Below are 71,612 nucleotides of genomic sequence, written 5' to 3'. Positions count from 1 at the left end.
CACTCTGTATTATGATGGTTCTGATGGCCATGGTTGACGCAATAGAATGATTTTTATTGTCTTCCTCGACCTTGTCCTCTACCAGAGTGGCCCCCTCTTTGGGTATTGTTGTTTTGGTTTTGGCTCTGGCTTTGGTTTTGGTTTCCCTCAATGTTCATGACACGGTTCTGGCTAGAGTTTTGAGGCTTGTTGTAAGGCGAAGGTTGCCAGCTTCGGTTCTGGTTTGTTTGCCTTTCCTTTTCATGTTCCGCCACTCTTCTGCGGTGGTCCTCGTCAGACCTGATGTATTCATGGAGTTTGCTAAAAAGAGCACTCATCGTTTTGGGCTCTTTCCTTGATAGCTTCGACGTTGTTGGGCCAGGGGTGAGGCCCGCGATGCACGCGGATATTGCTACGGATTCCTCAATGTGCGGCGCTTGGGAACGAAGCTAGACATATCTTCTTACATATTCTGCGAGTGGCTCCTTGTCTTTTTGTTTGCATTGGAAAAGATCTGCTTGGGCCATGTAGGGGTAATGAAAACCCTAAAAATTTTGTGTGACCTTCGCCTTGAGGTCATGCCAGCTAATCACCGTGTGCGGAGGGAGTAGTGAGTACCAGTTGAGTGTTGCGCCTTCGCAAGCAATTATCTTGGCGAGGACGACATCGTCTCCCCCGGCTGAAGCTATGGCGGCCTCGTAACTCATTAAGAATTGTCGTGGATCTGTCCATCCGTTGAATTTGGGCAGGGTGGTTGGCTTGTATGTTGCTGGCCACGGTGTGGTTTGGAGCCCGATTGAGACCGGTGATGTGGCGTCGACCACGAGAGACACCCCTGGTGAGTGATGTTGGGTGCCTTGGCCGAAGTTGAGACTGGGTTGGAATTGTTCCTGATCAATGGTGGGGCTTTGGTGAAAATAAGCTGCAGTTTGGTTTGCATTCTCATGTGGGCTTTCAAGCTCTGCAATTTCTTTCTGTAATGCTTCCAGCTGTCATCTGGCTTCGTTCAATTTTGATAGTCTACTCGAGGCTTCCCTCTGTTGTTGCACCTGTCGTGCTAACTGTTCCTTTTTTTTTTGACCTCTTCTATCTCCTGGAGGACTGAGTCTAGCTCATTGTCCAGGTCAGTGAGGCCAGTAGCTTCGTTCACTGCAGGCTGCTGGCTCTGTTGACCGTCAGTGCGGTTGATAGCTTCGTTTGTTGTGGGTTGTTGGCTTTGGTGGTTGACCTCGGGTACAGGTCTCTTATTCATTGCTTTTGTCCTTAGGGTTGCTCGACTCTTGCAAGGCGTTCCTCCTTATCCGAAAGAACCTGATGTGTGGCCTCGGGAGTTGCAAGCTGACCGGCCTCCACTGTGCTGACTTCTCTCTGTACTGCAAGTCTCTTCTTCCGTTGTGGTGGCAGCGTAGGTTACTTGTCGAGTCAGACTACGGTGGGCGCCAAATGTTGGGCCTTAACCAAACAGTAGGTAAGACGAAGTAGCAACACGAAGGCAAAGATATCTCAAGCAAATGTAACTGTGGTTGTCCTATCAATGAATAGTACCCATTTTAGGGGGGACGGTTCACCTCCCTTTATAGTGCTATAAAGTTACATTTCCGTGTACCCGTTATACCCGTACCCAACAACTACATCCCAGGCATATCCCATACAAGGCAGTAACTTGACCCCTACCCAAGATGTCGCTTTCAAAGTGAGATTACATTTCTAACCCTTTCCAAGATCTCTATTACAAAAGTGGCCCACAAGGATGTGATCCCAGGACTATCCTGATTCCTCCTTTCCCTGCTCGTTAGCTTCATCCGCACCAAGTACGCCTCCGCGTGCTCTCTACCTTCGTTGGTCGAGATCAGCTAACCTCGGGCTTTGGTCGTGGCACCTCCTCGAAGTCAAGTCGCCGGGAGTTCCGGGGAGGCTTCAACTTCGGGAATCTTTGCCTACAAAATCACAGAATGAGCATCTTTAGACCAGCTAACTTCGGTTAATTGTTAGCTTCGTGGAAGAGTATAATTACGAAGTCAGTGTTGGTGTTGGAGAGAGCTCCGCGCCGGCTTCATTTAGGGTGAGTTATGAGGCGGTCCTCAATAGGTACCAATACTTCATAACTTTTACTGATGATTTTAGTAGATATGGCTATGTCTACTTGATGAGGCACAAGTCTGAAACCTTTGAAAAGTTCAAGGAATTTCAAAATGAAGTTGAAAATCAGCATGGCAAGAAAATTAAGGCCTTATGATCTGATCGTGGAGGCGAGTATTTGAGCCACGAATTTAGCAATCATCTGAAGAGTTGCGGAATTGTTCCACAACTTACGCCGCCTGGAACACCTCAGAGAAATGGTGTATCCGAGCGACGTAATCGAACTTTGTTAGACATGGTTCGATCAATGATGAGTTAGTTGGACCTACCGTTATCATTTTGGGGATACGCTCTAGAAACAGCAGCTTTCACACTAAACAGGGTACCGTCTAAATCCATAGTTAAAACACCATATGAGATGTGGATTGGAAAGACTCTCAGTTTGTCTTTCCTAAAGATTTGGGGATGTGAAGTGTTTGTCAAGCGACTTCAGTCGGACAAGATCACACCCAAGTCGGATAAGTGCATTTCGTGGGATATCCAAAGGAAACTTTAGGATATTATTTCTACAACCGTTCAGAGGGCAAAGTGTTTGTCGCTCAGAACGGGGTTTTCCTAGAGAAAGAGTTTCTCAAATGAGAAAAGAGTGAAAAGATAGTGCATCTTGAAGAAGTTCGAGATGAGCCGATCGGGCAAGAATCAACGAGTGATGCTAACGTAGCAGAACAAGTTGAGACACCCATGGTAAGAGAAGCACCGCCACAACCACGAAGGTCGGCAAGGCTCCGCGAAATGCGAAAAATATTATTGTTGGACAATGATGAGCCTGCGACATATGTAGAAGCAATGATGGACCCAGACTCCGAAAAATGGCAGAGTGCCATGCAATCCGAAATAGAGTCCATGGGAGACAATCAAGTTTTGAACTTGGTTGACCCGCCTGATGGTGTTAAAGCCATAGAGTGCAAGTGGATCTATAAGAAGAAAAAGGACATGGATGGAAATGTTCACATCTATAAAGCACGACTTGTCGCAAAAGGTTTTTCGACAAGTTCAAGGAGTTGAATACGATGAGACCTTCTCGCCCGTAGTGATGCTTAAATCCATTCGGATTATACTAGCTATAGCTGCATATTTCGATTATGAGATATGGTAGATGGATGTTAAGACAGCTTTCCTGAATGGAAACCTAACTGAGGACGTGTATATGATACAGCCCGAGGGTTTTGTCGATCCGAAAAATGCTGGAAAAGTATGCTAGCTTCAGAGATCTATTTATGGATTGAAGCAAGCATCTAGGAGTTGGAACATTCGTTTTGATGAAGTGGTCAAAGGGTTTGGCTTCACCAAGAACGAAGAAGAGTCTTGTGTTTACAAGAAGGTTAGTGGGAGCTCTGTAGTATTTCTAATCTTATATGTGGATGACATATTGCTGATTGGAAATAACATTCCTATGCTTCAGTCCGTAAAGACTTCTCTGAAAAATAGTTTTTCGATGAAGGACTTAGGGAAAGCGGCATATATTCTGAGCATTAAGATCTATATAGATAGATTGAGAAGGCTTATAGGATTAAGCCAAGATACTTACATTGACAAAGTGTTGAAGCAGTTCAGCATGGAAGAGGTGAAGAAAGGGTTCTTGCCTATGTCACATGACATACATCTCAGCAAGACTCAGTGTCCTTCGACTGCTGATGAGCGGATCGCATGAGTAGAGTGTCATATGCCTCGGCTATTGGATCTATTATGTATGCAATGATAAGTACTCGCCCAGATATTTTATATGCGCTAAGTATGACAAGCAGACACCAGTCTGATCCGGGTGAAAGTCACTGGACAGCGGTGAAAAACATTCTTAAGTACTTAAGGACTAAAGATATGTTACTCGTCGATGGAGGTGAGGAGGAGCTCGTTGTAACAGGTTACACCAATGCTAGTTTTCAAACCGACAGAGATGATTCAAAATCACAATCAGGATTTGTGTTCACGCTAAATTCTAAGCAGGAGATGGAGGCTGATTCTACGACAGAAGCCGAGTACATCGCGGCTTCGGAAGCCGTGAAGGAGGGTGTTTGTACGTACGTATACCATCTATCTTAGTATCCTTTTCATTATCTGATTAATGATTATTTATGTACACAGTTACCACTGGATCCTAATAGTAATTGAGCCTGATAGAAGCCGAGTTACCGCCCTCGATTCCTTGAGGAAACCACTAGTAGAGTACCAAGAGATTCAAGACCTTCTACACTTGTAATTAATAATTCTGGACCTTTATCTCAATACAAAAGTGTATTTCCTAAATTTTTACCTAACACTATATCATTCATTATTTAAATCCGTAGGGCATGGAAACAATTCATCAAAAAACGACACCAAGGTGCATTCCAAGAAAAACTTACATGGGACATAGACTTCCAGATACGTATAAAGTTTGCATATTTTGTACATTCTACATGACGAATATTTTATAACTTGTTTTTCCCACTGTAGTGCTTAAGACATAATAATCTATGTGGGTAATATATCTGTAAGAACATGCAAAGTTTTATGTCACACAAAGCTAGGTTGACGCCGCAGGAAAAGCAGGAAGTACATAATATAAAATAATACTATTAATAGTTAATTCTTTTCTAGCTCCTTATATTTAGTTGTTCGTGTAACATTATTCACTTCCAAATTACAGATGCATAATATTCAAGAAAAGATCTTGGAGAAGAAAAGAATAGACGCAATATGCGAAAGTCTCGTAGGATTCCTGCTAGATGTCCACCAGGAGAATTTTATTACAGTGGATGAAATTAAGAAGCACTGAGCAACACCTCGACAAGAAGACCTCAACAAAGATCCTAGAGCTATATAGCTAGCTAGCTAGCTAGGAATTAATTGTACTATATATATATACAAATCAAGAATTGTACATATACTATCTAATTGTATAAGAATTGTATATATAAGTATGTAATAGTTAAATTGATTCGTTAAAATACTATATATAGTTTGATTGATTTCATTAATTATAAAAAAAACTCTCAACTAACTAAAGAGATATGTGATGCACGAAATTATAGACTAAAGGGGTATGTCCAGCGCCTGGCATGGCAGCCCCGTTAGTCCCGGTTGGTTTTACAAACCGGGATTAAAAGAGGGTCTTATATTCGGTTCAGGGACCCGTGATAAAAGACCGCCCCCTTTTATCTCGACGGATTAATCCTGGATGCATTTTCGGAAGATATGCACCCAACGAACCGGTACTAACACTACGGGAAACAAGAAAATTGCCGAGTGCCAGGGACACTCGGCGAAGGGCAAAATACACTCGGCGAACAAACTTTGAGTCGGCAAACACAGATTTGCTGAGTGTTTTCTGTCGCGCACTCGGCAAAGTCTTTGCCGAGTGGCCAAAAAACACTCGGCATCCAATTTTTGAAAAAAATAAAAAAAAACATGTTCCGCCGCCGCCGCCACCACCGCCAGCACCGCCACCACCGCCACCACCGCCAGCACCACCGGCCACCACCGCCAGCACCGCCACCGGCCGCCACCGCCAGCCACCACCACCAGCCACCAGCCGCCAGCACCACCACCACCGCCAGCCGGGAGGGGAAGGGCCGGAGGAGAGGGAGGGGAGGGGCGCCGCCCGCCGGAGGAGAGGGAGGGGAGGGACGCCGCCCGCGCCGGAGAGGGAGGGGAAGGGGCGGATTTGGAGGGGGGAGGCGGCGGCGCCGGAACCGGGGGAGGCGGCGATGCCACATCCAGAGGAGGTACGCCGACACCGTCGGCCGCACCACCAGCACGTCGCTCCCATCCACGCCGTCGCCGCCGCCGGCCACCATCCACGCTCGCCGCCACCATCCATGTCGCCCCACCATCCACGCCCGCCGCCACCATCCACGCCCACTGGATCCGGGGCCCCCGACGCGAGTCCCCGCCGGATCCGGGGCCCCCGACGCGAGTCCCCGCCGGATCCGGGGAGGAGGGGCGGATTCCCCGCTGGATTCGGCCGGATCTGGGGAGAGGGGCGGGGCTGCCACGCGAGGGAGGGAGGAGGGGAGAGGAGGGGGAGGGGCGCCAGTAGGAGAGGGAGAGGGAGGGAGGGAGGGAGGGAAGGGGCGGCGGCGGCGGCGGTTAGCCGGCGGCGGCGGCGGTTAGCCGGCGGCGGGAGAGGAAGGTGGGGGATGGGGGACGTCGGCCGCGGGTGCGCCGGACGGGTGGGGGGGGTCTGGTGCAGGCCGCCGGATGGGTGGGGGGTCTTAATTGCTATGCGACGCGGGTGGGTTTGGCCCTTTGCCGAGTGTCCTACGTGGACACTCGGTAAAGGGTTTTCTTTGCCGAGTGTCCCACGTAGGACACTCGGTAAAGGTTTTTTGAAAAAAAATTTAAAAATATCCAACAGTTTCAAAAAAATATCAAATTTTGACACAAACTAATATATATTCTCTATTGACTATACAAAAAGTTTTGTAGTCAAACCAAACTCGACCGTCACTTCGACTCTAAATCTTATCGAATCCTCTCAAAGTTACTATTCTTCTTCTAAGATGCTTCGGTTTGTAATCATTGTACATGATGAAATGTGCAAAACCTTCTCAATTTTTTTCCACAGCCTCCACGTATTATATCATCACATCATGATAAATCTCATGATTTTCAGACTTTGCTTGTTTTTTTTACAATTTAAAAATACTACTGAAACACGTTCATGGTCGTGTTTCCTGAACAAGATATTCGAAATTTCTTTTCAGGTCAGGTCTCAAATTGGGCCAAATAACATGAATATCATTTTTCTACTCATTTTGTTCCATAATTTGAATCACTTGCAGTTCAAATTTGACTTATACCAAAAATTTCCTTAAAATACAATTAATGAAATAAATATAGCAAATAAATCCAAAAATATACCAAATTTTAACATGGAGTACCACATGTTGTATGTGGGGAGTAGAAAAAATTTCATGGTGAAAAGAGAAAAAAAAATATTTTTTGCCGAGTGTTAAAAAAACACTCGGCAAACCACCCTCTTTGCCGAGTGTTTTTTTTTTGACACTCGGCAAAGTACCCACTTTGCCAAGGGTTTTCTTTGACACTCGGCAAAGAGGGTAGTTTGCCGAGTGTTTTTTATTTGACACTCGACAAATATCCTATTTGCCGAGTGCACCATGAAATTTTTTCTACTCCCCACATACAACATGTGGTACGAAGAGCTTGTTTGCCGAGTGCTCGAAAAAAACACTCGGCAAAAAAAATACACTCGGCAATTTTTAGCTTTTCCGTAGTGTAATACCCAGTTCTCTAGTAGTGGTAGAAACCATGGAGGAGCGGCGGGTGGAGGTTGAGGAAGCAGCGGAGGAAGGCCAGCTTCGAGCCGGAGTCGGAGCGTCGGAGGCATCCATGGTGGCGAGCGGGCTCGGCCTCGGCGGGCACCCCTACTGCCCTACCTGCCGTAGCCGCAGGCGGCCTGCCGGGAGATCGAGCACCACCTCCTCTCCCTGGCTGCGGTGAATGCGCCGGCAGTCAGCTGCGCGCAATGGCGTTGCGCTTTTGCCTGATGGCCTCCATTGATCACCTGCACAATCCAACACCGGAACGTGGCGACGGCAATCCGATCGGAGGCTTCGGAGCAGTGGCCGTTGCGTTTTTTCCAGGCGCGAAGCTGCTGGCAGTCGGAGACAAACGGCCAACTTAATCTCGGTTTCCGGCATTGCTTCAGCAACGGGCTCGGAATTCGGAAACCGAATTGAAGACGAGTGCAACCTGATCGCATGGCAAGGCATGGGCAACATAAATCCCACAGAAACCCATTCCCTTCCCATCGTGATCAAGGTGCAGCCACTACTACTCTCGCCAGATTCCTCTCCCCTCCAAGAAACAGAGGGAAACCACCACCGCACCATGTCGACGAAGGCAGCCCAGATCCTCGGGCATCCGCCCGGCGTCAACTTCCGCCCCGACGACGACGAGCTCGTCGAGTTCTTCCTCCTGCCGCGCCTCCGCGGCGAGCCGTCGTGGTTCCCCGGCGTCGTCGTCATCGACGACGACAGCGCCGCCAACACCCTGCCGTGGAACCTCCTGAAGCGCCACGGCCTGGTCGACGACGGCAACGCCTACTTCTTCGTGCACACCAACAACGAAGTTGCTCGCCAGGATCGATACTGCCCCGGCGACGGGACGTGGGTATCGCAGAGGCAAGAGTCCGGCAGCTCGTGCATCTGCGGCGAGACGATCAAGTGGAGGAGGACCAACCTGAACTTGCAGATGGGCCGCGGCAAGAAGGGTAGCATGGGGTGGGTGATGCACGAGTACACGCTCACCGAGCCGCCGTGCCCGTTCCTCAAGATCTGCCACGTTACCTTCACCGGCCACGGCAAGTGGCGCAAGCGAGTTCCAGACGACGAGTCCGACTGCCAGGCCACCGGTGAACCAGCATCTAAGCGACCTCGCGTCGCCGTCACCGCCGCTGCCGTCGACACCAGTGTTCCAGCGATCTTCCAGCAAGAACACTCGCTGCCTTTTCCGATTGACCAAGGCATCTCAGCGATGACTCACCAGCAACAGATGGTCATGATGCCCATGCCGGACGACAAGAACGACTGCCAAGCAACCAACAGCAGTTCAGCGAGTTGTGCATATGGATCGACGATGACGACGGCCGATCAAGACTCCGGCGCGGCGCATGCCTACGCAGGCGAAGAATCGGCGCAAGATACTGATGAAGAAACCTTGGAGTGGTTTAGACTTGACGGCAAAGACTTGCTGGCCGATGCAGAACCAACGGCAGAGCAACAGTATGGATTAGACCAGCAGGACCAGCTGTTTTGGAGGTCCATAGGGGTTGACACCGAGAACATAGTTTTCTAAGCTGTTTTGTTCAGTCATCTGGTCCAAGATATGATGTACAGCTCTAATCTAAATTCTAACTCTGTAATTATTTTCATGGTTCCAACACTGAACCAAAGTGCTAATGTTGTAAAGTATGTACTTTCTTTCCATGCTGCGATGACAAAAGTACCTGTGTGTGAACCAAGATGCTGTTCTTGTGATTGTTTATCAGTAATTTTTTTTGTTTATTCTTGTACTTGTGAACAATATGCATGCTTGATATGAAAATTGTATTCATTTCATCGATACTTTCGTGTGTACCAGCTGATGGCATTTTTCTGTTGAACTTTTGTTTGATGGAAAATTTTTCCCATGAGTGTTGGAAGCAATTTTTGTTCAATTTTATATCTAAACATTGTATCGATTATTTCAACACCAAAATAGCTTCAAATTAAAAAAATCAATTTAAAAATTGTAAATCTCGTGGAGATCTATAATTTTTGAATAATATTGTCCCCATCCAAATTCATATGAAAAAGTTACGATTTTTTTAAGGTACGTAGCGTGGAGACGGGACATTCTGCCAATTAAATTGGCGATAAGGTGGGTGCAAGAGACATTCCATCAATTCAAGCAGCTATGGCTATTTCAAATGGCTATAAAAGGTATAATTTTGCATTTTTGGGGATATATATTTTTGCAAAACACTAAAATAAAAGGTATAAAAATGAAAACAAATTCGGAAAACTAGATAATCGAATAAGCTTGAAGAGTGTTGTTTGGTCAAAATCTTAGCCCAAGTCCAACTTCAGCATGGCCCAACTACCCCATGACGTGGCCCTCTTCAAGCCTAGCGGTGCAATGGTAGCCCACAGGCGGGCCAGGTCTGTTGCGACATTCTCCTCGCCTCGAAACTTTTATTGATCTCTCTTAACTCATTGTGTTTTCCATTTTATCTACAGTTTTTCCTGCAATGGCAATTTATAAGTGTACTCTGATGTTTCAGTTTATAGCATCTATAAGCTAAATAATGCATAGATAGATGTAAAGCTTGAAGCATAGACATGCTTGATAAATAATGCATTTTGTACAGCATAACTAGTAAATGCCAATAATCACATCAGAGGACATAAATACCATTAATCCGATAACTGTAGTAACTACTAATCAACAAATTTTACAATCTTATGTCTGAAATAATGAACCACATAAATGGAATGAACCACATGAATAAACTGAACGAAAAGAAAACGGCAGCTAAGAATAATCCTTCCCCAGCAGTGTATGTATTACTATTAGTACCGATATTTACTGCACTGTAAGTTCAGCTCGGGCTGCCACCACTGGCTGATGCCATGAGCATATTTGAAATCAGGTGAAGGGCTCACGTTGACAATTAAGTCAGCAGAAGGAAGAAGGTGCAGTGGTTCTGATTCCCACCCTAATGCCTTGAAGAACAGATCTCCTATAGAATTCTGTGTTGCGAGCTTCTCGATAAATCCAGCGCCGAGATCCTCCATGTTCTTCCGGTGCTGGAAGTACCCGATGTACTCTGAACAAATGTGGTCTCCTGGATTGACGTATAGATATGGCGTCCATGATGACAAAATGCTGAAAGATTCTTCAGCAACAGATCTCTGACTGTTCCCCTCAGTTTTACCTTTCATTGCAATGGTTAATCCGGCAGTAATTACACTTCTTGCGATGCGGAAACCGTGCTTTACCCTTTCATCTCTGATCCTTTCAATTGGAGCAGCGACAAAGGGTGGATTGAAGAGAAAGCTTTCCAAAAGCTCACCCTTCTTAGCCATGTTTCTTCCGGTAAGGATAGCCATACCTGCACCCAGTGAGTGGCCTGCTAGCCAAACTTTGGATCCGGGGAAAACTGAGGCGACATTTTGAACAGCTTGCATTGCAATGGTAAATCTTGAGGTCCTATGGAGACCATTTTGTACAAGATGGAGGTCAAGGGAAAGATCCCTAGAGATGGTATCCTTTTCTGTTATGGTGCCTCTGAAAGCAATGACAAATCTTGGAGCATTCATAGCAGAAGCTTCTTCACTTGAAGGAGGATTAAATTCAAATATTGCACCAAATGTGGACATATCAGCATCATCAATGAGTTTGCGAATCAGCTCAAAATGGAAGAATTCCCACCATGGAGGTGCCAAGGCTTCAACAGATTGACGATTTAGTTGCCGGTCTCTCTCCAACACATATACAGCCTGAACTAAGCTTGCAGCCACAGATCTCCGATTGTGCTCGCAGTTCCTTTTGACATTTGATAATGAGAAAGTTACATCCCCAGCTCAATGCATTGTAAAACCTATACTAGTAAAAGAATCACATGCCTGCATCTATACCAACAATCAAATCAAACAAACCTCTGACAATCATGGATTTAACCAATAGTGTTGATAGAGTTCAGACTGAGAATGCAGGATATATCCAAGACTTTGTGAACATAACCCTAAAAGTCATCCAAATAGATTGGTTCCTAGTACATTTCAACTAGTGCCCTGTGCCTACCTGAAAAAGTGAACAAGATGGAAACTACAAGTGCCATCTAAGCTAGCAATGATTTCAAAAAATGTTGATAATACAACAAATGAGCTAGGTCGATAAGGAACTTTAAAAGTATTTCTATTCAGTGTTTTAGCACTACACAGTATATATGCAATGTATATATACAAACTTCTACTAATATTTCCTTATACACAAATGATGTTATTTGAAGGCATATGAAATTAAACAAAACACTAGCAACAGATAAAAGTCTGGATTGCATACGATAATTGCTTATTGTTAATGCATAAACATTTAAAGAGATGCAACCCGATCCATAACAGTCATATATGAAGAGTAGCGAGAGAGTCATGTGGTCAATCAAGCACATAGATTGAGCAAAAGCTAAAACACAAGAAGCTATATTTCACAAATTATTTCACTGCTCTTAGAAATATGGTATGCTCCATAATCCATCAATTTCGCAAAATAAGTTGCAATAAATATTACTTTCCTGTATTGAGCTAACCAGAAAAACCTAATTTAGGGTGCTGCTAAAGCATGAGCTGTGTAATTTTCTTCGCATGGGCTTGTTTTTGCTTTTTTCATACTTATACAAAATTTATTTTTGTACCAACATAAGAAATATCAACAAGGACCAGGGCTGAACTTGGACAGGAAAGGACAATCCAGAGGTAATACATGCTACCGACCACTGAGTAATTGTCAATGGTGATTTTTTTTTCTGGCCAAAGGAACTCCCCTGTGCCACCTTTTTATAGAAGGGTCTACCACATATTTGTGATGCAGAACATTACAAGTTCATACTGGCAGTTGCACATAGCAATGCACAGGTCCCTAAACCCTGAAACACATACGGACAAAATAAACCGTGGCAATGCAGCTTGGAGGGTTGCAGAATCAAAAAGGAATGTAAAGTGAAACAACAATAAAGACAAACAATTTGAACTTCCCTTGAAATTGAAACTCAGCTAGATTAATGACACACTAGAATCAAATACTAAGATCATCTGACATCTTATTACCAATGGTGAATGCTTGTGATAAAGATAAAATGGCAAGTAATTTCATTAGAGAGATTTAACCTCAGTAGACATAGAGAGGTTTGTTGTGCCTTAAACAACTTAACAGTTAGACACTAATGCTCATAGTGGGAGTAAGGTGAAGTAGGTGGGGATGGTTAGCAAGAGTTAAGGGTCATAATTATTTCCAAGTCTGAACATGACAGTGGCTAATAAGGGCAGACAATGGGCCTAGCATCTATCTACATGACAGTGATGTCATGCCATGAACTAATTGGTAACTTGGTGTTAAAAGCAACCCCAAGCCCCATATTATAAGAGTGAAGAAGATGCATGCCTGGTATAAATAATTAAACACGCATTTCTTCTAGTGCTTCTCTTTTTTCATCAGTCTTGAATTTACGTAGTTCATTAGAACGACTTAATTCTCTAATTCCCAGGAAAGAATTGAAACTAAAATTTACAGAAGAGAATACTTGGATGCTTCATGTACTGTGATTGCATTCCCGGAGAACATGAGAACAATTTCATTTAAATGTAGCATTTTCTGCAAACCTAACCCTCTGATGGCCCACAAACATTCCACAAAATGTCATGTAAAATTATTGAAGATGAGAGGAGCTATTAACTACATACCAATCAACACATTTCAGATATGTCGGCCCTGAGATGGCAAACACATCTCTTTCCACAGCCATTGTGCTACAAAAATCTCCTGTTTAGTTGAACAGTTGCGCCACTGGAGAAAAACATAACACTGGAACAGGTAGGGAAGAAGTCAGCATATAAAATATGATACTCATGGCAATAATAGACAAGAGCAGGACTGAAAAAAATAAATAAAGGTCAAACTTAAGTCGCTATCTAGCATTCGATAAGCTAAGCAGAAAGGTGAACAGCAAGCAAAGGTAAATGTCAGTGACAAGTGAATGCAATTGGATGCTTTTAACTGGTGTCGCGGCGTTTCAGTGCCAACCAATCGGGTAAGAGAACGATCTACAACGAAAGGGAAAAAGAAAAGACATTCCTCTGAGGTAAAAGCCGATTCGATAACAGGGGCGAAGGTGGGTTCAAACTCGGGGGAAAATAAAACCGCTGGAAATTGGAATTGGTCAATTACCACCCGCGCACCCGCCCCCGCCACCTTTGCAGCGAACAAATCCGCGACAAGCTAACGTACAGGAGCAAATCCCCATCCCAAAAGGAATGATTTTGATCCGATGGCTGACGGAGGAGAACAACGAACGAATCGACTCTGCGGCGAAATGAACAGCCCGTGCAAGCAAGCTAGGACAGCCTTACCGGAAAACGAAGAATCCGGCTCCACGCCAATCTCCGCTCGGGGGAGTAGGACGGACACCCGCCCGCTCGCCGCCGCCGCGGGAATGAATGAAGAGGGGCGCGGATGCGGCGGAAGCAGGCGAGGATGGCTGGATCTGGATGGAGGCGGGGCACAGGTTTGGGGGGAAATGGAACGGCGGCGAGCGGCCTTTGGATCCGACTATCCCAGTCGGTGGTGGTTGCCGGTTGGGAACTTCTGGCGCTATGGGGAACAACCGACCGCACGGACCCGCTAATCGCCAACGCCAATGCCAACGGTCAAACTGGCCAGTGGCCGCACATTACAGTCTTTCTATTTCTTTTTCTTGTTTATAACTTTACTCTTCAGTTTTCCTTCTAGAAATTTTCCTAAACAGCAACTATTTACTCCGGTCCTGCTCTTGTCTATTTATTTATTTTATAAAGGTTGTCTTTTCTAAACAGCATATAACTTCATCTTCAAACTGGCTACTATTAAAATATATAAGTGAATGTCTTGTTTTTTCTCATTTGCTTTAGCCTTTTTGTGTGTTGAGTTCCAGTAGTGATGAAAATAGTCGGGATAAATCTCAAACTGACCGCTTTCATTTTTCACATTATAATTTTGCTTTCAACTGTTTTCATTTTTAGCAAAATATAAAATTTTCAGATTCAACTAATTTTAATATCATTTTCTCCATTTTATACTCGATCCGGGTATTTTTACATATCCCACTAGGTTTGTTTTAAGTCAAACTAATCAAATCTAATAGATTAACATCTGTAATATTAAATTTGTTTCATTGAAATCGACATGGAATATATTCTGATTTTTTTAATATAGATGTTGTTATATTTTTTTATAATTTGGTCAAAGTTAGATAAGTTTGACATAGAAATTAGGACAAACCTAATCTGTCATGTAAAAAATTAGAGGAAGTGTTTGTCTGTTTTCATAAATATGGAAAAATCCTGAATGTCCCACTTTCTTTTCTACATTATGATTTAGTTTTCAACTATTTTCGTCCCTAGATCTTAGGATCAGATGTCACGAGTTTGAATCATAATATGACAAATAAGAAAGTTTAAGTGAATTTTTCACTTTCCTAACGAAGGGGTATAAATAACTTTTCCCCTTCTGCTTAATTTCTCTTTTTAATAATTTTATTTTTGAAACGAATCACAGGTGAGCTACCGATTATGTTAAAATCCCACCTTCTCCAGCTTAATTTCTTTTAAATTCTTAAAAGATTTATATTTTATGGAAATATAGAAATGTAACTACGATTTTATCCGGATAAAACCTACTCCTAATCCATATGATTTGAGTAAAAAAAATGAACATTTTGGCCTGGTTTCTTTCATATCGGAGGGGATTTATGTTCCATTTCGTCCCCATTGATTCAAAATCAACTTTCTTGCCCGAAACCCCTCGTTCCTCGCTGCGCTGCTCCCCTTCAGAATTCCACTCAATCCGTGCTCCTCCACTCCAATGTGCGCGGCGCTGCACTGCGTGGCGTGGCGCCGCTATGGAAGCTGGGCTCGGGAAGCACGTAGTCCACACCGCCGACGGTGGTGGCGGCATTCCGCCGCGGCGGCCGCGATCCCTTCGTGCTCGGCGGCGACGACCTCCTCCTCCTCGCCTTCCCCGTCCGTCTCGTGGGCGCTGTCCTCGGGCTGGCTCCGGCACGCCTCCAACCCAGACTTCCTCCCCGGCTTCCGCGGCCACCACGCGCCCCGCCTCCACGGCTTCTACCTCATCACCAGGTCGTTCAGTGGGACAACAATCCCCACAGTTCGTTCCGATGCCCCCTCAGCCTCGCAGAGCTCACCGCCGTCCTTCGCGGCGCGGGCTTCGGGTTTGACACCTGCGCTTGTTTATCCGCGCGAGTCATGGTCTGCCGGAATTGCAGAGGCTTCGTCAGCTTGTACCGCCCCCCTCAAAAAATAAAAAAATCAGCTTGTACCGCGACTGGGACGCGACGGCCAAGTCACAAGCGCGGGGTGCGCGCCGCTTCACCCCGCGAGAGCGAGAGGCATGCTCAACTGCTCATCTTTGGCCATTCTCTGAAGAAGGGAGTAGGACACACATTGTACGGTTCTACTCAGCTCCAGTCCAGAGAAGGTAACGATGTGTTGTCCTACTTTTGATTCCCAGTGGAGTTCAAAGCGGAGGAGGGAGCAGCCGGGCATGTGTCTGTAATCCTATATGGTGGCATGGTGCAAGATCATGCCTGGTCCATCTGTATTTCAGCTACAATAGGGCTGTGTATTGCCATTGTGGATCTCGAACATGCTGCTTGTTGACGACAGGATCTGTATGTTGGGCACCGTCAGCTTTGATTGGATTTGGTATCCTCAAAATTCTTCGCAATTGAGCTCTCAAAACGGTGGCATTTGGAGATGGTGGGATCATGCTATCATGCCAATGATTCAAAGATTGATCTTGTTCATGTGAACTGTGAAGGAGCCTCAAATTTGCATCTGGACCCACAGGTCTGGCAGCGAGGGGGGGCTGTTTGATGCCATTTGCTCAGGCATGTGTATGCTAATCTGATGTCAAATTGCACAATTGAGGACGGGTTTATCAATGTTACCATACATCAGGTGGGATACAATGCTGAGTCTGTGTTCCTGAAGATGGATCAATGTGTAGTCGACATATTTGATAGGGGCTGAGTGCTGCACAAAGGGTAGAAGGCAGATAAAAGGATACACAGAAAGACCAGATCCCTGCATTTATGATGAGATAAGCCTTGGGTCTTCCTGGTGCCACAGAAATGATTCTGCAAGGTTTGTCTTCGGGTTACCTGTTCACTATTGTACCTGAAGTTCTGCATTGTGCTAATCTCTTATATAACTGTTTTGTGACGTCTTCATTTCCTTGTGGTTATATCTAGTAAAAAATTGTAGTTTCTCTTAAGACACCATCAGAACTAATAAGTTGTGGTAGGAAATTTGCATGATTGAGCTAGCGATTAGCCTATTGTGAATGTTAGTAATTAGTTATCGATTGAAATGCTTGGTTCAGTTGTGGTGGTGTAGTACTGGCTCTTTAGGCCAGTTTATTATATACTAGTTAAGCAACAATTCCTGTTATGTAATATGTGAAGTACTAAAATTCCATTGCTGTGATCTTGGTATAATTTACTTAAGTTGCACCGGTAGGGGCTGGTAAAGGAAATATGAAATGCTTACCAAAAATACATTACCTATAAGGGTACTAAAATCAATATAAATGGTACTCATAGACATTCAGATTTTGGTGTGGAGGTTGAGCATGTTCTCAACATATGATGGAAGGAATATGTTAGATGTATATGTATTCTTGTATTTTCCCATTGTATAAGGGGTTTTGTGCATATTTCTTAATACCTGTACATGTATCTATTTGGGTCTAGAGCCACCATATTGAATACAAGTGCTATTCATAATATGGTAACAGAGCCAAACTAGGTTTAGGTTTTGTTTCAATCTCCTAGCTGTTCCTGTTCCAAAAGCATGTTGCACTTGCGTGCTACCCATCCACCATCGTTGCCTTTTCCATCGATTGGATTGATATTCCTCTATCAATTCAATCCTGGCAACACACATTCGTCAATTTTGCTGCTGCTGACTCATTTTTTGCTGTCGCCAACTTGTTCTGTCGTCGTCAGCTCATCGTCGTCAGCCGCCTGTGACTCACCGCCCGCTTGTCGCCGCAGGCCCCGCCTGATTTTTCCACGTTGCCTCTGCAGAATCGGCCCGCCTGTCGGGCTTCTCTGCGCCCGTCTCGCCCGCGCCCGTCCGCGGCTTGACGGCGTTGCTTCGGTCCACACTGCCTCGCCGTCGGCCAGGGGACGCTGTTCCAATTCATTCACTCTTCTGCAATTGGATTCGCTTTGCCTCTGTGATCCAATTTTGCTCGCGTGGGATTTGCTGTGACTTATCTACTCTGCCCGCCTACCTACTTCTGATGGCGTCTCCTGTTCCTTCATCCGGTGCTGTACAGGTTCTACGATGCCTGGTGCTTTTCAATGGCACCAACTATCGTGACTAGGTTTCCCGTCTGCGTTTGCATATGCGTGGTCTTCGTCTTTGGGAGTTTCTTACTGGTGATATACCCTGCCCAGCTCCTCCTGTCAAGCCTACTATTCCTGACACAGCTGTTGAGGCCGTGCAGAAGAAGCTGCTTGATGATTTTGATGATAGTACGGAATCATATGCGTTGCAGTTTGTTGCATACAGGACATGGTTAGATGAGGATGCTCGTGCTGGTGTTGTTCTTGCTGCTAGTATGGAGGAGAGTCTTTCTGCAGATATTGTTGACTTTGATCATGCACATCAGATGTGGGCTTTTCTTCGTCAGCGTTATGAGCCCACCGGTCAATCTACATATATTGCTGCTCTATGTCAAGAATAGCTATTGCGATAGGGTGACTCTACAGTTGAGGAGTTCTTTGCTCAGATTTATGCAGTGTAGCGTCAACTTGACTCTATTGGTCCTCCATTATCACCTAGCACTTGTGAATCTTGTAAGGCTCAAAAAATTGCTCTGGAGACTAGGCGCACCCATGATTTTCTGACCCATCTTCGTGATGAGTTTGAGCAGCTTCATGCTCAGCTGGTTTCCCATGAGCCTTGTGTGTCTCTAATGGATGCTCTTGCTGCTGTTCGTAATGAGGAGATATGTCTTCGTAGTGTTGGTCTGTTGCAGTCTTCATCTTCTTCAGTCTTGGTTGCTCGTTCTTCTTCCAAGGCCTCCACTCCTCCACCTATGGCGCCTTCTTCGGTAGTGCCTTCTTCTTAGAGTGGAGGGGGTGGTGGTCTTAAATGTGACTAGTGTGGCAGGGATAACCATATGGAGGCATATTGTTACAGAAAGAAGAAGGCTCAGTCTCGTGAGGCTCAGTCTCGCCGAGGTGGTCGTTCCTCACAGGGTACTAGTGGTGCTGGTGGTTCTGGTACTGGAGGTTCTCAGCAGAGTTCTGCTGGTTTTGAGACACAGGAGATGCTCATGATGCTTCGTCGCCTAGCTGCCTCTATACCCGCAAGAGCTGCTGGTTCTGTTACTCAGGCTTCTGCACTGCCAGGTTTTGTTGCTGCTTCCTAGTCTTCTTCTTCAGGTACTTTTCCATGGATTCTAGATTCTGGTGCCTCTTTTCATATGACTCCTGATCGTACCAACCTTTCTTCCATCAGTACTCCATCTCTTCCTGTCACTGTTCAAACCGCAGATGGATCGTCTCTCTGTTGCAGGATGAGGCACTCTTTTGTCTTCCTCTTTTCATGTTCCTGCTGTTTCTTATGTTTCCAAACTGACCATGCAGCTTATCTCTGCTGGCCAGCTCACTGATCATGGTTGTCGTGTTATCCTTGATTTTGACACTTGTTGTATTTAGGATCGCAGCACGAGTCTCCTAGTTGGTACTGTCCCTCATCGACGTGATTCTCAGCATCTTTGGGAGCTTGACTGGCTCCGTCTTCCTTCCGCTGCCTTTACCGGTCTTGTGGGCTCAGTTGCTTCGTCTACGTCATCTACATCGTCGTTTGCTCAGTGGCATCATCGTCTAGGACATCTTTGTGGCTCGCGTTTGTCTACGGTAGTTCGTCGTGGTCTTTTAGGGTCAGTTTCTGGTGATGTATTTTTGGATCAGTGTCAGGGTTGTCGGCTAGGAAAACAGCTACAACTTCCTTATTATTCTAGTGAGTCAGTGTCAAAACATCCTTTTGATCTTGTTCATTCTGATGTATGGGGTCCGGCTCCCTTCGTTTCGAAAGGTGGTCATCGATATTATATCATATTTATAGATGATTTTTCTCGCCACGCATGGATCTATTTTATGAAACATCATAGTGAGGCTTTATCTATCTATAAAAATTTTGTCACCATGATCCATACTCAGTTTGACACTGCTATTAAGGTTTTTCGTGCTAATTCTGTTGGGGAGTATTTGTCTGGAGCACTTCGTCAATTTCTTTCTGAGTAGGGCACCCTTGCCCAGTTCTCTTGTCCTGGTGCTCATGCTCAGAATGGTGTTGCGGAGCGCAAGCATCGTCATTTGCTTGAGACTACTCATGCTCTGATGATTGCCTCTACTATTCCACCGCATTTTTGGGCTGAAGCTGTTTCTACAGCTACTTATTTGATTAACATTCAGCCTTCTTCTGCTCTTCAGGGTGGGATTCCATATGAGCGTCTTTTTGGCAAGCTGCCTGACTATACTAGCCTTCATCTCTTTGGATGTGTGTGCTATGTGCTTCTTGCACCTCGTGAGCGCACCAAGCTGAACGCTCAATCTGTTGAGTGTGTTTTTCTAGGATATAGTGCTGAGCATAAGGAATATCGTTGTTGGGATCCTGTTGGCCGTCGGATGAGGATTTCTTGGGATGTTACTTTTGATGAGTCTCGTCCTTTCTACTCTCGTCCTTCTCCTGATGCTTCTCATGCATCTTTCGTTGAGCCCCTTTCTTGTCTAACATTTCCTGATACTCCTATTGCTCCTATGCATTTTTCACACTTGGTGCCTACTTCTGCGGCTCCTGATGAGCCTCCTCTAGTGCCTTCTTCGGCATCCCCTTCATCTGTGGAGACTTCTTCTTCCGATTCTACTCCACAAGTTCCTATGGGTACTATTTATGACACCAAACCACCTGTCACACATTTCTATATACGTACTCGGCGGGTTCTTGAGCCATCTTCCTCTGATGTTTCTTCTCCTCCTGCTGAGCCATCTTCCTTTGGTGTGCCTGCTCCTCTTGATGAGCCACCTTTTGATTTGTCTTCTTCACGATATGCTCTTCGTGATCGTCTCTCGGTTCACCCTCCAGACTGGTATGGTTTTCCTCGTGCTGGTGTTGTTCTTTCTGAGCCAACTTCTTATCATGATGCCATTACTCATAAGGAATGGTAGCACGCGATGGTAGAGGAGCTTGCTGCTCTTGAGCGCACTAGCACATGGGATCTTGTACCTCTTCCCTCACATGTTTGTCCTATCACATGTAAGTGGGTTTATAAGGTTAAGACCCGTTCGGATGGTTTTCTTGAGCGCTATAAGGCTCGTCTTGTGGCACGTGGTTTTCAGCAGGAGCATGGTCGTGACTATGATGAGACATTTGCTCCTGTGGCTCACATGACTACTGTTTGCACTCTTCTTGCAGTGGCTTCTTTTCGTGAGTGGTCTATATCTCAGCTTGATGTGAAGAATGCTTTTCTTAATGGTGAACTTCGTGAGGAGGTTTATATGACGCCACCACTTGGCTATTCTGTTCCTGAGGGTATGGTATGTCGTCTTCGCCGCTCTCTTTATGGCCTCAAGCAAGCTCCCCGTGCTTGGTTCCAGCACTTTGCTTCTGTAGTCACTATTGTTGGCTTTTTTGCAAGCGCCCATGATTCTGCGCTCTTGGTTCATACTTCCTCTCGTTGTCGGACTCTTCTCCTTCTTTATGTTGATGATATGATCATCACTGGAGATGACTCCCAGTATATTGCCTTTGTGAAGGCACGTCTCAGTGAGCAGTTTCTTATGTCTGATCTAGGTCCCCTACATTATTTTCTTGGGATTGAGGTTTCTTCCACACCTGAGGGCTTCTACCTGTCCCAAGAAAAGTACATTCAGGATCTTCTTGATCGTGCTTCTCTTACTGATCATCGCACAGTTGAGACTCCCATGGAACTTAACGTTCATCTTCGTGCTACTGTTGGTGAGCCTCTTTCAGATCCCACTCGTTCTCGCCACATTGTTGGGAGCCTTGTCTACCTTGGTGTTACTCGACCTAACATTTCTTACTCCACACATATTCTTAGTCAGTTTGTTTCGGCACCTACTCAGCTCCATTTCTTCTTCGTGTTCTGCGATATCTTCGTGGAACTATATCTTATCGTCTGTTCTTTCCTCTCTCTAGCTCCTTACAGCTCCAGGCTTATTCTGATGCGACTTGGGCTAGTGATTCCTCTAATCGTTGATCTCTTTCTGCTTATTGTGTTTTTCTTGGTGGTTCTCTCATTGCTTGGAAGACTAAGAAGTAGACGACAGTTTCTCGTTCAAGTGCAGAGGCTGAGTTACGGGCTATGGCTTTTTGAGGATTTTGATGTTTCTGTTTCTATGCCGACTCCTCTTTTGTCTGACAGTACCGGAGCTATTAGTATTGCTCGTGATCCGGTGAAGCATGAGCTTACCAACCACATTGGTGTTGATGCTTCTTACACACGAGCCCAGGTACAGGATGATGTTATTATTCTTCAGTATGTGCCTTCAGAGCTTCAGTTGGTAGACTTCTTCACTAAGGCATAGACGAGAGTTCAACACAGGTTCTATCTCTCCAAACTCAGTGTTCTGGATCCACCTTGAGTTTGAGGGGGAGTGTTAGATGTATATGTATTCTTGTATTTTCCCCATTGTATAAGGGGTTTTGTGCATATTTCCTAATACCTGTACATGTATATATTTGGGCCTAGCCCCCATATTGAATACAAGTGCTATTCATAACAGAATACTCCTAGTGTGAATAGCTACTACTCATCTTTATGTTCTTCCCCAAACAGTGACTTCTTTCTCCTTTCATGTTTCAGTTATTTTTGGGCTTGACACTTCTTTGACTTCTTACGTTTTAGGTTCTTCACTGCAGTAAAATTTTCCACACACTACTAAGTTTACCATGGCTTCTCTATATATTGAGCCAAACATTATACTTGTACTCTGTGTAGGACTCAAGATTTCTTCTGAAAAATGCTCTGGAATTTGGATATGCTGACTGACAGACCTACTGCTTATCCCGGTTGTGGTGAATTCAACGTTTGAACTAGTTATTGAATTAAATACAGCTGATGAACAGGTAAAGTAGTTACATGCATAGTCTTGTTCATTTAATTTACAATCGTCTAGGAACGCCGATGTCACCTAGGCATGCCTTAGGCGCTAGGAGGGGCCTGACTGGCTGCCTAGCACTTTTTGAAACATTACCAAGTTTGTTAGCTAAGAGATTAGGAAAAGATGGATTAAATTCAGTTGCGAGGATCAGCTATATAAACGCCTACTGATGACCTCTTGAGATTAAGCAAGGAATGATCAAGGATCTGTCTCATTTAACCCCTCATGTCTCATCCCTCTCTCTGCCTAGTGTCTCTTCTCCCTGGAAGTCTCTCCTCCCTAAAGCGACCATACTATTCTGCCTCTAGTCATCACAGTCCACCTCACTATTGGCTGAAAATTTACCAAACTCTAAGCCAGTCCATATCAATTAATGCACTGACATCTGTGATAAAACTTTAAATTTCAATGTTTAAATAGTTCTATCAATATAATGTCAAGTAATAGTGTTATTCTAAAAATGATGAAAGCCATGTCAGGGAAGCTGAAGTTATATGTGTTTGATGGAGATGATTGATATCTGATATTCACTGAAAGGTAGTTGAGATTGGAATTTGGAAATGAATGATTCTTGACATTTACAATTGAGAAACAATTTGTTTTAATTGTGGATTTTATTCATATTGATAATTGATCTGTTGCAGACTGATGTCACATGAACATTTACTCATATTTCTGCTGCAAATGTGGCATTGCTAATTTGTACACAGAAACTCACCACACACGCAATATGAATACCTTATCTATTTTTGTTGCTTCTTCCAGGCTTGCTTGATGCTTTAGAAAGCTCCAATTGTGTTATTGTGAGTAAATTTCTGCTGAGCTGACTTTCTGGTTTCTCGGCGTGCTTTGATGTTCTTAGGCTATTTCTGCAATTATCTTCCATTGCCTCCGTATTGTTGTTAATTCTTCAATGATCAATTGCTGACTGCTAGTAAGGTATCTAGACTGCATATGATGAGTACCAAGGAAGAATAGCAATTGGATGGATGCATCATGCATGCCACAAGAACTGCAGCGTTGCATGGAAGTCATGGTATTAATTTTCTTAGATTGTGCATGTTCCTGCATGATGATGTAAACATTAATATTCCAGTGAGAAATTACATAAGAATCGTGGTAGCATCATAGACAGTCTCAACCAAACATGGTAGCATCTTGATTACTAATTACATGTAAGAAACGTGGTAGCATCATAGACAGGCTCCGCCAAACATGGTAGCACCTTAATTACTCCCTCTGATTTCGTGTACTTGTTCTAATTTTTTTCCAGTTAACCTCTGAAGAGATGACCATTAATATCCATGGAAGGTATTTTTCAATTTTCACATGAAATGGTATTAGTATATTTGCAATGAAAAGTACCACACTATACTTTAATAGTTTTTGTTAACATACATTTAGGGAATAATATTAAAAGTCTGGATTATTAAGTTAAATGTTTGATCTATCATAGATGTTGGTGCATTTTTCTATACATTTGGTCAAATTTAGAGAAGTTTGGCTGAGGACAAAACTAAAATATCTTACATTTTGAAAATGGAGAAATGCATGGGAGCAATCACTGAGCTTTTTGTGTAATGTAAAATCTGTGGAAAAATGGTTGACATGGAAGCTAGTATTGCTTTTCTGTTGAAATGCTTGATTACAATTTATATAATACTTTGATACAGAAAAAAGAGGTAGTATTATGCTAGTATTACTTTCATTGTAGTATTTCTGTTACTACTGAATAAGGGTATAAAATCATGTATCATAATCCAACAAACCGTTCAATTTCCTGAACCTAGCATTGTTGTGTGATTCTTTCCCAACTCTGAGATCCAGAACATGTTTGCAATCATAGGCATGCTAAAAGTATAATGATGATTTGAACCCTTGAATTTGGAATTACTGGTTTCTATGATAACTCATCACTCTGAAGAACATGAATAAAACTATATGTTTTAGTGGAATAATTAAAATACTTTCTGCCAAATAATGTGTGCTACCTTTCTCTAGTGAATTTAGATCAACAGACAACATATGAATCATCTAGCACTTTTTCTTTCCGCTGGAAACTGCGTTGCTTGATTCATATTGATCTTATTTATTCAACACTCCTGATTTTGAGTAACCTTTGATCCTTATCGAATATGTACAAATCACTTTCTTTAGTGTGGTTCATCGTCAGTTTGCAGAATTTTTGGGAGTTGGGCCATTACTTTTTTTGTGTAGCAATCCTTAATTACATATCATTTTTCTTATCTTGTGAAGAAATCATGCACGAGTGAATCATTTGAACAAAAAGTTTCAGGTCTTTCAATGAAAATGGGAAAAAATTGCTTGGTTATTGACATTACTAGTCCACTGCGTACTGCTACTTCCTCATATTGAGTTGCTGCCTTAATGAGAATTGTTTTGAATGATAGGCTCATATTGAATTGTTTTGGGAGTTGACTTATCACTGTCTTTAGTAGCTATGGCCCATGGGCTGGAGAGCTAAGTTCATGTCATCAGGGCTCCTTGGTGGTATGAATAAGTTTTGAAGTGGTAAGTCATTTCCTTAAATTTATCCCAGCATCTAACTTTGATAAATTATCTAGATTGCATTTGAAGATGGAAGCACTACTTAGTTCTTACGCACTTTTTAATGCACTAGAAAGAGGTCTGCTGTTTGTCCAACCTGGATACGATGCTTACAAAGGTCAACTTGTTCGTATCCATCAGCGACCTGGTGATTTATCAATTAATATGTGCAACAAAAAGGCTGCTACAATTTCTTTTCCCCAACAAGGAAACTACATGCAGAACTACATTTGTACTCAGCACTCAGCAATTTGATGGTTTTCGTTTTTTATTGCTAGCAAACCTACAACCTTTTATCTGATGAAATTATCTCTTCAGACAGAACTTCTGAATTTAGCTGCTGTAACATAAATGATAAAATTTTGGAACAAGAAAGATTAGAGATCTTGGTAGTTACGTCGCAGGAGATGTAGGTTGTTCTTCCTGAGAAGTAGCAAGTGCTGAATTGCGCAATAAATACATGGAAATTCTTTTAGTACTTCACCAATGTTCATATCTGTCGTCTCTTATCTTTTGATCAACCTGTGCTGAATTCTGTTTCTTTCCTATTTTGCAGTTCTTGAGTCTTGACGAACCTGTAAGCTACAGTTTCGTTGACTGCATATTATTCAAGAAGATAAGGTAGCGGAGGTTACTCCAACAAGAATGCACATGTGTCCAAAGAAAAACTAAAGCTTACCACATCGATTCATTCTCAAGGCATCATTTTTAGATAGGAGCTGCCCTTTCCATTGCCGGGGCTGATCTGACAGCTACGTGGCGTCCCACCAGGTCAGTAACTGGGTTATTTTTAGTGGTCTCCACAGTAAATGTTGCAAGATTCAGAATTTCGGATGTGGATTATATGCAATTCTGGTGATCAATCACCAGATTATGCTCAAGATTTATTGTAAATTCCAAGAAACAGCTGAAACACTTGCAAACTGGAGATTCCAGCATAAAAGAATTGGACATTTTGATAAATTCATAGATAGATAGATAGGGCTACAAAATGAGCACACTTGCAAACTGGAGATTCCAGCATAAAAGAATTGGACATTTTGATAAATTCATAGATAGATAGATAGGGCTACAAAATGAGCACACTTGCAAACTGGAGATTCCAGCATAAAAGAATTGGACATTTTGATAAATTCATAGATAGATAGATAGGGCTACAAAATGAGCACACTTGCAAACTGGAGATTCCAGCATAAAAGAATTGGACATTTTGATAAATTCATAGATAGATAGATAGGGCTACAAAATGAGCGGTGCTACTCTACATCAGTGGATTACAGTTACTGCAGAAAAGAACATATGGGAAGCAGCCTAAGTTACTGCAGACTGCTATAGCGGCTGACAAAGACATCCCAAGGAACCAACTCGTAGCTGCAAAAATCGGTACTGCCGGTTCCCGGCACAGCTGCTCCTTGCTTGTGCAGCAAAAATCTCCGAACAACCACCAATTCTTGGGCAGAAGAAACTACCTCCTAGCTACCCTTCTAGCAGGTGATGCAGTATCCTCCCCAGTGAGCGCCACCAAGCGCTCCGACGGCCATGTCTGGCACTGTGCAGTTGCTCTGGACACCATCAACATTTGACAAGCTCCAGAAGTCCTGCTGGTCTTGATGGTCTCCCTCCATGTTGCCAATGCGCGGCACCACAGTGTTGCTGTCAACCGCAATCGAGCCCCGGAATTCCTCCTGCTCAGCACAGTTACTGCTTTGAACATCGACCCCTATGAAGCTCCAGAGCTCCAGTTCTCCTGCACTCAGCTGCTCTGGTTCCGCCATGCTGCTAGATTGTTGGTCCATCAACTGCGGCACCATGACCTGCTCCTCCTCTGTACTCGGCACCTGCTGCTCCAACTCTTGGCCCTGCTCCGCAACTCCAGGCTCTGCGGATGGGAAGACTAGAGAATCGCTGCTGTTGAGAAGAGGACTCTGCCGGAAGATGTCGTCATTGGTCAGGAGAAGCTGCGAGCGCTCTTCATCTGCAGAAGAGTACACCATTAACTGCGGCATCATGACATGCTCCTCCGCTGTACTCGGCACCTGCTGCTCCAGCTCTTGGCCCTGCTCTGCATTGGCTGTCGCTGCGGACGGGAAGCTCAGATAATCACTGATGTCGAGAAGAGGACTCAGCAGGAAGATGTCATCGGTAGGGACAAGCTGCGAGCGTTCTTCATCTGCAGAAGTGTGCACCATCAACTGCGGCGTCATGACCTGCTGCTCCTCTGTACTCGGCACCTGCTGCTCCAACTCTTGGTACTGCTCTGCATTGGCTGGCGCTGCGGATGGGAAGCCCAGATAATCGCTGATGTCGACACGAGGACTCTGCGGGACGATGTCGTTGGTCAGGACAAGCTGCGAGCGTTCTTCGTCTGCAGAAGCGTACTCCACCATTAACTGCGGCATCATGACCTTCTCCTCGTCTGTAGTGGGCACCTGCTGCTCCAACTCTTGGTACTGCTCTGCGTTGGCTGACGCTGCGGAAGGGAAGCTCAGAAAATTGCTGCTGGCAAGGAGGGGACTCTGCGGTAAGATGTTGTCTTGGGTCGGAACCTGATCAGCAGAAGCGTACACCACCGCGCCGGAGTCAGGATCGAACATCATCCCCCCAGAACAACCACCGGCCGCCGTGGCGACGACGCGCGCACGCTGAGACGACGCCTGTCCAATCTGGCAGTCTTCTTGGTAATCCGGGACGCGCTTTCTCTTCTTCCCGTGGCCGGTGAAGGCGATGTGGCAGATCTTGACTAGCGACGGACATGGCGGCGCGGCGATGGTGTACTCGTGCATCACCCACCCCACGCTGCCGCCATTCTTGCCTTTCCCCATGTGCAGGTTGAGATTACTCTTGCGGCAGCTGATCTTCTCGCCGCCGACGCGCAGGCTCTTCTCCAGGCTGCTCTGAATCTTCCACGACCCGACGCCGCCGTCGCAGCTGCGGTCCTGGCGGGCGCCGGGCTTCTTGGCGTCGCTGGTGCGCACAAGGAAGTAGGCCTCATCCTCGCTCCCCAGGCCGTGGCGCTCGAAGAGATCCCAGGGCAGCGAGCTCCCCGCCGCGTCGTCCTCGATGATGACGCCGGGGTATGGATCTTGGCCGCGGGCGCGGGGCAGCAGGTAGAACTCCACGAGCTCGAGTTCCTTCGGGCGGAACCTGAAGGCGGGAGGCATCCGTTCCAGGATCTTCGACATGGTCGATCGCTCGATCTGGTGACGGGATCTGAGCGAGGAGCGGCGGCGGAAGAGGGACGGGGAAAAGGCGGCGGAAGGGGGACGGGATCTGAGCGAGGAGCGGCGGCGGAAGAGGGACGGGGAAAAGGCGGCGGAAGGGGGACGGGGAAAGGCGCGCTGCCTTCGAAGGCTCCGGGTTTTATAGGCGGGTCGGGGGTTTTGGGAGGACTGTCGGAATGGAATTGATGTTTCGGATATGCCTGACGTCACTTGCAGGTTCGATGCCAGTTTGCACGCCAGATGTCACTTGCACGCCAGATGTCACTCCAATGCCAGTTGTCACACTGTATTTTTAATGAAAAACCAGCCGCTTTGCTTGGATGGGCCGCGGGGTTCAGGATTGTCGAAGGTGGATGGAGACCAAAATTTTTAGATGGAAAGTTTTGAGGCTCCCGAACATTCAAAGTTTTAGAGGTTCAATTTGTGCTCAATTTAAAGGAGACTCCTACAGTATTCGAGCTCCGGTCGTCTTCCTCAACTCTGACAAGCCGGTGAGGTTCGGAATTAGGGGGTTTAGGGTTAGGGATTTGGAATTTTAGGGTTGGGCACCGGTGTTGTGGCCTTAGAGGGAGAGTCGTTGGTGGTAGGCTAACTCGGTGGAGGTTGGTGGGCGGAGTGGCAAGGCGGAGGCCGCCTGCCACGGGAGGTGGAGGAGGCCAATTGGATGGTATCGGGTCGGGAGCATCGTGAGTCGAGAGGTTAGCGTGGGATGGTGAGTCGAGAGGTTAGCGTGGGACGGTGGCTAGCGGCGGCTAACGGTGGGGAGCTGCTGGAGATGGAGAGGGGGGAGGCTGGGGTGTCACACCATGTCCCGAGCTTGTTTTCATGGCAGCTGGACTCCATCTGATGGAAGCTAGGAGAACAGAACACGCGGACCATTGGATCTCAATCGTGTGGCTGAAAAAAATCTTGTGTTAATGATCCCTAAAACACTCGAGTAGTAGGTAGACAACCCCAAATTTTACTATTGAAGAAGTTGAAGATGAGTTATATAATAAGATAATTTATTAGGTAACAAATGGATCGTATATGTTTTGTTTGGTAAAATTTTTACTTTTATTTCACGACGTTATGGGTGTATCTCTGGTACCTATGATTGGGTTTCTTGAACCAGATTTTAAAAATCTGTCTACTTTTTCTTATCCGTAATGCCACTCCCTTCCTCCTGTGTTAGTCAAATCTTTTTTGTTGCTCCCACTTTTAACTTATATAGACAAAAAGAAAAGGATGCAGCTATTTGGATAAGCAAATAGATTAGCTTTCCGTTTTTAGTAATAAACCTCACGCACGTAGCTGTGGCTGTCGCTGCAGGCAGCATGTCTTCAACTTTCCACCTGCCCACTGCCTATCCCAATGCAATCCAGAAAAAAACAACTATTCCACAGAGGTGCCCATAATTTGCTCAGAAAAATTCTGAAACTGCACGAATGCAAATCTGCACATAAACTGCACGTCATTCTGATCATGCAACATCTCAGCAAATTCTTTGGCAGCCCTATCTATACTTCAAACTATTTTGCTTTTACTTTTCTGTACAAAAGCAACCTGATATGGTTTCCTCAAACAATACCCATTACAATTTCAAGTATTTGCTTTCTCTGTGCACAACCATATGACCTGCCAATGCAACGATCACAACGAAGTTGGGTCTTTGCAAACAATTAATTCTAATCTGCACACAATGGTATGATGTGTGTTTGCCTTACTTCACAAGCAAAAATAATCTTCATTAACAATGACTGCAAACAGATGATGACTACACATTTGCTTCCCTTCCTGTCCACTTCATGACCTGCAATGCGTTTAAGATAGAATGTAATGCATAATTAGAGAAAATCACTAGAGGTTGAAGATTTTGCAATATTTCACCTACTTCAAACATTAGACTGCCCCTATAAAGACACAAATATAGGGCTGGCCAGAAAAAAAAAAGATGAACTGATAAAAAAACTAGCGGTAATAGAGGACAACTGAAAAAGACACATGCAAGACCATCAAAGTAGTGCTAGCTTCTATAGTTAGTTAGTACAATTGGTCAATGCTAATTGTTTGTTTGTGACCCCCTACTACTGAAAGCAAAGCATTACAAATCGAACAAGCTAAGGGCAATATGGAAAAGAAATGGTAACGGTATTGCCTACAATATCACTGTTTTTAGTTCATGCTTCTCAACAGGATAGCTACAAGCATGAAGTTGATCAATAGAAAAATAAAATAGATGGCAAATTGTCAGAGCACTGAAAAATGCTTAAATCGGAACACAAAAATGCTAGACTAAAATGAATAATTTGGTAGTTTATTTAGCATATGTTGCTTACAAGATGAAATATGTGAGCCCAAAGTGACAAAAAGGATGGGATGTGTATTTAATCCAGCAACAACTCTGTCTAAATAGCAGTGCTGGTAGTTGTATGTGACCTAATATTGAAGGCGGCCAATCAAAATGAATTATGAAATTCCCAACGAAGCATTGCTAAATGCAGTACACAATTTTGCCCGTTACATAAACATACTATTGCCTAATAAGAACCGTTAATTGGCCGTAATTACACAGTTACCATAATTACCAGAAGTCTAGTTGCAAAGCAAATCCAAAAGAGATCCAAAGAAGAACCAAACAAGAACAAAGCCTAGTCTAATGTGTGTTGCATGATTTTAGGAAAATTATGAACTTGGTTTCATAATTTTTGGAATTAGAATGAATTAGTTGTGAATTTTTGAAGTTGAAAATATTTTCTGGTATTTTGATTTGATAGGCGAAAATCAAGAAACAAAGGAGTCAGCAGTTAATTGCCCGTAGGTCAGCTGCAATCTGGATGCAAGCTGCCACAAAGGTTTACAGGTAGCTTAGGAGGTCTAAAGGTTGATAGCTAAGCTGTCGTGGGGGGTTTTCTAGTTTACAGGTAGCTTAGGATTCAGAAATGGAGGTTCCGATTTGGGATAACCGAATGTTCCGATTTTACCTCACTTAGGAAGGGCTTCTGGGAAGAACTCTGGACACTCTGGATAGATCAAACATCGGTTTGGGAACTGGAAGTTCCGATTTTCTACGGTAGATCTCTCCCCTTAGGGAGATCTTCAGGGAAAGAACTTGGGACGGTCCTGGGAAGTTAGGGTTCACCACTCAAGGATTTGGGGTTCGTTTGGCTGAGACTTCCTAAGGTTTCTCGAGCTATTGCAGGCTGGGCTGAGGAGAACTGGAAGTTCTGGTTTGGAAACCGGAAGTTCCGATTTTTCCCTTGGGACGGTCCTGGGAAGTTAGGGTTCACCACTCAAGGATTTGGGGTTCGTTTGGCTGAGACTTTCTAAGGTTTCTGGAGCTACTACAGGCTGGGCTGAGCAGAACTGGAAGTTCTGGTTTGGAAACCGGAAGTTCCGGTTTTGCCACGGGTTCGGCCATGATGGGCTTTGCACGTGGGGGCGTGCGGTTCAGGCCTCATTTGGGTTAGCGGTTCATCCAGGCGAGCAGGGCCGTGAAGCTCACCTGGTGGGCTTGCTGGCAAGAGAAGAAGTGGCGTGGTGACGAGGTGTAACGAACGGGTGTGGGCTTGGCGGCTCTCCGGCGGGGCAGCATCGGTCTTCTCCTCCTCCAGCGTCCTCTCCCCATCTGCTTCACCCCCTCCTTCCTCCTTCCCTTCTCCAAACAGTGGCGAGTGAAGGGGAAAACCCCAATTTCGGATGTGGACCGGAAGGGGCTGGTTTGAGGCTCTAATGGGAGAGCGCTAGGGTTCTGGGTGGATTGGACGGCAGGGGATTGCACCTGGGCGGCGTGGCAAGCATCTACGGGTGCCAACGCGAAAGTGGCACAGGCAACCGGCGTCGTGTGCGGCGTGCACATCACTGTCGCGCTCGTGCCGCGCGCATGTGCGCCGTGGGGAAGAAAGGGGAATAGTGGTGCGGGTGGCTGACGTGTGAGGCCGGGCGGTCAGCAACTGCAGCGCGGGGGCGGTCTAGGCAGAAAATCGGAGGTTCTGGTTTTGGAAAACCAGAAGTTCCGGTTTTTGCACCAGCCTTAGGTTAGGTTGTTAGTTAGGTGGGCTGGTGGGGTTAGCTGGGTTGGTTTGGACCTAGGTTAGGTTTAGTTAGCTTTTCTAGTTTGATTTGTATTTGAATTCCAATTCAAATACAAATCCCACACAACAAATCCAAATAAAATTCCAAATGAACTCCAAATATTCACACTAGCACACATTTCACCTTAGCAATGCAATTTAGTGTATGAGTTAATTCTAAGAATTTTGGAAGAGATTTACTGAAGACACTCTTATAATTTGGCAACTCCACTCCACAACACAAATTTTTTTGAAATACACATTTTTGCAAATTCAAACATCTCGTAAAAATATGGGATGTTACATAACCACTGACCTTTCTCGTGGCTGGGCCAGAGCCAGACGCACCACTGGAAGATTCCCATTGCTCACTCACCTAAACATTGATCACTGCAACAAGATGGATGACCTCCTAACACATGAATGTCTCCCTGCCATCGAGAGCATTACTATTATGTATTGTGAGCTGCTGCTGTCCCTTCCCACGGAAAGACTTGGGAGTTTTCCTCTTCTGAAGAATTTGGAGATTATATGATGTCCACGTCTCCACTGGCAGAGTGGGATGGTGTTACCACCGTCCCTCCAAGAACTCATGTCGTATGATTGTGGGGATTTCTCTGCCTGGTCTCCTAGGTGCCTAGAGAACCTAAGCTCCCTAGAATCACTCGTTATGATTTCATGCCAAGGCATAGTGTCCATTCCAGGTAATTTTTGGAGCAGAAATTGAAGATTGAGTGGTGTCCAGACCTTGTGTCAATTGGTGGATCAGAAGCAATTGCAAACATCAATGGCTGCCCAAAGTTGAAGGAAATTGAGCAGCCGAGAGGGAATCAGTGGTACGTATGTCACATGGTTGCAGTATAAATTATGATAAAAAATATTATAGGACATATGGATTGCACCTTTATATACATTCCATGTGCTTGATTATATCGGACCCAGTTAAGTTATCATTGTCCTGTAAACGTCCTGTATTTTATTTAACAGTAATTCTAAACGCCCACCACTCTAACTATTGCTTGCAGTTCCATATGCATTGTTTTCCCGTTTTTGGAGCATTGTCCTTTTGCTAATCAGTGTTTTCACTTGATGACAGGTTTTGACAGGTCCACGGCACAGACAACCCACATGAATCACTCCCCACTAATGATCATCTTCTTATGGCTATGTTCTCCGGTTCAGTATTAACCCCCAAATGTGATGTGGATTGCATGAAAAATAGTTCATAGAATGATAGGGTGGTTTATTTGAGAAATATAAAACCATCATGGGTTCATGTGCTTGTGAGAAAATGAGGTGATGATGGATCAATGCTCAAGTCACACACGATGATTAGTTGTGGAGTTAGGATCAAATGATCCATAACCTACTCTCTCTCTCTCTCTCTACACCATCACGCACTATTCGAACCAAACAACCCTGTGCATGCCATCTGTTATGTCACGTGTCTTATGTGTTATGTCTTTTCGCAATTCATGTCGAATGAAATCCTCAATTAATAATATCTAGTGAAGTAAATTCTATTGATCAGTTCGAATACAAAAAAGAAAATAGCAGCATGTAACTTGTGATTACAGCTGATCCGATCTTTCAAGTAAGGCTGTGCTTGGGGCAAACCAACAATCATGCAGATAGATGTTCCTGCCTGGCTGTTGAAAATCAGCTCCTGTTACACACAATCACTAACTCTTAACAGCTCAACAACAGGCTCAATGAGATCAAATACTGATAGTTTCTTTTTTTAAAGAAATTTGTTTACAGTGCTCATATGAAATGAGCTACATCAGTATTATAGTAGGAAGCACAATTGCAAACACCTGGAAACACACATTCCATATTGGACTGAGCAGAGAATTTTCCCGTGAAATGATGGGAAACGTTTGCCCTTAGTTGACCATGCTACATCAAAGAGAAACCTGACTTCGCAACTAGGCCTGGGGTTTGTCCTCGGCTTTCTTTGGCTGTCCACAGAAGCAGAGTAAACTACTCAGAACTGGGAACATAAAGAAATAGGTACAAAAAAATTCTGAACATAAAGCAAGACATGTTCATTAGGCATGTCACCCACAGAACATATGACATACTTTGAAATAACAGAAGTTTCATTGAAATAACAACTTGTTTGGATAGAAGAGGATTGGAAAGGTGTGAAGGGGATTGAGGCTAAAAAGAACTAATTTCCTCTCCATTCCCTCTTATTCCACTTCAATCCACTAGTATCTGAACAAGGCCATATTGGGAACACAATGATAAATGACTGCAGCTTTCTTGGTTTGAGACTAATAAAAGTGCAAACAAATATTAGGAAATGAAGCCACATGTTCACTACATTTTTAGTAGCGTAACTGATTTAGCAGTACAACAGCACCCTTAAACCCATGACATTGTTATGGACCGACTTAGGGATAGGGATACATTGGGGTTAGGTACTGCGTGATTGATCCAAACAGTACACGTTCCCTTTTATAGAGGTAGGCCATAACAAACCCAACAAAAGAATAGATACAAATCTGATCAGATGTCAACAATTTGTCTTCTGGTATCATAGCAGCTTAGACCTCCCCCTCCCCCTCCTCTCCTAAAACTACCCATGATTCAACAACCAGGGTCATGGATCATGGCCTGGATCCTGACCTCAGTGACTTTATACCTTTACAATGATAACTTGTTATACTACAAAATTAATTTTTCCTTAATCAATTTTAAATATAAATGGGCACATTATGATGAGATGCCCTTTTATTTTTCTCATTATCAGTATGCAACACTCACATAGTTGCATTTTAGTGCTTTGTCTCAGGAGCCTCCTAATATCCTAAAGCACACAAGGAATTATGAACTTGGTATGCTAGGAATTAACTCAATATCCTAATACAACAACACCAAATGCAACCTATTTGTAGCCTTGAGCTTGTCTGAATTTATATTCAAGCTGCTCCTACAGGGCCCTAGGAGTTTAAAACATAATTAAGTAACATAACATAGATGCATGTTTAGGACCTAACTACTAATTAATGTACAATGGAATGATATAGCTTAGATCATATCCTGCCCATAGTTATTTCTAAAAGGAGTAATTCCAGAACATCAAACTAGTTCGAGGGCCTATACGTCCTGTAGAGTAATTGTACTTTAGCATTATACTAAATCTGCATTCTTTGAAGTTTTTGTGGCCATGAAACAGTGAAAACAGCATATTAACAATTGTTATTTGGACACAAAGTTTATTATTTGTAAACAAATGGAAGGGCTTAAGGTAATAACTGCATCCATAAATCTAAAAGCAATTGCAAAAGCACATTTTAACTGTAATCTAGCTTATAATCATCAATGAATAGGAAGTGGCCCGACAATGCTCATATGCTTTCCTAGGAAAAAAAATTAGAGAGACGGAGAATATTGGCGTTAGGGGAAGCATGAAGGAACATAACAGGGGGATAAATTGGGGGTAGAAACAGTGTGATTGATCAAAAAGCTACATCCATTTTACAAATCACATAAATAGGTCTATTCGTGAACAGAATACTGTGTCACCTTCGATCAAATCAAGACCTTAAAGCAAATCATGCAAGAATGATAAAATGGCAATACCTTGGATAAGCTACTCCAAAGAGAAAAAAAAAATCATTACAGGGAAAAACAAAAGGCTGACAAACTTTTACACAAAACATGGAACCGGTGCATAGTTCCCTTGACAACCTAATCGTATGCTAGCGGATCAGACACATGGACAGGTAAGTTGCTAATGCGCTGCAAAGTAAGCTTAATAGAAAGAGGTTGCTAGAAAGGTCTCTAAGAAAAGATAGCTCTAGAGTGGGGGCACTCAGAAGAGGTGCTTAAAGGTGGACAAGCTGTTTAAATTTGCACCCTTGTTTAATGTGTGCTAACAAGGTGGTCGGGCCTAAGAACCAGCTTGCATTGTAGGGATTAACTTCTACACTGGTGCTTAATGATGTGACTCTTAAGCAATCACCTCTAAACACCTTGCACTGTACATACCCTTACCATTCATGTAACCCTTTCAGTCCTAACTTGACCTTCAAACTTACCACACAATCTTCTCCAATTTCATGAACGTCGAAGATTGAATGAACAGTGAGGCAGGTGACATTAAATTCACAATTTTGCACTAATTCATGAAATATACATCCTGCTACTTGATTGTTGAACTGTAACTAGATGCTAAATCAGAAGTTTGCAAGTTTCACATGTGTATTCCTTAACTCCAAGAACAGATAACGTGAAACACACCAGGGACGATACAGTCTAGGCAACTACCAAACTTTGACAACCATGCTTATAAGGTTCTTGGCGAAACAAAGAGTAGTGCAATAAACAACATAATCACCCTACCCCCCCAACCCAACCCCACACATCCCCAACAATTCCAATTGTGTAGCGCGTTCAAAGCAGTGCACCAAGAAACACCTAGGCACGCAAGGTGTTCGACGAAATGAAAAGGTAAGCCCCGAAGGGAAAAAACGCCGCACCTTAATGCCAGGGAACGACATGCCGAGCTCCTCCTCGGGTATGAGGACGGGCCACTTCTCCCCGCCGTCGCGGAACATCTGCTCGGTGTCGATGAGCCGCCCGCGGGCGAGGATCTGGTCCCGGATGCCCTGCGCGGTGGCGCCCTCCGCGGCGACGATGGCCTCCTCCGCGCCGTTGAGGTAGGTGACGAGGACCCGCGGCGGCGGGAGAGGCGGCTGCGACTTGGGGTCCTCGGTGGGAGGCGGGCCAGGGAGGCGGCGGAGCTCGACGGAGCAGGCCGGGTTCGAGTCCTTGGCCTTGCGGCCGTTGCACTGCGCCAGGAGCTCCACCGCCGCCGCCTTCCGCGGGTCGAGCGGGCAGTACTCCACCACCACCTTGGACAGGAACTTGAGCATCTCTCCTCCCTGTCGCCGCCGGCGCCGGCGCCTTCTCCCTCGTCCTCGCGCTCTCGCCGCAGCCGCCGCTTCGCTCCCCGGAGATTTGGTGGCGGCGCGAGATTTCGGCCTTGGTTGGATGCTGAGCAATCTGGGTTGGGTTTCATTCCAATGGGCTCGGCTCAAATATGGTTTTGTGTTTAGTTGGGCATCATCATCTGAGCCGCTTGACTCAAACCAGATAATTTTGCAGCAAATTTTTGCTAAGTCCAAATTTTTACTAGGTCCTTCTATCTCAAATTTAGTTTTTCTAAGTACATAATTTTTGTTACACATAATATATATATAATATATATCTAGGTGCATATCAAAAGTTATGTGTCTAGAAAAGACAAAACAAACAGTAACAGATGGACAGATGGAGTGCTTGCTATTTTTATGGAAATTTGGATAGGTCTGCCCTTGTCTATTTTAGTGCGTCACTGCTAGCGCTGCACATGCAGCCCTTCTGATCGGTTGCAGCGGATGGCTGCACCACCGCTGTAAGATCCGTCTATCCTGCTGAAACATCCTAATATCCATCGCTAACCTAGAACGGTGCCCTTCAATTTGTTACTCACCGATCTAAATCTAAATGGGGATACTAAAATTGCAGAAACATGTCGCATATCCTTATCAAACCTCGCTAGATTGCAACACCCAACAATTTCTAAGACAAAACTATGAACCACACCCATTATCTAGGTGCAACAAGATGGGATATGGTGTGCAATAAATAGATTAAAAAACAGATGAAACATTATGTAATGACTACTGTAACAGTCGAGAAAAATAAGTGAAACATTCCAAATGAGCTATTGTAACATTTAAAAAATTAAGAAAAAGAAACTGTAAATTGCAAAAAGCTGAAATAAAGTGGTGAAACATTTCAAATCACCAATTGCCACATTTGAAATGACTCGATGGAACATAAATAAAAAATCAGTTGCAAAAGTTGAAGATGAAAACATTCAGATAGCTTGCGTTTCTCAGGGTTTCACCCTCCAAGCATGAGTCCAACTACGTCCAGAGTAACAAGACCATGCTCTCCAACAATTTTCCGATTCACACTTATTGCAAGATAGAAAACAAAGCATTGCAACATCTGACATCACGAGCTACAACAAAAAAAAAGGAACCAGTTGGGATGGTTATGGTGGTTGCACTAACAATCAGAAGAGGGGCAAACAAAACTGATCTACTCATCACGGCTCGCAGTGGTGGAAATGAAGGCCACCGAGCTCGACGGCGATGGCATGATAGTGCTCCAAATCGGCGGTCCCTGTCGATTGTCACGTACACCACCATAGCAATGGAAGAAGGGCTGTCCCTTATCGACCTACGTAGATGGGCGCAGCTTGGGGGAAAATAGCTGAGAGTGCCACTGGCAGCATAGGCGGGGAGGCTCAGGCACGACGATTCTGGATGATGAGGACGACGACTCGACGAGGGGGAGGCAAATGGGCCTGGCAAGAGAGAGGCGGAGGAGAGTGCTGCCGGCAGCAGCGGCGAGAAGGGTGTGGCACGGGAAAGGCGTGGACCTGTAGGAGCCAGAGGGTGGCATGGGGAGACTTGAGGGAGACGACGCGAGTAAAAAAATCAAGCGGAAGGATAAGCCTGGCTGATGCGGCGTGTTGGTGCGGTCACGTGGTGTCGGCAGCGAAGCACTGTCCGAAAAATTTACTCGCGTCGGACGCCCGCTGTGGCGCTGTGAAGCATCACCGACTTTGGTATGTTTTTTTTAATCTCAGATACAGATGTTCTATATGATCAGCACACCATTGTTTTTGTTGCTTGAAGTGCACATAACACACCTAAAAGGATTTTCTGTGGCATTTCAAAAGCTATTTTTCCCACATAGATATGGAAAATTTCCAATATTTTTATGACTTACATTATATAGAAGAACAAAACCATCATATGTTCTGTAGACTTCAGCGTCCGTTTGCTTGGTTCACGACTTTATCCTGCCTGAGCAGCGCCTATAGTCAGACAAAAAGCAGAGGGAACGTCACCACGACCAGGCTTGGGTGCGTCTCAGCAATTTAGGCTTGGAAAATGGCACCTCCAATTTCCAACATTACATTATATAAAATCATCAACACTGACACAAGCGCTTTCCTAGGTGTATCAAGTTCTTGGCCTAGGAACATTTAGGTTGGTTCGTGACACAACCTAGCAGGATTTTTTCCATCTGACAGGTTGAAGCCATCATTGAAGAAAATACGTGCTTGGAAAACTAAGGATAAATATTTTTGACACATGAGACTACAACTACCAATGTTTGCAGTTTTGCCGCATCAATTGTGAACCAAGCCATCGTTTGTACAAAGCAGTAACGACAAAGGCATTGAAAACGGAGGCTGGTAACAGCACCGCAGGGTAAACCATTATTCATGACTCAAACAAGATAATAAAGTGCTTGATAGAAACAAAAATAATCAACCCCAGAAATCTCAAAATTCAAGATTCAATCCAAGGTTTTGATGAGAATACATAAAAGCTTTGATAGCAATCATTTTATTAAGCCATGAAACTGTCCAGAGTGGCCTTCAACTGATAGGAGATTCACTCAAACTTCCATATAACTGCAAGCTAAGCAGATCCATCTTATTAAGTCTTCAGCGATGCAGTTAATCTTCATGTCATAACTTGTTCAAACTTCAAAGCATTATGGTAGTAGCTTCATGCCAGTCTATTCCAAATGTCATTCAATCTGACCAGCACAGAACACGGGTGGTTTGATTAAAAAAAACTTCCAAATCCATAAAATTGCCAAAAAAAAAGAATTTAGTGATAATTTAAACTAACAATATATAAAATGATCATAAGAAATTTACCTCTGGTCCTATAACACTTTGCCATGGTTTGAGTTGCAAATTTATGGAATTCACGTCTGCAAGTGCAGTGACGTGCCCTGATGCCAATGGAGCCATGCAAAATGACAGAAGCATTAGTGTTTTGACATAACAAGTCAACGTGCGTGGTAGAAAAGAAAAACACAAACATACCGAGAGCATTGACAGACGCGAAAATGGTTATAATACTTCACCAGGATGTTAATTGGTGGCCCGTAGTGTTCATGTCCACAAGCTTCAAAACATGCCCTGTGCCATGGCAGCCATACAAAGTGAGCCAAGTAGTGTTAGTCAGTGTTTTGACCTATACACAAGTAGTGCGATAAGCATGTTAAACATAGAAACCCAGACAAGCATACCGATAGCACTGGCCGATGCTAATGTGCTTGCATTTACGAACACGATAGCGCAAGCATTTGGTCTGTTTGCCTCCAATGGAGCTTTCGCAAAAAGTAGATGTGCCCTTGGCGAGAGCTTTCTGCAGAGGCAAGTATCAAAGCCTTAATTGTGACACTACGAATGATGAAAGTATTTCCAGAAGGTTGATATTTCATACATTAGTAATCAAGGTAGTAATGACAGCCTTCAGCCTTCTGTTCAGTGTCCTTTGTAGACCCAATCTTGTTAATCCGAGGCCTGTAAGTTGTTGGATCTGTCCTAAAAGTGATATCTAGATGCTGCAGTGTAGAGAGAGATTGAAAGTGTCAAATACATTCCATTAAAATTCCATTTAAACAAACTTATTTAGTATTTATCACTTTCATCCTGCATACCATAAATTACCAGTAGTCTAACTATTACCAGGCTATTCAAATGTCCAGGAATTATTTGGATATGTCGTCAGCAAATGCTTACTAGATAGTTCAAGTAATCCTCTATTTTCTGTTGAGGTAATGGTGATAGGGAAGGGGAAAGGAATTCTGAACTTAACTGATAGAAAGCGGTTCATCCCAGATGCCAGGGGTTCAGGCACATTTGCAGTACAGTCAACAGAAGGTTTTCCCTCAAAAACGATGACCTTGTTAGCAAGATACGTCGCCATGATAAAATCATGCTCTACGACAAAAGCTGTTTTCTTTTCATGAAGGATAAACCTTTTTATGACCTTTGCTGCAAGAAGACGCTGCTCTGAATCAAGATGGGCACTTGGTTCATCTATAAGGTAAATATCAGCAGGCTGCACATAGAAACAAAGTTAGATGGCATGCTATTTCTTAGGGAATATTAAGAACATTGAAGTTAGTGAAACAATGATGTGCAAATATGACATATTCACATGAGTATCTTTTAAATATTTTAACTTTCAAGGCGTTATCCAAAAGTTTCCAGGTGGTAATCAAGATAGAACTTTTGTACCAGCAAATCTGAGGTAAAGAACGTAGGGAGTAATCTATACCTTTCCGAGACAAAGACAAAGTGCAACCCTTTGTAGCTCCCCGCCAGAAAGATTTGCAAATTGCCTGTCCATGAGTTCTTCAATTTTCAGCGGTTTCATGACATCAGATCTGAACTGTGCATGACTGCAAGATCCTGGTATTTTCTTGTGTAGAACCTCTTTCACGGTAGAGCTAATTTTGGGTGTCATTTCCTGAGGTTTGTATGAGACTGTGTACGCAGGCATATCAACTTCTTTATCTCCCACTTTATCTGGCTTCACTCGTCCTTCCTGATAGTCAGATTAAAATATTGATGAGGGAGGCTCCAAAATATATTTTCGATCACTGCCAAAACATATTTGAAGAACAAGGAGATGTACCAGCATACGGATAAATGTTGTCTTCCCAGTACCATTTTCACCAAGCAGTACAATTATTTGGGAACCAGTAAAGCTTCCATTCATGACTGAAAGCTTGAATCCAGGTCTTGTTTTCACCATGGTAGGATATTTGTAGCTTTGGTAAGTCTCACCCTCTATTATCTCCTCAGCAGACTCGGTAACCTGATAAGCAAAAAAGCATCGCATCATATTCAGAACATGCAGCAAGTAAATCACCTCTGAGAATGTTACTCAATTACTTACTCTAAATGTAAGTTTCTCCTCACGGAAACGCATATTTTCTGATGGGATAAAACCATTAAGAAAAATATTGATTCCTTCTCTGACTGAAGAGGGCAAAGTGACAACACCATATGCTCCAGGAGTCCCATAAAGACAACATATGTAGTCTGATAGGTAGTCAAGAATGCTAAGGTCATGCTCCACAACAATCACATAGCTGAAAAAATGTAGGAAAATGGTTTATTATCTGCAGAGTGAATAACTCAAATATTTCAACTAAATTATGGTTCTTTAATGTACTTTTCGTTACTTTTTGGGTTGTAGTAATGAACGAATAACTTGTGCAGCTTTTAGCCTTTGTTTCACATCCAGATAGCAGGATGGCTCATCGAACATATAAACATCTGCATTTTCCATAGCTCGGGCAGCTATTGCAAATCTCTGGAGCTCACCACCAGATAGATCTGAGACATTACGGTTCATTACATGTTTCAGCTCAAGAATATCACATAACTTATCTTTGACTTGTCTGTTGTCGATCTTATCAAGAAGGTCACCAACTTTCCCTTGAACAGATTTTGGAATATTTTCAAGGTACTGAAGTTTAATAATGGCCTGCATTAAACACATTAGAGAGAACACAGAACACATTTAAGTATTACTTATTGCTATGTGCAGCCACAAATTAAAATAATTACCATGACAACAAATGTACATGAGCTCAACAGCTTCGCATTGTACTATGTAGTGGAGTAAGAATGAATTATGTCCAGCAGAACAATACACTTGAAGGATGCATTGACCAAGAAAGATAGAATGACTAGAATACTAAAATAAATACCAATAAAATTATCTGTTACATTAGTATCTTTCAAATTCCCTTCAGAAACATGTATTCAATGGTAAAATGGAATAGGACCAGACATGACTACTTAAATAGAGCCTTGATGTTAGGAAGATGTCCATTAATGTAAAACTTGGAGACAAAAAACAAAATGACACGCCAGGCAACAAAACCGAACAATAATTAGCATTTATTTGGTATGTCACAATTTATGAGTAAATAAAAGTAGAACCGTAGAAGTACCTTCATTTTATCTTCCAAAAGGCGCGTAAAGTATTTCTGAAGTTCAGATCCACGAAAGTGCCTAAGAATATCATCACAATTTGGAGGATCCTGTAAAATTGGAGGATAGTTTCATAGCCTAAAACGACTTTTACAGCAAGGGGCAACAAAAAGGTGCTCATGTTTATTTACCGTGAATTTACCCAAGTTGGGCTTCAACTTTCCAGCAAGAATTTGAAGTGCAGTTGACTTCCCAATACCATTTGTCCCTACCAAGCCCAGAACTTGCCCAGGTCTTGGAACAGGCAGCCTGCAGAAGATTATGAAAATTAGGAAAGATGGTTTGTTTCATCTGAAAGGCATAGTGACATTAAGTATCCTACCGATTCAGGGATAAACATCATTTGGAGATATTATAATGGGAAAAGGAAAGGCTTAGATCACTTAGAAAAAAGAGGTCACAGAGATGGGAACGATCTTTTTACCTGTGAAGTTTGAAGGAATTTGGTCCATAGCGATGTGTTGTCTCCTTTTCAAGTTCCCTTGGCAAGTTTATAATTTGAATAGCATTAAATGGACATACCTGCAAGAATAATAACCCAAGGGAGTTATATTAGGAACTAGCTTGGATCAATATTCCTAAGATCATCCAAAACGGAGAGAGTTAACCTTCACACAAATACCACATCCAATGCACATATCCTCAGAAATTAAGGAGACTGTTGAGGATGGCGTAACTTGTATGCACTGACGCCCTATCAATTTGGATAAGGAATCTCAAATAAGGTCATAAGATAAACAAAGGCAATATGAAGTTCCTAATGATCACTCTGTAAATTAAACAGAGCTCCAAGTAAAGCTAAACCATGGCATACTAAAAAGATTCATGGAGCCAAAATTTAACGATATTGAAACCCATGATAGGATTACATACTTAGATCAGATATGATGGTAGGATTGTATTATCCTCAATGTGTTTCTGTTTATCTTAGAGTAGATAACAGATTCTAACATATAACAGAATCTTATTATGTGCTGGCATGCCTCTAATATCAGGCTTATGTGCCTACATATTTTTTTTGCAACCATACCAATTTGGATAATTCTTGCCAGAATTAAATTAAAGAACCCAATACAGAGCTAATTTAGTGGCTAAGGTCCTGTTGACCTACATAATCTGTATATGGACTATGGAGGTCATGTGGGTCATAGGTTTCATCAGCTTAAAAGATTCTCTACAAAACCTTCAAGATACTAATTTGGCCTCTTTTAGACTCAGGAATGCCAATGGTTGTTTCAACTAAGAGAAATTTTATCATTTTGCATATATTTGGAATAAAGAAATTTGACAACTAATGAAATATAATACAATTTATGTGATCCGCAGTCAACGGAAGGGCTAGTTTGAGCTTCGTGGGTAAGCAATTGTACAGACCACGAATGATCCAAATAACTAGATTTTCTTTCCTTCTTGATACACAAGGCAAGCAGCACCAATATATAACCACATTTCTTAAATCAAATCAAACTTCGTAATCTTCCAAACTTGTCCATGATAATTTGTAATGACCTAACCAAATGCTAATCCCAGCGCCGACCACGCCCGGAAGCAGAAGCGGCAACGGAATCGAAAAGTAAAATTGGATTCCATTCCACCACCGTCAAGCTGACGTACCGGTTGCGTTGACGGGGCAGCGCCTGCGGCACTCCTGGCCGCACTTGTTCGGCCGGCACCGGTCCTCCACCACCACCGCGATCCGGCTCGACCGACCCGACATCCTGCTCGATCCTCTCCCTCAATCCGCCGGTCCGCGCGCAGCAGCTGCCCGATCAGGGGACCCCCGGCCGCGTGCCCTCTGCTCTAGCCACGGATCGATCCGCGGGTTCGGTGGGATGGAGGATCGGTATTGGGAACCCTTGCAAGCTTGGGCAGTCGAGCCCGGGGGGACGAGCGCCGCGTGCGAGGGGAAAAGCGGGAAACGATCGCCACGCCGGGGGCGCCGTGGGTTTATATGCGAGAGGAGGAGATGGGAGGCGGGGGAGTTGGAATCGGCGGCATGGTCGCTGCCGTTTGCCTTGGGGATCAAGTTCTATCCGGCCCGGGCCACCGCGCAGCCGTGGCGTGTAAGCTCAGTGGAGCGGGTGGCGTATAACCAGAACGGTGCCGATGTGGCGAAACAACAGGATACGTGTGTGCACTTGGGCTTATGATGACGTGTCAAGGGAAACAATGTGGCAAAGAAAACCTGTTATCTTTGAACTTTAATATATAATGAGATAATCCAAAGGAACAACTTGTTAAGTACTCGTACGAATTTGATGCCCTGTTTTCTATATGAATCAGCTTTAGGAGATGCATTTAATTTGGTAAGTTGACACTGACGATACAATTCCTGCACGCAACCCTGGTGGGAGGCCAAGTGTGCTCTGGAGTGCACGGTGCATTTTGGTCGTTCGCTATATAATGAAGCCATGCCACGCCTTCGGTTAATTTTGCGCCTTGATGAGCCACATGAGCAAAGGCTCAACAACACCAACTGCCGCATTTGAGCTTGAGTTTATTTAAGAGAAAATTCCTCCTATGCCATTAAAAATTTAACTCAATCCCTTCTACGCTATTGGAAATTAAGCGATCCCTTCATTACCATTGGAAATTGAGTTTTGGTCCCTCACATGCCATTCTGTTAGATTCCACTGTTACATGATACAAACGCCTTCGTGGGCCCCAAGTGTTGGTGGAAGTAAGGAATAAAAAAACTCTTATTTCTGTTAGTTTCCTCAGCTGATTCCGTGTCTCGAGCGCACAGGAGGCACGGGTAGAAGAAAGGGTGCCAATTCCAGGAGTCTCTGCTTGCCGACGAGGGGGATGAGGTGGCTGCGCACCTAGGCCACCGGCGCCGGTTTCTGATGTCCACCTTACATCCCCCTACCGATCCAAGGTAAGAAATACTCTTCTTTCTAGCATGTCGTATGATGGATTAGAATGTGGAAATTGAATGTGTATGATGCTGGGAAATGGAATGTGTAGTGTGCTTTATTTGAAATTGAATGTGCAGATGAAATGTGAAAATGGAATATGTATCATGCTCTGATTAGAAAAATGGAATGTGTAGGCTACTTGATGTTTTGTACTAATTTTGTTGAAGAAAAGCTTATCCAACATCGGCTAAGATGGTTTAAACATGTCCAAACGAAGACCTCCGGAGGTACCGGTGTGTAGTGGAACCCTAAGGCTTGACAATAATGTAAAGAGAGATAGAGGAAGACCAAAATTGATATGGAAGAGGCAAGAAAAGGAAATTTGAAGGATGGAATATACCCAAAGATTTAGCTCTAGATAGGAGTGCTTCGAAACTCGAATCCTGATTTGTGGCTCCTGTTGGGTTTCAACTCTACTGTGGCGGATCCACTTCGGATTAGCTTGATTAAACAGGGTTAAGCCGCCTAACATGCGACACTCCTGCCTAAACCAAGTTAACACGAAGTGCTGTCGGATTTCATCCGATTTACCACTTGAACAGGATCGAGTTAGCAACCTCACACGAAGGTGAGTGGTTCCAGAGAATACGACGAGTCCACTGAGTTATGCAAATTTGCCCATTTAGTTCGGCCATAAAAAACCAACATCAGAGTTTTTACAGGGTTCAAAAGAAACAATAGAGGTAAACACTAGCGGAAGCAAACGTCGGGGTCGGATGTCCTGGTGAGGCCAGCCGGAACATCACTGATTCCGCTCCTCGCCATCCGAGGAGGGATCCCACTCGACCGTCCAGCCCGGCGGGAGCTGGGGCGGCCAAGCGCCAGCCAGAGAAGGGTCGGGAGCAGCAACTTCACCTGAAAAACAGGAGCCACAACAAGGCTGAGCTACTAAGCTCAACAAGACTTAACCGATAGGAGTAAAACTACTCCTCCTTCTAGACATGCAGGGCTTTTGGCGGAGGGGTTTGTTTGCCAAAAACACTAAGTAAAACCCTATTTTCAAGTTTTAGCTCCGGTTCTAAGTTCATTTAGCCGGTCTAGGTTTTGCAACCTATTCTAAGCAATCATAGAGCCAAACAAGGTGTGTAGATATATCAACAAACATGTCATCATCAGATTCCTTATTTACTCAGGGTGACATAGCGATCAAGCAATCTCAAGCTGTGAGAGGCAGACGAATCGATTCGAGTTCTTTAACCATGCATGGTGAACCTAGCCTCACGACATCCGCGCACCCGGAGGTCGCTTCCTGTGTCGGCCTTCCCCATCAATCCCCTAAGTCGTGTTGGGCCCATTTCCTTTGGTGCAAGGTTCCACAGACCCGGTCTCTGCCGTTCTGGGGCCACGCATGCCACCACGTGCGACATCCAGCAGGGGAAACTCCGTTCCAAGAACAATGGGGCGACCGCTCACGTCTAGGTTCAATCCGGTACTAGGCTTCCTCATCCCATACTAAGTATGAGGCTAGTACTTTCAAACACTTGATCACGAACACCACCACTGTCGGGCCTTAGCAAGTTTTCATAGACAGACGGGGCAACCATCCGACCACCAAAGAGTTACCAAAACCCTGCCCCGTCCATCGTCCTTATAGTTATAACAGAAAGGTAGACATGCAACTCCTACAACTCGCGAGTGACAGGGAATCACTCGGCTTTTACCGTCTCCTAGTTAAGCAATGCATCTACTCGGTCCAACAGCTAGTGCTCAGATCATGGGAAATAACTAAGTCATGCATCTAGGGTTTCAAACAACTCCTATACGTAAATGCACAAGCATGTTACAGAAGGCATGCGCAAGTTTGGTAAAACACGCAGGGTTTTCATGCAACCGGGGCTTGCCTTCGAGCAAAGAGGAAGGAAACTGCTCGACTTCGGGGGCGACTTCGGCTTCAGCGGGCAGGAGCTCAGCTACAGCTTCGTCTTCTGGCGCCGGGTGTAGCTCATAGAAGCCATCGGCGAGGTGCAGCTCTACACGAATGCAATGCAAAGGTCAGCATAGACGGTTATTTCAACAGCAACACTGGCTCGCCTGATCCCAGAAACTCGCGACAAAGAGCAGGAGGGTAGGGAGGTTCAAGAGAGCTGGTGATGATCAAGAGGCAAGGGTCGGAAAAGAACTTATGATCTGATCCTTGGACTAGAGGATGTGGTATACTAGGAATCCTCAGACGCAAGCGCTGAAGGGTTCCTAAATTTTTACACATACACCCTCGGGTTGAAGAAAAAGATCACAGCCGAACCCTCGGGCGAGGCGGATAAGGGTCGGCGGAACAGATAGGGTCGGGCGAGACGGAACCGGGGTCGGGCGGATAAGAGGGGTCGGGCGAAGCGGACTGGGGGTCGGCAACTTACCTTCTTCCTGAAAGGAAAGCTTGGGGTCGGAAAGAGGCAGACTTGGGTGGAGGGACTAAAGCTTTGAACAACGGCTAAGACCGGCAATGCTCGGCGGCGGCGATGCTTCTTGCAGATCACAAGTAAGCTTTTACGCAGCACGGAGGAGCAAGCGGCTGGGTGACTTGAAGAAAACCGAGGGAGAAGCTGAGAGAAGAGTTCCTCAAGAACTTGGTGTGTGGCGCTAGGAGCTTGAGCAGGGAGCGAGAGAATGGCTGAAGGCAGCAATGGAGGAGGGAACTCCGGCGGCTGGTGCATTCCTTTTATAGCTGCTGGAACAGAGAAAGGAAGCGGCGCGGGAGAGAGAGAAGGGGAGCGGCGCGAAGGCCGGGGAGAAGCAATGGAGTGCTCTGCCGTGGCGGCGATTGAGCGAAGAGGGCGGTGGTGCAGGACTCCGGGGGTGACGCCAGCGGTCATTGGGTTCTGGCGTCAGGGTGGCGCAGGAGCGGGTATGCCGGTGGTTGAGATTTGGCGGAGGCGGGCGTCGCCGTGCGGAAGATTTGATAGAAGCGACCGGTTTAACGGCGCTAGAATCGAGGGCGCACAGGTGAGAAGACAGGCAGCCGCGGGCGCGCGGGCGAGCGCGGAGCAACAGATTGTCGGGCGGCTTCTAACAGGGCGGGGAAAGGAGCTGTCGCTGCCGCGGTCGGGGTTGGCGATGGAGGAATCGTCGTGTAGCGGAGACCAGGCGGCGCGACTGTGGTCGAAGTGACGGAAAAGACGGGCGGCATCGGGCTCTGGGGCCGGGATCTGGCGGCGTGATGATGGGCGCGGGAGGCGAGGCTCTGCAGAAAGGTTGCAGAGGGGCTTCCGCTGCCATTGGGGAAGGGGGCGTGGGAATCCACTCGGTCGCTAGCCCGAGACAAAACTGAGCGGCGGCGTCGGAGAAGACGAGCCACGCGGTAGGAAGACTCTGAAGCGGGCATGCAACTCGAGTGCGCCTGTCGCGGAGGATCTGGGGGAAAAGATCTCGTGGGTCCACCGGGCGGATAGAACAGACGTTTGAGGAAGACTTAGAAGGATCCGACGGTGGGCTGAGCTCGCCGGGGTCGGGATCGAAGCGAAGCGGGGAGGGGTCGGGTCTCAGGGGTCGGGATCGGGCTGAAGGCTGAGCACTCAGGCGCGGTAAAACAAGACAGATGACTATGATCAAGGGCTCCGATTAAGGTTAACTCGGAAGATTAGGGGTCGGTCGTCACATCTACCCTATCTCAACATGCTTGGGACTGAAAGCTACGTTGTTGTTGTTTGTTGGCAATAGAGAAGCTGATTAGTGTGATGAGAACAAAGGAATAGTGGGTGAGATTTTTGTTGATGAATGAAGCCACGCCACCTTAAATTAATTTTAGGCCTTAATGAGCCACATGACTAAAGGTTTCAAGAACTCTAAATGCGGCATTTGATCTTGAGTTTATTTATCTACTTCAGGTACATGGCACCAGCTGATAAGTTTAAGTAACAAACATCGCAGTTCTATAGCACATTTGAAGTGCGTTAACATTAATTTTATCTAACTAAAAGCAAAATGAATCGGTTCTGCATTCTTTTTTGTTCTTATTTTAGATAACAGCAGTTTCCCAAACCGAAAGGGCCACTGGATGAGAAAGGTAATTGCAAGAAAGTGGAAAGCAGACCCCTACCAGCTACCAATGATGAAGAAACTGAGGCATCTCCGGAATGCATTGATATGGTTACTTTACTAAGATAGATAGGGAAGGTAGTAGATAGGATCTCGCCCTCATGATGGAGGTTCTGAGATTAATCCTCTACTTCTTCCTTGATTATAATGGATGGTACGGTTGTGCTTATATAGCCAGCCATCTAACAGACTCAATCTAATCTAAACAACCTTATCTATCTAACAACCTTATCTCTAACCAAATCCATTAACTATCTCCTTCCTAACAAACCAACTACTCCTATTCATGGCACTGTTCACGAGCTACAGTGCTCATGGGCCTAAGCCTGCAGCTAGCCCACTTGCCATAACACTTCACCACCCCTTGAAGATAGCTTGTCCTCAAGCTGTGGCAATGCTTAGAGCTGCAGACCTTATGTGGCTGGAACCTGGCGGTGATGAAGCACACTTGAGCAAACATAGTTGATAGCCTGGACGAGCTGTAGGCGGAGACTGACGGCCAGCTGCGTCGGGTGTGGCACCACGCGTGTGGTTGGCAGGCCATTAATCTGGGCGCGGACGGCTGTAGCAGCGCGCCCATCCATGATGGTGATGTGGAGACTACACCAGGTCGGGAGGTCTGCGGAGTCTATGAGCTGCTGAGAGGCCTGAGCATGCTAGAGCAGAGCATCCAGGGAGGAGGCTAATGCCGCGGGCGTCGAGGACGCTCGCGAAGCCGTGATAGGCAAGTGCAGCGCCGCTGTCGACTAGCCCGCGGGCGCGCCATAGGCGGCGCTGGCTGGCTGGCCTGTGGGCACACCATCTGTGGGCACGCTAGGGACAGCGTCGGCAGGGGAAAGTGTGGGTTTGCACGCCGGGCAGGATGGCAAGTCATAGCTTCAGCGGGCGAGGACTGTGGCCCCAGCGCGCGTGGTTGTTGTAGGGTAGCAGTGCTGTTGGTGGAGATGTCATTGGCGGACGCGATGTGGTGGCCGGAATCAGATACGACACTCGTGGAGGAGAAGGCATTGCCGTTGATGGTGCTGCGGGAGGGAGGGGGGGGGGTAGCAGCACAAGTGATGCTGCTCGAGAAGATGCTGCCACAATTGTCAGTGAGGAAGTCATAGAAGCCAGTGGTGAGGCAGGCGTAGCGACGATGTATGAATCTTCCGCCGAATCAGCAGTGGAGACAGTACACACCAGCAGATTGGAAGATATTGCTGTGGTCATCGTTGCAGCAGGTTGGGTCTTCACTGGCGGTGAAGATGGCACCGCTGCGATCTTGTCCTTCAGAGCAGGAACTCCTCACAGAGCTCGCCGAATATCTCAAATATGTTGTGGGTGAAGCGATCAAGCCCTTTCGAAACGTGATTGACATTGTCAGACACGCATCTGATGCCCTCAACCAAGGAGGTGCCATGGCTGGTTGTTGATGTGCAGATGTAATTTCTGGATGGGTTTTGAGGATTTGTGGGAGTAGTATGGAATCAATCTAATCTATCGTAGGGGGAATTTTTTTTTGATGGCAGGGTCGTAGGATCTAAGGCTCTGAATATCAAAGTTGATATGGTTACTTTACTGGATAGGGAAGGTAGTAGATGGGATCTCGCCCTCATGCTGGAGGCTCCAAGATTAATTCTCTACTTCTTCCTTGATTACAATGGATGGTGCGGTTGTGCTTATATCCTTGATTACAATGGATGGTGCGGTTGTGCTTATATAGCTAGCCATCTAATTGACTCAATCTAATCTAAACAACCTTATTTCTAACCAAATCCATCTAACTTATTTCCTTCCTAACAAACCAACTACTCCTATTCGTGGCACCGTTCACGAGCTACGGTGCTCGTGAGCCTAAGCCTGCAGCCAGCCCACTTGCTGTAACACTAAGTCAACGGAGCTACTCCGTATAAATTGTAATCGTGATACCTCACATGCCTATATGGCCTATAGTAGCCATATGGGCGATGGCTCGATTTGAATGTTCAAGCGCACACAAGATGAATATAAGATAGAGAAAGCACACTTCAGATAGAGAAGTGGATTATGGTCTACCTTCTCTGCTCATACCCCTCAACTCTAAATAGACAGATGCCCTTCTCCATCGCCTGCAATAAGGTTTGCAAAGATGGGGTTCGATGTAGCCATGTAGTTAGAATTTATTAGCATTGTCCACGGTCTGGACGAAATGAATTAAAATCTTCTACCGACTATCCGTTCTACATTCTGCTGCTTCACAAAACTATTACTATACAAATCAAAACAGTGTATTCTTAGAACTTCAGAAACATTATTTAAAAATAAGTTTCATTTAGAAAAACATCTTAAGATTTTCATAGGAACAATCTATGGAGCAGTAGTGTGTTGTGTTATTATCTTCTAATTCATAATACCAAATGTATCATACTCTTAATTAATCATTAGACATAACTAATAAAATAGAAAAGATCGATATCAAGATAAAACTTGCACATTTTTCATTCTGAAATGTTCCATAGTAGGTGAATCAATTTACTAATTAACTAAGAAAATTAGTGGTCTTCCTCTTCGGAATAGAAATTAGTTATTTCTACATAGGGAAAGTCGTGTGCAATAAAAAATGCAAGCATGATTTGGGGAGGGGTCCTCAATAGTCTACAATCCTCGTCTTGCAAAGCAGAGGACAAGCAACTTAAATACATCAGGAAGATGGACGTAGTGAAGCAGTCATATGGCTGGCATTTATCGGTATTGGCCATGGTGAGGAAAAGAATAAACACTTTGTACGCACTATCTGTTCTGCACTGTACTGCTTCATCGAACAGTTGACAAAACATTAGAATACATTAGAATTGACAAAACAATATTCAAAAAGCCACATTGCAAATTTATAACTATTTTTTCTTCTTAATGATTGTTAGCATTGACTTGCACGTTTCAATAAAGCAGTTGTTTGTTGAATGTTGTCGTCTTCTGACATCCTCAGTTGTAGCTCAAAATTTAGTTCAAAGTCTTACTATTTAATGATGAACCCAGTGCAACAATCAAAATATTACCTCTGATCCTTTGGCCATGAAAGAGTGCCACTTTGGGCACATATAGTCCTGAAACTTAAGATTATACTGTCGTTCTATATGTTCAATCTCAATGCATGGCAGGTGATCGTGTTCTTGTTCAAACAAATAAGTAATTGTACCAAATGAAGCACTGTGAAATGATTCATCTAACAATACAAATAATCAGCCCAGCGTATATATGTTACGTTGGCGTATTAATAATTTGTATGTCCTTTGAGGCCATATCGTCTATTTTCATTTATTTTTCATTTAAAAGTGGAAGACACGGCCAATTCGCTATTAAACATAATAAAGTGGTTGTGGAGTTCAATTACAAGGACAGAGAAATCTTGTAGCACAATTGCTTATCTGAACAAACTAATGGATCCATCCACACACAATCCCATTGGACAACTAACAATGACACAATTTGAGCACCTTTTCTTATTTTGGAGCTACGCGATGAACGCAAAAGCTGGAAGATCACGGTTAAGCCAATACAGTAGGGAAGAAAGAAATAGGTTCACGCTAAAAAAAAAAGCATATTTGCAGCTACACGATTCCCAGTTCCCATCCAGCCCTTTTAAATTCCCGGAGGAAAAGATCTCGTCTAAATTATAATCCTAATACCTCACATACCTATATTGGTCACAGTAGCCAGATGCTTCGTTGTTGCAGCAACGACAGTGAGTGCAGTCATTGGCTCGATCTGAATGTACGAGCACCCACAATAAACTGTATGTAAAACCCAACTTCTTTTTCCTTGCAATCCATATATGCTTGCTCAAAGCAGCTAGAGATCGAAGAGTCATTTAGACTACAGGGTACAAGCTCTATTCATATTTCTCAACTCTAGATAACTAATGGTCCTTCGTCTCAATAGCTTGCAAAGCGGAGGCCATTTTATAGAAGAGTATGTAGATGGATCTACTCGTATAACTCACTTGTTGCATTCTTACCTACTATGCATCTGTTTTATAATGTACTGCTTCATTGATGAAGCTATGAGTAGACCAAGTGAAACATTATCGTGAGAAACAACAAAAACATGTTTTTTTAGGGAAACATTATTTCAACAAAATTTCCTCTTCTCCTCATTCATAAAGACATCAACGTGATTATTTTCATGGGGCAGTTGTCAGTCAAGTGTAGCACAAAATGGCATTCAAGATCCTAAATTAAGAAAAGTGATATACACAATCTTGTAATTACACCCCTTTATTGGCCACCTCGAATTCACTAGGTACATATATAATATCCCTCACTTTGTATTCATATATGACTGTACATTTAATTAGCTTCCTTTTTCTAAAAAACATATAATTAGCTAAAGTAAAATAAAAAAGAATAATGATACTTGATTAAGACTTTAGAGAAAGAATGTGTACAAGGCCTACCACCTACTATATATTGTTTTTGAGGAAACACCTACTATGTATTGTTAATGAGAAATTTTAGAATGGTTGGAAAAAAAAGAGCCATCCATCTCGAAATCTAACGGTGGAAACAAATGAAGAATCTTGGAGTACTAAGGACTATCAAATTGGTGGGATCAAGTACAAAAATTAATCCTTCAATTTATTTTTATAATTGTTTTTTCAGATCCGAAGGTGGACAAAATCATAGACAAAAGTACCAACAAGTACTTGTGGATACCTTTAAAACCACTGTAAAAGAGCTCTTAATATATAAATATAACTTAGAGCAGAGGGTGAAGGTAGTGATCTAAGGGACGCAGCAAGTTATTAACCTAGTACTTTGGCATCTTCATGGTAAAAGAACGGTGTATTTTAATTTTGAAAACAGTCTATTTTTTGGTACATTGATACAGTGACATAAAGTGTTTGTGGACAGCAGTGCTATACATGTTCATATAAAAAATACATGTTCGTACACTAGAACTTCTTCCTTCCATTTTACATCAACAGAAGCTAGCTGTTTACGATGCTGTTCAGTCAAACCTATGGCTGTTCTCAACAGATTCATACGTATTGTGCAAATACCATGCTCAAGCGACGCTCCCACCAAGCCTGCGTCGGCGCCGGTCCAGTTTGCCATCCGCGCATCTCAGTGAGCATGCCTCCATGGCTTCTCAACATTTCCCATCAATACTCACAACAGACAGACTTGAGTTTTTAATCCTGACACCTCACATTCGACATGCCCTGCATGGTGAGAGGAACTATACGTACGGTTTACTGCTGCTTAATGATCGAGTGACTGTCCTATAATTGAAATTCATTTGAATGCTCAAGTGCAAGCATCACAAACATAATATCATTTCGCTCCAATTCCTTAGAAGCGGCACATACTAAGAACAGCATTATAGACTACCTTCTATGTTTGGCTCGAGAAGCAGATCGAATCCATTTTATAACAACTAGAAGATGCAGTCATGAGTGATGTAGTAATGTAGGCTCTAAATGTTTTGCTATTGTCGAACATGATAATAGCGAATTATGGTAGCTACTGAAGCAATACAATTATTCAATGGGCTCATAGCAAAAACTGACCATGATAAAACTATATGTTGTAGCCAGATGAACCTTCTTTCATACCACTATTGTAGGCTGTATTTCATTTTCTTTCCTTTTCTTTAGCTACATGTTACAGAATTTAGCTACAAGTTTTGAAGGCGTCCACTACAGCAATTATCTAAACAAGTTGAAGGATCCTTCTACCTGGACACCATAGAAGCTGTTTAAAATGTTGTTCAGTCGTACCTATGGTGGTTCTCAACAGATTCATCATGTAGCTATTCTGCAACTTCTGCACTTAGTTTTAAATCCGATGTATCCTTATTTTTTTTCAAAAAGATGGCAATAGAATTGCCGTGTTATATTAATAGAAAGGAAAAAGAAACAAAGCAAAAACAAAAGAGACAATAACTAAACAGCTATGGAGAGACCTAAAGAACGCTACACGTACATACAACCAGAATCAATAACCTGAGGGGAGGAGAACAACTAGCACAATAGTACAACCAAAGAAAAGGAAAGGCCTCTACACAGCGCAAAAGAAGAAAAACCGACTCGGGATGGAAGGACCACACGCAACTACGACTGACCATTTGTAGCTTTGTTGCGACCATTAAAAACAAGTCTATACTGGTTCATATCTTCCTTGATGAGTAGCGCCAATTGTAGAGGTGGCAAGGATTTATGTTTCTTTCCAAACATTCCACCAAAAGTATATCATTAGTCTGTCGAAAGCTTATCTGTCTTTTTTATCCACTCGCATCTTACATTTTCTCCACCATGCATAAAGAGAAATCGATTGTTCTAAATTTTGCAACAAATGTAAGCCAATCCAAGAAGTGATCATGTTCCTCACATCCTCAGCATATGGACAGTTCTTGCAAAGGTGATGGGGTGTTTCAGGTTGTGCCGTGCATAGTTTGCACAAAGGATCATTCGTCAATCCTCGTTTTTGCAGATTGTTTGCTGTTAGATTTTTTTGGTGTAGCAATGTCCATGCAAAGAAACAGCATTTGGGTTCAGCCTTTGCTTTCCAGATTGGTGAAAAATTGATCTTTTGCATGCTTCCAGAGAATTGGATCATGTATGCCCTCTTGACTGTATAGTTACCATCATTTGTCCACCTCTATTTTATCTTATCTTCTTCCTGTACATCTCTACTTTGATGATATAGTTTTTCGTATAGAGTGGTGTATTGGTGTAGTTCTTCAGCCGATTGGACATGCTTGATATGTCGGATCCATGCATTATTGTTCAAAGCTTGTTTAACTGTGATATTCTTCCTGATGGACGTATGCTTATTTCTCACTGTCTAGATCATGACATTCGAGATTGAATATGTCGCAACAAAATTTCATTAGATAATGCAGATACCAGTGAAATTTTGTGTCTATTTTACTGTGCTCAAAGACTAATATATGCCCCTGCCTCGGCGCCCGTCCAGAAGAGGCCATGCCCCTGTTCACTGCACGCAGGCCACCTCGCCTCCACCTCTGCCTTGTTGTTCTGCAGTCTCAGAGGTAAGAGGTTGCCATCCGAGCCTCTCAGTGCGCGTGCTGTGCTTCCATGCCTTCTTCTCAAGATATTTGTTGAGTTTTTAATCCTGACACCTCACATTCGCATGCCCTGCATGCTGAGAGTCCATGCCTTCTTCTCAAGATATGGTGTACTGCTGCTTAATGATCGAGTGACTGTCTTGATTGAAATTTATTTGAATGCTCAAGTGCAAGCATCACGAACGTAGTATCATTTCACCCCCAAGCCCTTAGAAGTGGCACATACTAAGAACAGTATAAGACACTATCTTATATGTTGGTGGGCTAAGACACTACACCAGAAAGCATTTGTTCTGGTGGCTAGAACAGGTCTGTGTTGGCAGGTATCGCACCCGCCAGCAACCTTGAGCCAACACAAATACTGTTTGTGCTGGCGGGTGCTCGCCCTCCAGCATAGACCGCTCTCTGCTGGCAGGGACGTTAGCCAGCCGCCAGCACAGATGGTTTCTGTGCTGGCGGGTGGTTATGCCCCCCGCCAGGAATATGTATTTTCCTATTCAATATATTATTTCCTATGATTTATTTATAATTTTTATTTCCCACCAGTTTTTAGCCATCAAATTGAAATATGTATGTCCAACCACGTAACAACAACCTTGAGTAATAAATAATTCATGTTATTAAAAACTGCATCGTACATAATATATAATTCACATTATTAAAAATCCAACATTTGGAATAGAGTTATTCTTTGCCACGCTAATATTAAAACTACTATGCACATCTACGAAGTTTGTACACTCGTCCGCCATCAAAATACCATCTTTATCAAATAATGCTCTATCCTCATGACAAATCTCGTGTAGGATAAACCTTGCCATGTCTGTACAAATGTTGTCGATTTATTTGTCTTCGATTTTGCTATAGTTATTGTCAATGGTAGGCATCCGTAGGTATACCGTAAATGAAGATTAGGGTGTATTACCATTAGGAAGTTAGCACGTGGCAATGTATAAAAGACTTACGTCTTCAGGGTTCATCCGGTACCTCCCATTATTTCTAATGAACTCGCACACGTAATATCCGCATAGCACAGAGCCGGGAGGTTGCTTGTGGCACTGCAAACAAATAGAAAAAAAATGATGAATTGTTATTATGACAAGTCTACATTATATGAAAAAACCAAGTTTTTATGTTCTTACGAATCTATGATATATTATTTTCATAGCTTTCGTCCTTTTTGATTGTGGACCCCGTCTTTAGTATGTAAAACTTGTACGCACTTTGAGGATATAAAGACAAGAGTTAGTAATACAACTTAGGTGTTGTGCGTGCGTGCTACTTCTTTCACCAAACTGATTCATGCCGTCTGTACTCAACGCAAACTGTATATTCCTTTTTTCATCTGAAAACTCTGGATGATTGGCATCGAAGGTTCTCCACTGGTGAGCATCGTATGGATGTCAAAGCTTTCCATCAGCCTGATCAACATGCTAAGTCATCATTTCAGCGGTCTTTGGGTTTGAGAACAAATGCTTCAGACAGTCCACCACCGGTAAATACCACATCACCAAAGCAAGGACTCTGCACTGAGTCGTCGTGTCAGTACCTATATAGGACTCGTCCTCCACTTGAGCAGCATCACTTTTCTTTGCACCCTTCTTCCTTTTATTCCCAATGGAGGAACCGGCACGATACTCACAGAAATTGACATTAATTTTGTAATGGCTAGCATCGCAATTTGGACACTTTTCCAATGCTACGTACTCACCGCGGTACAATATGAAATGGTTCCTGCACGCATGTATTCTTTGCACACGCATCTTCAATGGATTGATGATCTTTTTTGTTTTGTATATGTTTTTGGCACAAAGCTAGGCTTCGGCAGTAACTTGCCCAGCAGAGTAAGGAGATCATTGAAACTATTGTCTGACCAGCCGAATTTAGCCTTCAGGATTAGAAGATGGAGGATGATACGCAACACTGTCCACTCCTTCCCACATCCCTCATACATACGGTCCTTTGCTGCATTCTAGAGTGTCTCAAAATTCTTTAACCCTTTAGCACTCCCTAGCAACACTTCCGGTTCAATGTGGCGCAACATATCCTGCATATCAACATCACGTGCCTCGTCCACCTATGGTTCCACGCGCGCATCTCTTTGATCACCATTCTAATCTCCACGGTCATAATCATCATCCATCATAACATGATCATTTTCGTTTGCATCATCACCACCCACTTCATCAGAGTCAGTGTCAGATTTAGTAGCTCGGCAGTTCACAAGGGGATTACCCAAGTGGTTTATTTGTAGGCAGAGAAGATCGCAAGACCAAGAACTCGAAGGTGATCACAAGAACACGAGGGTTTAGACAGGTTCGGGCTTCTGGAGAGTAATACCCTACGTCCTGTATTCTGGTGACTTGTATTGCTTTGCGCTGGTGCATGGTTTACATATTGGATTGGATGCCCTCGGGAGGCGCTCTTGGTCATCTTATATAGGCTGACGACCTAGGGTTACAAGTCGGTTTGAATCTAATCTACTCAGTCATTACATGGAAAGTAATATGAGTCGGATTACAATACGCTATCCCGCAATATTCGGACCGATTTGAATTGCCCGGCCTTCTTGACTTGTACTCTAAGTATCTTCATATCCTTAGCCCGTACATCCTGGTCGGGCAGGCCCACGTGTCAGGACCGGCCAATATCCTGATCGGTGGGGACCCATGGGGTACCCATATCCCTCAACCATTATCAATATCAGTGTTGTTGAAAGTACCTCCTGCCTCACCATGATGGGATCAAATTGTGTATCCATCCACAAACCTCACTTTATCAAATGCCTCTTGATGACATCAGTATCTCCCTGTACAATATTGTTGCTACAATCAAAAGACGGACAACGTATTTGCTTTATCTTGCAAATGCAAGCGTGCTTCTCCGCAGCCTCCACAAACTTTGATACCTCTGACAATGTATGTGAATGTCTCAGTATGCCATACATTCATACTCTATGATTCATCTTTAATAACCTATGACAATAATTCTATGTTATATTAATTAATTTAAAGAGCTATGGGTAAATTATGGATATAGTAACTAATAAGTAGGAAGAAATATAATCAAAATTAATTCTATAATACCCTAAATGAAACTCAATTAAACCATGGATGTAATAATTAATAAGTAGAAGGAAAAAATTAAACTCACTTATATATTAAATTCAGTCAACCTCATTAATTAAAACTATGGATGTAATAATTAATAAGTAGGAAAAATACGATCAAACTCAATTCTATATTACATTAAAATGAAAAACATAGCATTGTAATGGTTATAATATGATCACATAATTTTATTTACAAAAATAATCCATCTCTAGTTATTTTCTCTCTCTTCCCTCCTCTCTCTTCTAGATCTAGATCTAGATCTAGATGAGAACCTAATGAAGCTAGAAATAATGGATATAAGTTGCAGAAGAAGGTTGGAATGGTACAAACTCACCTTTTATAGCCACCTCCTTCAAAGAAATTAAGGGCAAAACCTTCCCCCTTAGATTTGGTGTTTTTGGAGATTTTCCCGAGCTCCTCTCGGGCAAGCTCCAAATGGAAGGTTGGCTGGGGAAGAAACTGTTCGTAGCCTTATCTGGGCGAGATCTGTGCTGGCGAGCGACATAAGCCACCCACAAGCACAGATGGGATGCATCTATGCTGGCAGGTGCTTAGGTCGCCCATAAGTATAGTGGCATTTGCGCTAGCGGGTGCTCCTCTACCGGCCCAGGGAAGCTTTGTACTGGCGGATACTAATCACACCCGCTAGTATGCTAATTTCCTGTGCCAGCACAAATCAACTTTGGTGTAGTGCGAGAAGATGATGACCAACATATGTTATAATGTTTCACTCGTGTCAAATGTGATGCTATAGTAAATTATGGTAGCTACATGTGTAGTGCAACAATTTAATTTAATGGGTCAAGGAAAGACTTGGTAATAAAGCTACATGTTCAGAAAATTAACCTACTGGACCATTATTATTAGGTCCCGTTTGCATCCCTTCATTTTGAAGGAATTGGAATCTACTTAATGGAGTAGACTATTTGTCTTGGAACGTGGCATTTCACAACTTTCCAAAGTTTAGATATAAGCATATCTTAAATTTATAGGTGTGGGAGATGGAAATTGATTCTATAGATCCTCATGCTATACTTCTAATGTGCAACTTATAGCACTCTCTTCGACTCGCTTCCCTATAGCAGAAGGGCAGCACATAAGTATCTCTCCCATATAACCAACAATAATATATAAATATATTTCACATGCAACTATATTAACTTAATTAATTTGTGTCTAAATTATTATTATTAGAAAAATTCAATTCCAAGGATCCAAGCGGGACCTTAGTCTATTTCAGCCATGAAGCCGACAGTAAAAATTCACTAGTACTGATGGTTATGGCACAATTGGTGGCATACTGAGATAAGAAACCGGTCATATAGTAAGAAACGTAAAACCGACAGCAAGGCAGTTTTAACGTACTAGTGTGGCTAGATACTGCAGTGTGTTTCCTAGTTGTTCCTCATATGGTAATAGGAGATATCAACTACTTCTTTATTATTTTCTGTATGTTTTGTCAAAGGCTTTTATCATTTCCTATTTTATTCTTGTTTTGCATCATGATTCTAGCTATATAATTGCAAAACTATTTAGCGCTGTTTTGGCTTTTTAATACAAAAAACGTAGCTTATAAATGTATTATGAAGAAACATGATTTTACATATCAAACTATTCGGAAGTGACACCAGTAGATAAACGACTTTCGATCCTTGGACAAAATCTCGAAACAAATCGGACCTAGGACTAAAGAGGCATTAGTTCTATTAGAACTATTAGAACCTAGGACCTACGACAGCAAGATACTATTAGAACTAATGCCTCTTTAGTCCTAGGTCTAAATTTCGTAGTCCTTCAGAGCTCTTTTAGTCCCGGTTGGTGGTTCCAAACGAGATAAAAGTGGAGCTTTTAATCCTGGTTAGAGCTACCAGTCGGGAGTAAATGAATAAGTCCCAGTTTGTGGCTCCAACCGGAACTAAAGGAATTCTTCTAGTCCCGGTTGAAACCGACAACCAGGACTACTCTTTTTTTTTTAATTCCTCCCGATCTACTCTCTTTCCGCACCGGCCTTAACTTATCACCACCCCACTAGCCTCTCTCTCCCCCACTACTACGTTATCATTTCCCAACACACCACCGGCCTCTCTCTCACTCCACTGCTTCCTCTCCTCCCTCCTCCCTCCACTGGCTACCGTCGGGGCCTCCCCGACTGACCCCCTAGCCGCTGGCTGCCAGCACGCCGCGGAGCATCCCCGGCTGGCCCTTGGCCACCGGCCACAAGTGCACGGAGCATCCCCGGTGGGCCCTTGGCCGCCGGCACGTGGGCATCCTCGGCCGCCCCCCCTAGCTGTTGGCCGCGGACGTGCGGGGCCTCCCAGGCTGGGCCCTGGCTGCTGGGCCCTCCCCGACGGGCCCCAGGGCGCTGGCCGCCACCGGCGTGTGGGACGCACGAGCCCTCCTGGGCTAGCCCTTGGTCTCTGGCCGCCGTTGGTGCGTGTGCGGGCGAGATAGCGAGCGGGGGAGCTTGTGGATATGAGAAGCCGGTGAATATTTTGTTTTTGAGTGATCTAGTAGTGCATGATTTGTTTGTGAATGATTCATTTGTGATTGTGCTGTTGAATCCTCCGTGTGTTGTTAATCAAATCAAACTCATGTGTTGTGGATCTTGTGCGAATTGATTGGTTGTGTGTTCTTACTTGTGTGATGGTCATGTAAGATGAGCATGTTTCTTGCTTCAATTTGTGAAGCGTCAATTGTTTCTCATAGTGGATTGAGCATGAGCTGAAGGAAAAGTGGGCATTACTCTTTGATGAGGGAGGTGCTCGGTTGGGTATAATGACTCCAAACCTAGCTGAGGTTTATAATTGGCTTGGGTCCTGTGTGGTGTTCGGGGATTGCCCCTTGTTGGTATCGTGGAATTCTTCCTGTACCGCACCATGAAGTACTTTGAAGTTGGAGTCGTGGAACGTCGGTTCGAGGTTGGTTGCAGGGACAAAGCTCGAATGGGCGGGAGGCACGAGAAGCACACACATGAGTGCATCGTCAACAATAAAGAGTGTGTTTGCTGTACAGGAGGGCCTTAGGCACCTACAATAGGTTCCTAAGGGCCGTCAGCTGCCATGGCGGTCGTGGGGATGTTATGCTTCCACCATGGGCTGCCTACCCCATTCGTCCTCTCCACCTCCTACCCACCAGGCCGGTACGTCCTCTTAGCCACCCGTTCGTCCGCCGTACCCCGGTCCCTGTACTGCACCACAGGCACATGCACCAGCGGCCGGGCCATCCTGGGACCCACCGGCACCACCACCATTTTGGCATGCCTCCGCCGGCCCGTCCATTGTTCCGTAGTACTTGACCCCGATAGGTACATGAACGTTATTTTGTTGTACACCATTGAAGAAATGTTGTCCAATTCACTTTACTAACTAATAATTTCTTAATGCAGCCCTGCAGATGTATGGAGTTTACAATGGAGCGGGGCCCTCTTCTGCTGCAGCAGGCACAGAGCTACGCCACTACGGTGCATGATTAATACATGTTTTCTATTCCATTTCAAATATGCAACGAAACTAATAAATACCATTTCCTTAGTTGCATAACACTGTAGACCGCGGAGGGGCTTCGGAGGACTCCATCGAGGAGGAGGGACAGAGGTCCAGCGTCCATGCATGGGTGGATGAAATTTTCAGACCTGAGCCTGACGTGATTGGTGCTTCACAATTGCGTGACGCCCCAGAGGCTCCTACGCAGAGCGCGACCTAGGACTTCGCGACACTACCTGCGGCCGCAGCAGGATGTCTGCCTCGCGACGTTGCCCCACGGGACCCCTTGACATACGACCAGTACCAGACCAGAGCTGCGCAGCGGGCAGCGAGGCGTGGTCGTGGTTGCGGTGAGCCTCGTTTCAAGCGAGGATGCGTGCGTAGGACCTCTTTTATTTTTTGTACGTCGGTGCAGGCTTTCATGTGTACGATTGATAGCGTACGATGTGTGGTTATCCGCGTACTACTTTATCTACGACGAGAGTTAAATCATTTTCAATTATTTTGTTCAATCACTCTACCTCTCTCAAATTACGAATTTACATATTTTACTTCCAAAAATATCATAAAAAATTAAAGGAACAATATTTAAAACAGAGGTGTAGGCTCAAACTACGAAGTTACATATTGCAATGAAACTACATAATTTGCTTTCATAAATATCATAAAAAATGAAGGAAAAATAATTAAAACGGAGTTGTAGCCGGCTGAAACAGCTACAGGTACTTATAGCTGTTTCAACCGGCTATAGCATTCCCAACCCGACTGCAGGCATTTATCTTCAACCGGCTATAGCATTCCCAACCCGACTGCAGGCATTTATCGCCGTCTGAAACGACAGTAGGCCACCTACCGCCACACGAAATGGCGGTAAGGCCCATACCGCCGTTTCAGCTGGCGAAACATGGCTGCATGTGCCAGCCGGCACCCTTTCGCCGTTTCAACAGAAAGGACCCCTACCGTCGTTTGGTCCAGCAACATAAGTTCATTTTTGCAAATTTTTTGTTCCACTATTTATTTTTACAAAATCGTAAAAAAATATATAAAAAAATTCCAATCCAGAGGCCCTTCAAGTATAGCCTTGCTTACTTTCATTCGACCATTTTAGGCCCCTCACTGAAGGTCTTGGAATACCATCATTACAAGAACAAGCATTGTTAAATGCAACGGACATATTTCTTCCCCGCCTAAGCACTTTTTTACATTCAGTTGTTTGCATTTCCAGCTGTACGTGGCAATGAAAGGGCGGGGTTTTTATCTTCCGGGCCCACCTTATGAAGAAGAGAACAGAGATTAAAATACACGATCCAAACGGAACTATATCTTTATATTCATGTTAGAGTGTTTTTCTATCATAATTGCCTAGTATCATTCTCGCCACCCCTTGCGTCCAGTCTTCGTAATGGAGCTTATGCAGTTCCTAATATTTTGGTCTTCATTGGTAGTTTGCTGCCTTTTGATCTTCCACAGTAGTGCAACAGAAACGATGCCGCTCACAAACTTCCTGATGATACATCCCGGGATAGGCTCACCAATCTAGCATTCACGCCCATTGATAGGCAAACCGATGTACGTTCCTCACACCCATATAAATGGGCTTTTGTTGCTCAGGTCTCTTCTCTCTCCTACCTCTCGCCTCTACCTCTCACTGTGGTGAATTAATACCCTAAAGTAATTACTTTTTTAAAGGAATATTAATGCATTCCCTCCTTTTAAGTAAGTGGCTTATCTAAGTTTGTGACACTCAGAAAACTAATCACTCAGAAAAATTGGTGACAGGTTCCCCCAACCCAAAAAAATCATCCTAAACAACTGTGCGCTCAGTTCATGACCCAAGAAAGAAGGAGCGCGCACTGCTGACGCCTCCCGCCTTATTTCTCTCCAGAATTGCCCCATGAAACTCTTCACCAAGGTGATGACCAACCGCCTAAGAACCGCCATCCCGGCCATTGTTGATTCTGATCAGACAGGTTTCATTCAGGGGCGTAGCATCGCAGAGAACTTGGTCGTCTACGCGGCCGACCTGCTCAGTTGCTGCCACAAACGTCACGTGCCCACTACTGTCCTCAAATTGGACTTGAAGAAAGCGTTTGATTCCATTGAATGGTGCAGCCGGGATGCCATTCTTCGTTGCAGGGGCTTTGATGATCGCTGGTGTGTGGATGGATAGAGAAAATTCTCACCAGCGGCCGAACGGCTGTTATGCTTAACGGCGTGCCGGGGCGCAGGATCACGTGTCGCCGCGGCCTCAGACAAGCAGATCCCATATCTTTTCATTGTGGTGGCTGATGTGTTGCAACGACTCATCAAACACGCTTCCGGCAACGGCCTGCTCTGTCACCCAATTGACTCGTCACTTCCTTCAACTCCCACGCGGCCACCGGTCTCAAGATCAACTCCCACAAATCCACCTTTGTTCCGATGCACGTCCAGCCAGATGATGGTGCAGACATGGAAGCCATCTTGAGCTGCACAACCTCCACTCTCCCACAGACCTATCTTAGCCCACCCCTATCGCCCCACAAGCTCCGTGTGTCTGATTACCAACCTCTAGTAGACAGCTTTGACTGTTACTTATCTGGTTGGAAAGCCAAGCTCCTAATCTCGGGTGGCCGGCTTGTTCTTGTGAATGCTGTGCTTGGAGGCCTTGCTATCTATTTCATGTCATCCCATCTGCTCCCAAAAACAGTCAGGGATATCCTCGATGCTAGGCGCCGGGCTTTCCTCTGGACGGGCGAAGATAAGTGCTACGGATCTCAATGTTTGGTAAAATGGGAGAGGCTCTGCGTTAGCAAGGATTGTGGAGGCTTGGGGATCAAGAGCCTTGAGGATTAAAACCACTGTTTGCTCATGAAATTCATTCAGAAACTACATGAACCGTCGCCCCTTCCTCGGAAAGATTGGTTCTTCAGACATGCTGCCATTGACGAGGACTCGTTTCTCAGCCGAGTGGTACAGGCAGAATTGCCACGTTGCCGCTCCTTGACGGCCGTTCAGCTCGGGGACGGAAAACACACCTCCGTCTGGCACGACAGATGGCTCCTGAGCTCCACACTTGCAGACACTTTCCCTGCCCCAGAGGTGCCTATCTCAGGATGCATGCCGCTGACCCTCTGGGTCCTGATGCCGCTAGGCTTTGGAATACCAAACTTCCAGCGAAAGTCAAGTTTTTCGGGTGGCTAATGTACCACGGACGTCCCAACACCAGAGATAACCTACATAACAAGCGCATCCGATCACTAGAAGAATCTTACTGTGAGTTCTGCCCAGGGACCCTGGAAACAGATGAGCACATCGTGCAACGGCCGTTTGGTCCCAACTGGGAATTACTGTCCCCGCAGGCAACCACAAAACGCCTTGGCTCCTTGGTAGTTCGCTTCAATTGCCCGACCAAGTACGCGCCGACATCTTCCTCACTCTGCTCTGGCACGTTTGGAAAGCCAGGAATGCTAAAATCTTTGAGCAGCAAGACCTCCCCCCTCAAGAAGTGCTTCGTCGTGCGGTCCAAGATCTAAACGACTGGTGCTGTCGATTCCGACAAACTGCCCCGCGTGTACATGTATGGCGGGATTTCCTTTCCTCCCGTTACTAGTTTTCTCCTTGAGGCCACTTCCCTCTTCCGCCTCCTGTAACTTCCTCCTGGTATGCCAGGAATCATGCCTGTAACTAAACTCTCCGATCAATACAAAGTGTAGGTGGGGATCTTCCCACCCGATGTTGTTCGAAAAAAAAAAATGACCCTGTTCAAAATGCTCTTCAGTCCTATCTATGACTGTTTTCAACGGACCAATGTAGCTATTCTGCAACTTATGCAATCTGCGCTGAGTTTTTCAATCCAATGTATATATGATATTTATTTTCATTGTACGGAGATCACCACATTTGAGAATAGAGGTTGTTTCCGGTACAACAATATTCCATCGCATGGTTCAGATGCCAGGGAAGATTTGTATCTGGTTTACCGGGCGCAAAGATTGGCTCTGCAGAGACTAATTTTCTATCCACTGAGTCCTAGGGAAGGGAAAGCAACTTGCACTCATTTTCAGTCCGAGTTTCAACGATGGTACGCCATACCACCGGTGCCACGAACGATGTTCATTCGCGCCATGACGGTGGCCATCACTTTTTGAAGGCAAGGGGTCACCCCTGTCTCTGATCATGGACGCCATGATGCTTTCGACCAGCAGATCGGATGGCCAAGATGCTCAACGATGGATTGTCCTTCTAGAGCGTGGAGAATTAGGCTAAGAGGATTTGAAGGAGCCTTGCCAAGGACCTGATCTTGACCAGTCACCGGAGTCACTTGGCAGCTGCTTGAAACACTAACAATGGCGTTTGTTCTGCTCGATGTTGACCCTCTGTTAGTCCTGATTGAAGGGTGTGATGCTGTCATCCCGACTCTCACAGTCACTTGACAACCAGCTCTAGCAGGAGGGCGATGCGTGTGCACATCTAGCGCTTCGAGCCTGCGTAGTGCGGACACGTTCACAAGTGGCTTCAGACCATCCATGCGGGTGCGCAGACCGTGACGGCGCAAGGTCACATAGTTCTCCTCGTGTGCAAACCGCACAGCACCTACGGACCAAGGCCATGGTGCAACCCAGGTACAATGTATGCAGGCTCCCTCAGCTCCGCCTTGTTCTTCCGGTCTCGCGGAGGTGCAGCTTGCTGCCATCGCGTCATACTGCGCGAGCTTGCATACCTTCTCTACACTTCACACCTGCAAGGAGGTTCGCCGTTGAACCTTTAATCCTGACACCTCTCATCCGCATGGACAGCTGATTGCTGAGGAACCACTGCTGCCTAGTGCTTCTGTTACCATTCATCTATGTTTTCTCAGAAGCAAAAGGTGGCCATTTTTACAGGACTTTTTCTTCCTCTAGCACAAGGACAGGATGTGGTGCATCATGGTAGCTACGATATAATATTGAGATCATATAGATAGCAGGAGCTGATCGATCGAACGAAGGACCAAAGCTATATATATAGCTAGTAAATGAAGAGATAAAAGGTTGTCTACCTCTATACTAACAAATGAACGCTAAATTGTAATAATTTCTTGTTTCTTCATAATGATCGGTAGCTTCCGCTCAAACATTTAAGTTATACAAGAAACAATTTGACCAAAGCCATAGCCAGTTCTCCTTTCTAGCCTCGCCCATCATGTAACCTCTTAAAGTACACTATTGATGCAATACTAAAGTGCTTTTATCATTTTCTGGCCCAACGTAGCACAAATTGGAGTTAAAAAAACTGGGATAATAGCAAAAACATGCTAAAGCCTTGTTTGGATATAGGCACCGGATTTCAACAAATAATGATACATGTAGTTAATATTTGTTTCTCTGGTGTATAATATGGACTGGACGGTCAATAATGGCAGCTAATACAACTGAGCCGTAATACCTCAACAATAAAGGAGCTTAATGTAAATGCCCTAGATACCCAAGTACCTGGAGTCTACCAAACATCTACTAATTAAAAATATAGAAGTCTGAATTTGTGGAAATTTTTGAGTAAATTGGACTTCGGGACAAGCTGTTCGCATATAATAGCTATCGGAACAAACACGGCCACGTGGAGAGCTATTTTACGGTACACAATACTAGGCTATATTAGTGTTCGGAAAGAACTAGTATAAAAACATCCTACGGTCAAGATACCTTCACATGTGGTATGTGTAGTATACATGAGTAGTAGAAGTAGTAGAAAGACACAAATGGCATTACTGTAATTTTATTTTTAACACTAGCATAAAGTTTAAAAGAACATTCTATTTGAAATATCACTTTTTACAATGAAATAATTACTAAATTATCCATAATTATGTATAGTTAGACATGTGTCGAACCAATTCACTATTAAACATGGTAACATTAGTTACGTACTCAGGTACAAGGCTCTGGAGAATTCTTCATCATGCACATGCTGAACAAGCTATGTGATCCTTGTACACCTATTCCATCATCATGTAACCAAGAAACAAACAATTTGTGCATCTGCAGCTATGTCCTCAACTCGAATGCACACAGCCTTGATAGTTCTTCCAATACCTATCCTGTAGGATATAAAGAGATTGCTCCACGCTCTTGGACAGCCCCTTTAAAGTATGTTATCTCAAGATCAAAACCTTCGACCAGCCCCTTTAAACTCTTGGACAGAAGGGTCTCGTCCAAATTATAATCCGGATACCTCACGTACCTATATATACTGGCCATGGTAGCTACTATATGCTTAATTGTTGTAGCAATAGCCAATACGCTAATTGCTTCGATTTGTCCAACTACCTACAGGAAGCTGTAAGTAATCTAACTCCTTTTTCGTTATGCAAGCCACACTTGCTCCGAGCAGATAATGAAGAGTAATATAGACTACAGGGTACAGACTCTACTCATACTTCTCAACTCTAGATAACTAGTGGTCCTTCTCAATAGTTTGCAATCCTTAGCTTGCAAAACGTGATGCCATTTTATAGAAGGTTGAAGGTAGATGGATGTATAGTACTCATATATACTACTCAAGTGGACTAGCATTCTACCTCCTGCCTACTTGTTTTATACCGTACTACTTCATTACACAAGCCATCTATAGACCAACATAAACATTAACATAGAAAACTACAAATTAAAAACATTATTTAATAACTATTTTTTTTGTTTTCCCCTTCTTAAGGGCATCCAAAGAAGAAAGCTTTGTGCAAATCGTGCAATGATCTTTATATAGCCAAATTGTTGGCACATTATAAAAAGAGACTCAACAAACAAGGAAACTATCCTGGTGCTCACACCCTAAAGAATACCGTCGATAGTTGCCGTAGATGCTGTAGGGGTGTGAATGCATGGTAGCTGCATCTCAGCCATCATGTTCAATGAGGGTACTGAACTAGGCGTTAACTTAAAAAACAAATAAATCGCAGAAACAATGATCGGATCAAATTATGCTTCAACACGAATACAACTTTTACATATATAGTATCGACCAAGCAGGTAATAACCTGTCAAGTTTGCTGGTAAGTTCGTTAGTTAGCATGCATGGTAATGTTTTTTTTACTTTTCCTTGCATCCATCCTTCTCATATTATGTCTAGTAAACAGTAAACCGAACTAATTCATCAAATTTATATCCTAATGCATCACATGAACAACACCTTAGGAACAGTATCAAAACGTGATGTTTTAATGTTACATATGCACTAAATCATATACAATTGTCGACGGCAAATTATGGCAACTGTAATATCCCAAGTTAGATAAAATTTAAGGTGTCGACTAGGCCAATTATTAGTATGGGCAAAAAATTGAATATCCGAGCTGTAACTCGGATGGAGGATTGGACACCGTGGACGCATAGAACTTGTGGATACGAATCCGTTTAACTTTACACATGTCCAGTTTAGATGGTGTGCGCCCAGGGTGAGCTGATGCACCTAGACTGTGAAATTTCGCTTAGCATTTCTTGTTGCTTCTAATAAACTCAGGAACCCAAAAAGTATTCCTTTTATAGTGCCGCCACTCCTTGTCCAACGCTCTGTTCCCTGCTGCACCTTCCATCCCTACCTTCTATCTCTTGCCGTCCACCATGTACCCAACATTTCCATCGCCAAGCCTCGATCGACGTTCCTGCTGCAGTGCTACCCAGTGCTAGCCTGTGGTGAGTCCCTGCTGCCTCTTTCCTCTTCTCCGCAGTCAGCTTTGCTGCGCTGCCCTTGATCTATGCGTG

The 71,612-nt window shown here is 44.2% G+C and overlaps 4 protein-coding genes across 5 annotated transcripts; all 4 read right to left on the bottom strand.

The window, feature by feature from the left end:
* Nucleotides 1–9,976: 9,976 nt before the first annotated feature.
* LOC101780171 (GDSL esterase/lipase At4g10955) lies at nt 9,977–13,983 on the bottom strand. The gene is made up of 3 exons (XM_004952202.4): nt 13,728–13,983; nt 13,062–13,182; nt 9,977–11,148 (listed from the first exon to the last, which is right to left on the bottom strand). Exons 2-3 carry the CDS (start codon nt 13,121–13,123, stop codon nt 10,173–10,175), a joined length of 1,038 nt encoding a protein of 345 aa, XP_004952259.1. The 5' UTR covers nt 13,124–13,182; nt 13,728–13,983; the 3' UTR covers nt 9,977–10,172.
* A 12,642-nt stretch (nt 13,984–26,625) lies between these two features.
* Nucleotides 26,626–28,323, bottom strand: LOC101779761. Its single transcript, XM_004952201.2, has one exon. It carries the CDS (start codon nt 28,321–28,323, stop codon nt 26,626–26,628), a length of 1,698 nt encoding a protein of 565 aa, XP_004952258.1.
* Nucleotides 28,324–34,123: 5,800 nt separating this feature from the next.
* On the bottom strand, nt 34,124–38,153 carry LOC101779372. Its single transcript, XM_004952200.3, has 2 exons — nt 36,905–38,153; nt 34,124–34,375 (listed from the first exon to the last, which is right to left on the bottom strand). Exons 1-2 carry the CDS (start codon nt 37,643–37,645, stop codon nt 34,343–34,345), a joined length of 774 nt encoding a protein of 257 aa, XP_004952257.2. The 5' UTR covers nt 37,646–38,153; the 3' UTR covers nt 34,124–34,342.
* A 1,436-nt stretch (nt 38,154–39,589) lies between these two features.
* LOC101778969 (ABC transporter E family member 2) lies at nt 39,590–45,378 on the bottom strand. Of its 2 annotated transcripts, XM_004952199.3 has the most exons (15): nt 44,917–45,373; nt 43,911–43,996; nt 43,727–43,824; nt 43,434–43,551; nt 43,263–43,352; nt 42,486–42,790; nt 42,197–42,392; nt 41,933–42,115; nt 41,573–41,842; nt 41,108–41,353; nt 40,733–40,853; nt 40,536–40,654; nt 40,330–40,425; nt 40,159–40,235; nt 39,669–40,034 (listed from the first exon to the last, which is right to left on the bottom strand). In XM_004952199.3, exons 1-11 carry the CDS (start codon nt 45,017–45,019, stop codon nt 40,734–40,736), a joined length of 1,815 nt encoding a protein of 604 aa, XP_004952256.1. In that variant the 5' UTR covers nt 45,020–45,373; the 3' UTR covers nt 39,669–40,034; nt 40,159–40,235; nt 40,330–40,425; nt 40,536–40,654; nt 40,733. The 2 variants fall into 2 exon arrangements, with proteins under 2 accessions (XP_022680210.1, XP_004952256.1); XM_022824475.1 differs by having other exon boundaries at nt 39,590–40,034; nt 40,733–41,353; nt 44,917–45,378.
* Nucleotides 45,379–71,612: the final 26,234 nt, after the last annotated feature.

This window comes from Setaria italica, chromosome I, assembly GCF_000263155.2.
Source record: "Setaria italica strain Yugu1 chromosome I, Setaria_italica_v2.0, whole genome shotgun sequence".
Taxonomy (NCBI): domain Eukaryota; kingdom Viridiplantae; phylum Streptophyta; class Magnoliopsida; order Poales; family Poaceae; genus Setaria; species Setaria italica.
The sequence above is the reverse complement of the archived record's forward strand: the minus strand, read 5'-3'. Positions and strand labels throughout refer to the sequence as shown.

Excerpts from the sequence above, each read along its gene's own strand:
- LOC101780171 (XM_004952202.4), bottom strand. The coding sequence starts at position 13,123 with ATGGCTGTGGAAAGAGATGTGTTTGCCATCTCAGGGCCGACATATCTG. Across the intron at positions 11,149-13,061 it reads TATCTGAAATGTGTTGATTG|GAACTGCGAGCACAATCGGA; the intron begins GTATGTAGTTAA and ends AAATGTCAAAAG.
- LOC101779761 (XM_004952201.2), bottom strand. The coding sequence starts at position 28,323 with ATGTCGAAGATCCTGGAACGGATGCCTCCCGCCTTCAGGTTCCGCCCG.
- LOC101779372 (XM_004952200.3), bottom strand. The coding sequence starts at position 37,645 with ATGCACCTAGATATATATTATATATATATTATGTGTAACAAAAATTAT. Across the intron at positions 34,376-36,904 it reads TGTCGTTCCCTGGCATTAAG|CCAAAGAAAGCCGAGGACAA; the intron begins GTGCGGCGTTTT and ends TTCTGTGGACAG.
- LOC101778969 (XM_022824475.1), bottom strand. The coding sequence starts at position 45,019 with ATGTCGGGTCGGTCGAGCCGGATCGCGGTGGTGGTGGAGGACCGGTGC. Across the intron at positions 43,997-44,916 it reads CTGCCCCGTCAACGCAACCG|GGCGTCAGTGCATACAAGTT; the intron begins GTACGTCAGCTT and ends CCAAATTGATAG. Across the intron at positions 41,843-41,932 it reads CAACATTTATCCGTATGCTG|GAAGGACGAGTGAAGCCAGA; the intron begins GTACATCTCCTT and ends TCTGACTATCAG.